The 72,089-nt window shown below is 35.9% G+C and overlaps 1 protein-coding gene and 1 pseudogene across 1 annotated transcript; both read left to right on the plus strand.

The window, feature by feature from the left end:
- The first annotated feature begins 374 nt into the window (after positions 1 to 374).
- Positions 375 to 1,126, plus strand: LOC124525932 (aurora kinase C-like; annotated as a pseudogene).
- Positions 1,127 to 5,679: 4,553 nt separating this feature from the next.
- AADAC (arylacetamide deacetylase) lies at positions 5,680 to 24,584 on the plus strand. The gene is given in 5 exon segments (XM_047100404.1): positions 5,680 to 5,817; positions 12,445 to 12,667; positions 15,175 to 15,244; positions 16,317 to 16,488; positions 23,988 to 24,584. Coding segments are annotated over 5 exon segments (1,200 nt in total).
- Positions 24,585 to 72,089: the final 47,505 nt, after the last annotated feature.

Raw genomic sequence — 72,089 nt, forward strand, 5'->3', positions numbered from 1 at the left:
CCATTCTGTTTCCCTATGTCTTTTGATTGGAGCATTGAGTGCATTGACGTTTAGAGTGAGTACTGAAAGATACAAATTTATTGCCATTATGATGCTTGTAGAGTTGGAGTTTCTGGTGGTCTCTGGTTTTTCTAATCTTTGTTGGTTTTGATATCAAAACCAACAAAGATATATATAAATTTTGTTGAATTCCTTGATCTCCGGAGGTGCGGCTCCGCGCGCTGCGCTGAGGCTTTGTGGGGGGCCGTCGGCGTTGGAAGCGCCTCAGCCTGGCTGCTGCCTACCCTCACCCCTTTTGAGGACAGTTCCAAAGGGCCCGGGAAGGCATCCTGTCGCCGCCGTGCCATCTCCTGGGGAGCCACCCAAACGCTGCGATGCAGTCGGGCAGCATGCAGGCCGCAGATGAAGAAGAGGAGCAGACCTGAGACCAGGGAACAGCTGCAGCAGGTCTCGTGCAGCTCAGCATGCCCCCTGTGTGGCGCCTCATGATTGAGGACTTTGAAATCGGGCGTCCTCTTGGCAAGGGAAAATTTGGGAACGTGTACCTGGCTCGGCTCAAGGAAAGCCATTTCCTTGTGGCCCTGAAAGTCATCTTCAAGTCCCAGATAGAAAAGGAAGGACTGGAGCACCAGCTGCGCCAGGAAATTGAGATCCAGGCACATCTACAGCACCCCAATATCCTATGCCTCTACAACTACTTCCATGATGCATGCCAGGTGTACCTGATTCTAGAATATGCTCCAAGGGGTGAGCTCTACAAGGAGCTGCAAAAGAGCAACACTTTGGATGAACAGCACACAGCCATGATAATGGAAGAATTAGCAGATGCTCTGACATACTGCCATGAGAAAAAGGTGATTCACAGGGATATCAAGCCAGAGAATCTGCTGCTGGGGTTCAGGGGTGAGGTGAAGATTACAGACTTTGGCTGGTCTGTGCACACCCCATCTCTGAGGTGGACATCAGGTTTCCTCCGTCAATACCTTTGGGGGCCCAGGACTTGATCTCCAAGCTTCTCAGATACCAGCCTTTGGAGCGGCTGCCTTTGGCGCAGATCCTGGAGCACCCCTGGGTCCGGGCCCACTCTCAGAGGGTGCTGCCTCCATCTGTTCAGATGGATTCTTGAGCCCTGTCCGCACCTGTTTCATTGCATTTGTCCAGGGAGCTCTCCTGGCTCTACTAACTTGTCTGTCTTTTGTTTCTTCTAAGATGCAAGATACTAATGAATAAAAGCTGAGTCATTTAAAAAATAAATAAATAAAAAATTAATTAGTTAATTAATTAAATTTTGTTCACAATATACTTAAAACAAGTCAAAAAGAGGATAGAGAAAAAGGTGCTTTGCATTTTATTCTACTGTTATTTTTTTATATTTGAGTAATAATTTGTTTCTTTAAAATATATATTATAATTTTTTTTCACAAGGGGACCTGTGAGATAAACACTTAGAAACAAGCTAATACATATTCATGATACTTTAGGTGGTTAGTAGAAAAGAGGTTGTCCAAACTAGAGAGCTTCTGTTTTCTTGGTGTCCAAACTACTTTGGCAAGTTTAAGGAAGATTTTTTGAAGCTTTTTTTTTCTGTAATAATGTATTCTCAGTTAAAAACATTTGACTGATATACAATTTCATATTTCCCAATCACTTATCCAGATTTTCACTTTCATCAGCTAGGTTAAGTTTTCACTGTCCTACTCCTATTAAGTCTAAGTTAGAACTGTTTAACTAAGAGTGTTTTCATAGAGGTAGAACAATATAAAATAGTGCTTCTTAATTTTTTTTAACATTTATTCATTTTTGAGAGACAGAGACAGAGCACAAGCAGGGGTGGGGCAGATAGAGATGGAGACCCAGAATCCTAAGTAGGCTCCAGGCTCTGAGCTAATAGCCTGATGGTGGGCTCCAACCCACAAACCATGAAATCATGACCTGAGCCAAAGTCGGACGCTTAACTGACTGAGCCACCCAGCTGCCCATAAAATAGTGATTCTTCATATAAGCTCTGGGAGGAAGGGCCATGACAGAATCATTTAAGAGGTTTTTAAAAGAATCTCTGTGTTACTCTCTTCCCGAAACACTGCACCATTAAGGGTTTGATGCTTTGTTCAAGGGGTACTTGACTGTCTCAGTTGCATATAACCTCCACTGTGAATCATCATTACTAATGGAATGATATTCCTTAACTCTTTTGAGGGTAGAAGAGTGTAGGAAACGACTGACGTAAAAGAAAGAGCAGAAGTTTTGTTGTCAGACATATCTAGTTTTAGATCCTGGTTCTTGGTAGGAGAGTCAAAAACTAGGAATCACTGTGTTTGTTTAACAAACCCTTTACTCTGTGACCACGGGCAAAGTCCTTATTCCTCCCTGATCCTCAACTTTCTCATTAGTAAGAATTGGCAAAATAATACATAACGCATAAAATATTTGTAAAAATTGAATGAAGAAAATTTTTAAAACTCATGCCACAGAACCTGGCACATTGATAGGCACTCTTCAAATATTACTTCCTTTTGTGCTGGGTCTCAAATAGTCATTTAATTCTGTCTCCTACTCTTTCCAAGTGAATACACATAAATAGAACATTTTTCAAAAGATAACTTTATTGCCAGACAACACTACACATGACAGAAAGAAATTGCACTGTGTAGTTTTCTGAGGGGAAAAAGTCAAAGTTTTAAGTGCTAGAAAGGAAAAGAAGAAAGAATGGCTGATGGAGGTAATGGTAACTAATGATTGAAGATTGAAAATGAGCTCAAAGGCTAGGGGAAATGAATCCATAGGTCTGTACACCATTGGTTAACCAAGTCTCATTATTCTTTGGCCTGGAAAAAATCTCTACTTACATTCATCTGACTTAGCAAGTTTCTTAAGATCATGGTTCTTTCAGAGCACTAATGCAAGAGCAGTTGATGTAAAATGCAGTATTTAGTGAGTAATGCTACAAATCCAAAGTTTTCATTTATACCCCCTCTTTCTATGTGGGAATCCCATTGGTAATGCAGAAGGAGGGGCTCATCCAACTTCTAGATGGTAAACAAACACATACACCCAAAGTCCAGCTGCTATGGATCAGTGCAGTTAATCAACAACAAATTGAACAAAATGCAGTCAGCCATAATTGCATATTAATTAAGATAAAACTTGTATAAAAGAATAGTTATATGTTAAATTGAGAAATTTATCTTAAAAATTGTATTTACTAAATCTCCTTCATTACTTTACTAAATAAAGGACTCTTTATTTGAAAAGAATTTTAGCTGGAAAGTATTACTTTCTCTAACTTACCAACCCATTACCCTTACCCAAACGCCTGTCTCAGTGTAAACTTTGCCATAAACCTTTATAATTTGCATATTTGTAGCTCTTGTATTTATCTTGTTTCATAAAAGATTTCAAAATTTATAGAATTCCTTTAGCACCTTCCTCTTTTCAAGGCAGGGGCTGTTGATGTGTACATATGTGCCCCCACAATATGAGCTCTTTGAAATCAGAAAACGTATTTCATTTTGGCCTTCCCAGCAACTAACACCATGTCAGTCACATTGAATGAAGACAGCTACATTGATGCTGGATGCTGGTATAGGATTTGAATGGGACTTGACAGAATGGAGCTTAGAAAGCTAATCATGAGCAAGTCAAAGAATCCCTGAGCAGTATTAGTTGATGTTTGGGACCACTGTTAGATTTTCTTCCTAGGATTTCAATATAAATTGTAGAAATACGAAATTATCATGGGAGGCTTTCTATGAAGAAAAAATCAAATCACATGATTTATTAATTCTCATTAATATTTTGATTTTGTCTTGTTTTACTTAAAACTCTATAGATACGATTTTATGTCAAGATGGACAGTAAACAGACTTGAAGTGTTATCAAGTAATTGAAGTATTGATTATACTTTAGTCCACATGTCCTGTATATCAAAATCCTCTCAACTTTATTGAAGGATTTATTATGTCCAAAATAAATCTGTGTCCCAGATGAACTAAGTATGGAAAGAGAAGCTGATGTCAGTGCCTTCCCTGGGTGTGGCTAGATAAGACAGATACAAGTAGGTAAAAAAGGATCTAAGTCCTAGAAGTTCAAGAATTTTTTTGAATAAAATTAACAGTGACACTACATGGACATGACCAGCTCCTATGGATTTCCCCTTCTCGTTAATTTGCAGAGTTAAGAATAAAGACCTCAGAGCCTGAGGATCTAGGCTAAAATTATAGCTTTGGAAATATGTAATGAAGTGATCTTGGGAAAGAATGAAACTTTTCATAGTCTTAGTTCTTACATTCCAGTGTTGATATGAGAGCTAAGTAATATAATATATTTAAAGTGATATGGGGATTATGTCACATATTTTAAACTTGGCATGAAATTTACTTGCTCCACAAGAAAATGCTTCTGGAGTTTGAGCACTTAAACTCTTGGGTCCCTTAGCAATCCAAACTACTTACATTTTGTGATCCTACCATTTTAAAAGATGGTTTGAGAGAGGGAGTCAAACTGTAAGAGAATCTTAACTCTGGAGAACAAACTGAGGGTTGCTAGAGGGAGGTGGGCATTAAGGAGGGCACTTGTGATGAGCACTGGGTGTCATATGTAAGGGATGAATCACTGAATTCTACTCCTGAAACCAGTACTACACTATATGTTAACTAATTTGAGTTTTAATAAAATCTTGGAAGCAAAACAAAAACAAATGTTTTCCAGGTCTTTGGATCTTACTTAACTACTTCTTTCTGGAAATGACAAATGACTTTCTATCAGGTCCTTTTTACCAGCACTAGCCCCATAACCTCACTTAACCTCAAGAGAAGGGATCTAAATATTACAGGGGTATTTAGTGAACAATAAGTGTCTCTAACACTGCTATTGATTTTGTATGACCTTGACAAGTTACTTAATCTTCTTAATTTCAGGTATTTATCTGTAATCTGAGACTAATTGAAGACTGGGACAAGTGAGGTTTTAATGTGCACTCTTAAGAGGACTCTGTACTGATTTCACTCCATACTGTTGACCTTGCACAAGTTTCTGAACTTTGTCTCAGTTTCTCTCTCTCTCTCTCATGTGACAATACTTTTGAACTTTAAATAAGTTTTAATTGTTTTAGTACACTTTCTTGGATCAGAGTAAGTAGTCAAAAACTGTTAGCTCTCTCCATGATTATTATATAATTTTAACATGATTATTATTCACTGGTAATTTTAATTGTAGCAAGACAATAAAAGTAATACAAAATACATATGACCATATCTATATTACTTTGTAAAAGCTCTCAATACTTTTCAAATATTTGTTGGTTCTCCCCAACTCTGAGATTTGTTATTTGAAGCATATACTGAGTTTCTTATATTTGATCATAGCCTATTCTTTAGTAGTTACTACACCTAGTAACTGTGCAATACATGTTTGTTTACTGACTTGACTAGCAACATAATAAAGGCTGTTGGATATGATAAAATTTGCAACAGAAGAGTTCTTTGTACTTGTTACTAAGTTTAATGAGTAAACTTAGTAACAGGACAGCCAATGAAATGACAGACTAAGCAGTGGAATTTGTGTTCAGGAAGTTAGATGACACTTTATGAGGGTGCCAAAACGTGGGTGTAATTTTCAGCCACTGAACATTTCAAGTGTATTTGCCGTGTCACCAAGTCAAAAGAGCAGATGAGAACCATCATGGGAAGAGAGACCATTTTACTTCTGATTATGGGGGTTCTTGGGGCATATTATGTTTATATACCTGTCCCAGATAACATTGAGGAGCCATGGAAACTAATGTTGGTTAACACATATATGAAAACTTTAACAGATTTGGTAATTATAGAGCTTTATTGACTGACTAACAGTTTAATCAGGAGAAAATATTTGTATTATTGTTATTTAAAAAAAAATTCTGTCTTGGAAATTTTGTTTGAAAAACTGGCTTGCTGATTTTAAAAACTTTTTTTTTTTATTTTAACTATTCCTTAATGCAGACCCCTAATAGAATAAATATGAAGGAAGTAGTCAAGTAGCTTTAACTATAAATATTAAAAGACAAATGTAATCTTTTAAATATTTTTTTTTTAAATTTTTTTTTCAACGTTTATTTATTTTTGGGACAGAGAGAGACAGAGCATGAACGGGGGAGGGGCAGAGAGAGAGGGAGACACAGAATCGGAAACAGGCTCCAGGCTCTGAGCCATCAGCCCAGAGCCTGACGCGGGGCTCGAACTCACGGACCGCGAGATCATGACCTGGCTGAAGTCGGACGCTTAACCGACTGCGCCACCCAGGCGCCCCATGTAATCTTTTAAATATTAAAAGACAGGAAGACCGACAAAAAGTCGTATCGTGAGTTTCATGGCATGAATCCTGCCCAAATGAAGCACTTTGAAGTGTGAACTTCAGAAACGGTAAGATTGACTAGTGCTGTGATTAGTTACAGAATTCTGTGCAATAACCTTGTATTTAAGCATGCAAATGCATTCATACTGAAATATTTGTAAACAAGTCAGCTGGTAAAAAGCCAAAGGAAACTGGATGTACATGATTTCCAGTTGTAAAGCATGACCTGCTAAGGTGACAGGGCAGCTGGCTGCCCTATCCAGTGTCTCCAGTTGCCCCTCAAAGACTTGTGGTTCTTTTCTAGTAAGGCTCATTATGTGAAATTGAAGCGCTTTTTTTTTCATCTCCTTTAAACATCTTGTAGCAAACTGCCTTCTGGAGCAAAAAACAAAAAAAAAAATAGAATAATAATAATTTGAGAACAATTAACCTGTGTATTAAACACTTGGCTCATTATCTCTTTCCTTGAATTTTTAAAGGTGTTCTTAAATATCTCTTCTGGCATTAATGTAGCTCTGAATAAGTGCAAGACTTGTCTTATTTTCATTTTATTAGTGATTTGATCATTTGTAGTAATTTTGTTAGCAAGTATGTTGTTGGATTTGGGTCAGTTTCACTGGAGTATAGCTTCAACTCTTTATCTTTTATAAGTTATTCTTGAATTTTATTTAAAATATTTATTTTGGTCTATAGTTTTGTTTTCTTTTATTATTTAATTTTGTATGTATATATACATATATACACATGTAAATACATACACGATCCTCTCTGTATGTCTTCAAAAATGGTGTCATTTTCCCTCCTAGTACTTTTTAATCTTTTTCTACATTTTTTCTTCCTTTTGATTTTCTCATTTCTATCGTATATAATACCTTGTGTTACTTTCAACTTAGTGTTTATTTCTTTTTATTTCTTTTTTTTTTTACATTTATTTATTTATTTTTGAGAGACAGAGACAGAGCACAAGAGGGGGATGGGCAGAGGGAGAAGGAAACACAGAATCCGAAGCAGGTTCCAGGCTCCGAGCTGTCAGCACAGAGCCCAACGTGGGGCTTGAACTCACAAACTGTGAGATCATGACCTGAGCCGAAGTCAGATGCTCAACCGACTGAGCCACCCAGGCGTCCCATTAGTGTTTATTTCTGAAATTATTTTGTCTTTCATTATATATTCCTCTTCTAAGTTCTACCAGTACCAGTTCACCTCCTTGTTTTGACTAGTGATCACCACCAAATATGTCCATGTCTTCTATGAATATGTATATTTTTCCTTTGTGATATTTCTTCATACCATTCTTCTTAAAATCCATTCTGCAATACTGTGTAGTATATCATCCACTTTGTAGCAATTTTTTTTTCTAATTTGTTTTCTTCATGAGTTGGAAGCTGTTTGAATAGTAATTCAAATTTTTAATAATTCAATGATGAAGAAAAATGGAAGTCACTGAATATAATCACCTGTCAACTTGTCTGTGATGTAGCATTGTCTCCTGGAATAGAAATATCAAATATAATTACCCAAAATGCCAACTTTGATATATGGCTCAGCATCACCTTGAAAGGACTTGGAGGTTGCATCTCATCTTGGTAAGAAGTAACATTATAATCAAATAACATAACACTGTCAGCTCTATCTCCGGTTTGAGATTATAAGCATTTGTGAAAGTGTTTTCCATCATTATACCAGATTACAAGGTTTTCCTTAATTGTATTGGGACAATTTGAAGTTCCCTAGGTTTGAGACCATTTTTAAAAATACTGGTTTTATCATCTCTGTTCTTTTCCTACATTTGGCGTTGATTCTTCTAGCCCTGCTTATTTCGTTTTGCTACTCTTTGGCCTATAAAGGATGAACATTTTGAGGCCCAATTATCTTTTTAGTTTTCAAATTGCTGAATACCTACAATTGATATGCAGATCTGTAACTTGGGTGCAGCCAAAGTCATAGTACTGTTTCTTAAATTTGGATCATCAGAAATCTTTTTTTACTATTTTTCCTTTAGATGATAGATCTTTGGATGATAAAGATGCAAGAAATCATTTTGTCCATAAACTGAAGGATATAAATTCCAGAGTTGGTCGGAATTTTTTTTTTTGTTTATAATTTGATATCTCAAATTTACATTAAAAATCCTTTTAGGGTTTAGAGTTAGTGTAAAAACAGTAAATGATTTGAGAAGATATATCCATTAACTCAATGCTCTAACTCATCAGACTTCATGAAAGGGAAGACAATTAAAGAAACTGTAAAGCCCTTCTTATTCAGTTCAGACTCCAGGGACAACGGACACTATTTTTAACATACTGATGACTTCCTAGTCTTTTGTTATACATTTATTACACTCTAGTAGGATCCAAAAGTTTGTGAGATTATAAAGTCATCTTACAAAATTTTATACCTAGTACTGTCTTATACAACATGTGACAATTACTATTTCTATAACTAAGTCCTTTTCTTTAACTTGCATAACATAGACCATTTTCTATCATTTAAAAAGATATTTATTTGAACTAAACAGTCTCATGTTTTGCAGATAAAATACTTGAGTCCAGTGACTTATGTTTTGAAAGAGGGCCTTATATTTTCTGTACTTAGCTTTTATTTAAAGCCAGAGAGCCAATTAAATTCCCTCCATGCAGAAAATGTTGTCTTGATACCTACTTTATGTCGTAGGTTGTAGAAATTTTAAATTTGTTAAAACTAAATAAATTAATGCTTAAACAATCTATCGCTTTTCTGTGTTAACATTTAAAATCGGCAGGCCTGATATTTATGTGATTTCTTCAGACATTTTTTGTTAATTGGTTGGAGTGTTTGTGCAAAAGTCACACCCAGCTGAAAAATGGAGAACATTATTTAACACTGTAGAAATAACATAGAAATAAAGATGACAGAAAATGGTCTACTGGAGGTACGAGTCTCCACCCCTTGTGTAATTGTAGACAGGAGCAATTGTAGGAGACGCCCAAGTTTTGGGGCATGGTCAGCATGTGTGGAGCTATCTGTATGCGGAGTATATCCAAAATATGGAGAAGACCTAAAGCACACTCATAGCTAGAATAATTGGCCTCCCAAAGCCTGTCAGGCATTTGCGGTTCACTCTGCATGAAGTTCTACACTTCTGGCTGCAATTGTAACATGAGGGCAGTCATTTCTTGAAAGTGTATACTTTTTGTGAGTCTGACAACTGAAGTCCCTTTGGAATAGCTGCTGGGCACCAGTAAGGAGGGGGTGTTTGTTTGATGCTTAAACACACACCCAGATGTAGCATTCGTAGATTGGAAAATGCAGCTGGTCATAAAATATAACAACATTCTGCTGGACCCTGGGCCAGCCGCAAGGTGGCCAAAGAGTTAGGTTTCTCTGTTTTCTCTCATACCCATCAAAGTTCTATGGATACTGAGGGATCCTTGACTGCTGCATCCACTGTCACGCTCTGTCTTCTTCAATGGGCCTTTTGCAGTGATGGTCACTAAGAGATGGCATATTGGCCAGTCACGAGTGACATCTGCTCCAGACTCAGACCTGGACTTCAGTCCCACATCCAGCATCTACTGCCTAGGTGGACATGAACAGAAATTTTAAACTCTCCCATCTCAATGTACTCAAGTGAAAATCTGGAATATATTAGTACTTATCAGGTCTTAGTAAGAATTGAATGGGAACAAGCACAGTACCTGGCAAAAACTAAACACAGTAAATATTATTGTTATTTATATCTATCTCCATACAACTGCCTGTGTTATCACTGTATGCTTGTGATTTTATAGCCAGATAAAACCATCTGAAAAAATTTCCCAGCTGAACCTTGGCAATCCTGGATAAAATAAATATTGAAAATCATGTTCAAGTAAAATTTCTGGAAAAATACCTAAAAGTTTTATAGAGATAGAAACAGACATGGATATTGATGTGCATATAAATACCGATTTGTACATGGGCTAGGCTTAGATATTAATGATATCTATAACTTAATATGAATATATATAGTACATTATATACGTGAGTGCATATTTATGTGTGTGTGTGTGTGTGTGTAGCTGTTAGTATTTATCAACTTGTCATCAATCTGTTAGTTGATTTTATACTATCTTTTCTCATTTCTTTTGGTATGCTAAGATGCTAAGGTTCCACTCACTAATATATTTCTCAATGTCTTTATATAGATATCCTCTGGGGTTTGCTGAATACACAGTGTTGCGGTGGGTTATGGATTACAATAATAAATTAGATATTTATTTACAATACCAAATTAGATATTAGATATTACTATTTCCCTCAGCCTTTGGATTTCTTCCCTTCCAATAGCTGGGAAATTTGGTGCCTCATTTTCCTTAAATACTTCTACTACTGAAGCTGGTTTCTGTTGCTTCTACCAGGGGAGGTCTGGGAGGATTTGGGAGTTGAGGATGTTCAGAACCCATATAAATGTATGTAATCTACTCAGAATATCACCCACATATGAAACTTAGACCAAGCTTTTAAAATGTCTGGTGGATGGTGACTTTACCTTGCATGGCAATTCTACAGTTTACAAGATCAAACTTTGGTTCCGCTTTTAGAGCTGTTAAAGATGAGATTTCTTCAGGGAAAGTTTGCAGAGTATCTGCTTTACTGACTGTAACTTGAACTGAAAACCTAAATAACTGAGAAAGTAATTTTTCTTTCAGTAATGTTTCAAGTTCAGTTAGTGCTTGAACTCATTATTTTCACCATAATATTTTATTGCAATAGCTACTTGATCTCTCAAAACTATCCTTTAATAAGAACTATTACAGGTGTTAATTTAATAACTTTTTTGCTACTACATTTCATGTGTGAACAGATTCTATTTTGCATTAGCAATGAGACAGTTTACTAGATGTAAATCTAACCAGGTCAGTTATCTAATTCCAGCACAGGTCTTAAATGGTCTCCTTTCTTGAGAACTTCTGGCCTATATTCTCTGTCAATCATTGTTTTCTTACAATATAGATACTGTTATAAATATCCTAGTAGGAGCAGTTTGAGAATATAGAATTTGAGGTATACAACCTTTAGAGTGTGGGGTGAAGGGAAGCCACCAGTACTTGAAGCTGCTTGCATCACTGAACTGGTAATTCTCAAAAGGACAACCAGAGGTACGGAAAGCCACATAATTGTCAATGTTCACATAAATATCCATAGGGCCTCAGAGGAAATAATGGCTTTTTCTTTATTTCTACCCTATCAGTCTTACAAGAGTGCCTCTGTGTAACACAATTTAACCTGGCAAGGAGTTCTGGGAAATGTATCTCCCTGACCTACCTTTCAGGAACATGGGGATGATTTGGTGTTGAAATTAGATAATTTTGTTTATTCCCTTTGCATTTATCTTCATTAAGTGGGACAGAGGTTGACCCAACTCTTTAATCGATCACTTAGGACCATACTCCACATGTTTCCAACGTAAGGTTGGAAAACAATTTTTTTGATTCTTGGAATTCCAACATTATAGATCATGGTTTGGCTCCCACTTACCTTTTGAGGTCCTTTTTCTTTTACGCATCCCTGTAGGGACCTGACTTCCTAGCTTTACTAAGCTACCTGCATTTCTCTGATTGAAGTAGGAGTGTACCTGTGTCTTTAATTTTGGCCTAGAGTGAGATTTCCTCCTTTGTCCAGCCAAACTTGTTCCGTATCAGAGGTCACCTACTATTTGAAAACTCTTCCCTAGGTCTCACATCCAGGCAGCTAGTTTTCTTTTCCATTGACCCTTGCCAAAGTTCATTGTACTTGTCTATGAGACATGCAGTTATGCAATTATGTTGCTTTATAACTGCTTATATATATCCATTTCTCCCACTTGACTCTGAGCTTATTTAAAGTAGGGAACTTACCCTGTTGATCTTTGTGCTCAAAGTAGGAAGCCTAGAACCCACCAAGTTGTAATACCTGAATAATTCTTTACATATCTTTTTTTAAATCTAAAGCAACTATTATGGTAAAAAGTCTGAATTTTCCAGTCATGGCATTCAGATTTACCTATGACAGTATGACACAGGACCATTGGGAGCATATAGCATACTCCTACGTGCATAAATAACATTGATATTTGCAATGTGTAACCTGGTGTGGTTCCCCCCACCCTTTTAGGTTCTGTTTATTGAACTATTGGGAATCAACCATGCCATGAATATTGTAATGTTCTTTATGAGCTTTCAAGAAGTCCCACCCACATCTGATGAAAATGTCACTGTGATGGAGACAACTTTCAACAATGTTCCTGTCTGCATATATGTACCAAAATGAAAGCCGGAGAGACTAAGAAGAGGCTTATTTTATATTCATGGTGGTGGTTGGTGTTTGGGGAGTGCTGGTATGTGCCCCTTGTTAGAAATTGTAGTTTATCATATAACACACATTGTATTAAGATAGTGATTTCAACATATCAAGAAGATATATTGTTAAACATCCCAGATAAGCTAACACTTCAGTTGTCTGAAATTCATTTCTTTGAGCTCTGTTAGTTTAAAGGAATTATTTTAAGTCTCTTTCTTAAAGGGATAATCAATAGCCAAGGCTGTAGCAAATTTCAGAAGAAAGAAAAGTGTTTCATGAACTTAGAAATTTATTATTGAACTTGTTAATGGCAGAAATGATGGGATGTTGCAATGAAACCAAAATGGAGTACATTGAATAGTGAATGAGGAATGAGGAAATGGAGATGTGACTCTAGTCTTTCAATCAGCATAGATATGGAAAGAAATGAGAAAGGTGTTAGATGGAAAAGAAGAGTTGAGTATGAGTATTTTATCTTTATTTTATATAAAAAAAAGTGTATTTCAATTTTATGTATTTTTAATATTTACATAAATGTTAAATATGTAATATATATAGTGTTACTTTATATAATATAAAGTTTTATATTTTATGTATAAAAGCATGTCTTATATTTATTTTATATCTACCTGTAGGAGATCTATGAACATGTTTGTAAACTCAAGGTAAAGGTGGGGGTTAATAGAAATAAGTTGTAGAAAAGGGGAGGGGGCTGGAGGATGGAATGAGGTTTGCCTGATCTAGAAGATATGAGATGAAATTGGACTTAGTACAGAGGAGAAGGATTGGCAACACATAGGAAGAGAAACACACTCTGCGACAAGAAGAAAAGAGGTGTTGATGGAGTGATGTAGATTGGAAACATCAATCAAAGTAGGAAAGGATGTGATCCTCTCTATGATTTTCTACAAATACAGGCAGTAAAGGCCTTAGCTGGCAATGAAGTGAGGTTTCTAAGACAAAGTCTGATAATGCCATGCCTCAGTTTGTTTCCATGAGTCCCTGTTACCCAAAGCCCTTCTTTAAAAATCTTTTCATCACAGTATTACTGAAGAATGAGAATATGCTTACCAAGAGAAGGGAACTAAGTAAGAATAAGCTTACTTAGCAATGAGCAAAATTTTGATGCTTTTTATTTTTATATTAAAAGGACATAAAAATCTATGTTCTAATCCAAAATATAAGAATGACCATTTATCTATCTACCTACCTATCTATCTATGAGAGAGGGGGTGGGGAGAGGAAGGGAGAGTGTTGGGGCAGGGCAGAGAGGGAGAGAGGAAGAGAATCCCAAGCAGGATCCATGCCCAGTCTGGATCCAGAGCCTGATTCAGGGCTCTGTTTCACGACTATGAGATCATGACCTCAGCCAAAATCAAGAGTCACCTAATTAACTGAGCCACCCAGGTGTCCCAAGAATGACTTTTTTATTTTTTTATTTTTATTTTTTTATTTTAAACTTTTTTTTTTTTCAACGTTTATTTATTTTTGGGACAGAGAGAGACAGAGCATGAACGGGGGAGGGGCAGAGAGAGAGGGAGACACAGAATCGGAAACAGGCTCCAGGCTCTGAGCCATCAGCCTAGAGCCCGACGCGGGGCTCGAACTCACAGAGCGCGAGATCGTGACCTGGCTGAAGTCGGACGCTTAACCGACTGCGCCACCCAGGCGCCCCAAGAATGACTTTTTTATATAAATGTTAAGTAAAAGTTTAAAACTTAGTGTGTATTTGATATTTTAAGAATATTCAGTACCTGACTTTGGAATCTCTTCTTTTCATGGCCCACATGATTTAATGTTTCTGACAACTACATATTCTGATACTTCCCCTTGTAACACTTTGTGATTTCTCCCTCCTCTCATTACTGGCAAATTCTATTTTATCTTCTTGAAATTTTCTTATCTGCAAAAGGAAGCACTTACCCAATCCCAATAGCAAATATGTGTGATTCATCCCCACTCTGCTCACAAGGCCAAAAAAGCTCCAGAAAACACATTTTTTCTTGTCTGCCTAGAACATACAAATATATAAATCAGGTTTTAGCTTTCCCTACTTCCTCTTTTCTTTAGTTTTCTCTGGCAGTTTTAATAAAGTCTAATGCCATTTCCACATGACACTTTCTGTACCCCTCCATTAAAACAACTAATATTTTTTGCATTGTTGCTTTTTATTTATATGCCTGGCCCTCCTTGCCCCTGTCTGTGGTAGACTGTGACTTGCTGAAAGCCAGGGGGTTAATTGTCTGTGTTTATTCTTTCACCACCTACTACTTGCTGAATGAAGGAGGAAGAGATTGATCTTAGAGAGTGAATTTGGCTTAAGTTATCCAGGGTGAAATGTGGGGAAGGACCAGAGAGTTGACAATGCGTATATCATAGGATCACTGAGCAGAAGAATTCATGTTTTATAGCTATGATGAAATCCTAGAAATAGTTTTCCCAGAACATTTCAGTGAGGAACAAATTATAGTTATAAGCTCTGTGTTGATGGAAACACTCATCGATACACTGGTTAGTTTCTGATTTTATTTCCTTTTATTTCAGCTTTGTTTAGTTATGACTTTCTGTCAAAACAGACAGTGGATAGATTTGATGTTGTTGTCATTTCAGTCAAGTAAGAGTACTCTTGATTTGTTAGAGTTTGGGCCAGATACCATACAGAGTAGGTTGCTCTAAGCTGTCTTAGTCATTCCTTGGTTATTCTAGGGGTGTTTCAAATAAAATGGAGAAGGTGAGAATAGAGAACATGAACTTCACATGACCAGAAAAGAGTCAGAGAGAAAAGAGTTGTACAGTTAGCTCAAGCGGGGATCAAAAACAGGAAGTCAAAAACCTGTTACAATAAAATTAAACTACTGCATCTTAGGGACAAATGACCTCTGCTGGATTTCTAGCCTACTCTTAATTAGCAAAGTAAGATGAGGGCTTCAGGGTGAGAGAATCAGGTTTAAAGGCTGGTTCTAGAATTAATTGAATAACTTTGTACCAGATAAATACCATTTTAGCTCAGTTTTCTCAGATGTAAACTGAGAGTCATATAATATTTTCTGTATCATAGAGTTGTTTTAAAGATTAAGTGCTCAAATAAATTTAACACAATTAGTATAGAATATTTCATGGTACAAGCCTCCATTAAATGTAATTAGTAACCAAATAACGTATTGGAATACAGGCACAATCTACTCTCAAAAAACATTCTACATCAATTATTAATAATAAAAAACAAAACAAATGGGAATAAATAGAAAAATGAAGAAACTGAAAAAAAAAGGATAATAGTGACTACTTGCCAACTTGATTATTAGATTGAGTTGGAATAGAATAATTCCTAATGTTTGTTTGCTGTTTATTAGTCACTAATAAAGTAAAATGATTACAAAGAAAATACCATTCTGGTAAAAATTTATTTAAGGGAAATTATCACCTGAGTTTTTTTCCCCTAAATCTTAGCCAAGTTTTGCATTCAAGCCTTTATTTATGTAAACATGTAAAAATTTGTAAGGGCTTTTATAGCAAGCATTATCATAAGAATGACATTTGTCTTTGGATTCATAATGACCTCAAATACCAGGTTTGCTAAAGAAAATGTTTTTACTTATGATTTTAAGGGTTAGAGCATGCCCCCCACACACATTTTATTTTTTGAAAAATAATTGGCTTAACGAGCATTGTTATTCTGCCCACAGCTACAGACTAGCCCCTAAATATCACTTTCCAAATCAATTTGAAGACGTATATAATGCATTAAAGTGGTTCTTACACCAAGATGTTCTTGATAAATATGGTGTGGGTCCTGAAAGAATTGGAATTTCTGGAGACAGTGCTGGAGGGAATTTAGCTGCAGCAGTGACTCAACAGGTATGTTGCTCAGATTTTTTTTTCTAAAAATATCTTACCCTTAAATATTTATTTCAAACATTAAAATATCCATGCAAATTATGTTATGTTAATATGTTAGAAATTAGAGATTATACATAGAAATAAACATTAGAGAACATTTGTATCCTGAGTGCTTCTATTCCTACCTTCTGTCAGTTTTTTAAAAAATAAAATGATAAAGTACTCTTTCCAGGTCATTGGTTTAAACATCATTAATATGTCGGCTAAGTGCTATGCTATTTTGTTATATTAGGGCTGGTATTTGTGCAGTCAGCCAATGATACCAGTCACTATAGTTACAAAATCAGATTATTCCAGTATTCTTCATGGCATATACTAAAACTTACATGAAAACTATTGTTATCAGAATAATCATCTTGCCTATAGACAAAAAATGTTAACAGGTTTATAGATACTACTTACTTGCAGAAGGAATTATAATTTTCAGATGCCAACTATTACACTATCTCTATGATATTTAGCCAAACTGGACATCTAGTTTTTAAATATTTTTAAGTTTATTTATTTATTTTGAGAGAGAGAGACAGAGAGAGTGAGTGGGGGAGGGGCAGATACAAAGGGAGAGAGAGAATCCCGACCAGGCTCCGCACTCACAGGGGCTGGAACTCAAGAACTATGAGATCATGACCTGAGCCAAAATCAAAAGTAAGAAGCTTAATCCACTGAGCCACCCAGGTACCCCAAAACTGGGCATCTATTAACTATTAATTTGAAGTGATACATAATCATAATTAGTCTAATAATGAGTAAAATTGTTATTGATACTGGTTATCTGACCTAAATATTAAACCAGGCACCAGTAGCATAGAAGAAATGTTCTTATATAAAAAAAAATTACTTATAGATTTAAAAATTAATATCTTCAATTCAATAACTAATTATAAATATTGCTCATAAGTTTATTATGCAATCAAACAAACCTTGCTCTTGATTTTGTTGATTATTCATTTCTATACACATTTTAAAGTATATAAGTTTGGCTATTGATACCTTCAGAATAACCTTCTTATGATTTGTAGTCAAAGGAAAGATACAAATTTTGTGATTTTTATAAAAAAAACCTGCAGAACAGAGTTTCTGCTACTTCCCAGAAATTTGCTTCCCTACTGCCTACTCATTGTCACTCTGAGAGGCATCTTGATGCAGTACAAAGGTATATCAGAAGACATGGATTTTTGGAGATAATTTCTTTTTATCATGTTGCATAATGAGCCCTTTCTCTTATGTAGTTCAGGCTTCTACAGTGGTGAACCAATCAATTCTGACCCATAATTATTAAAATATAATATTCTGGAGAGCATTAAACTGCTAATAACATATGAAAGATTTCCAGGCCAAAAAAATTGTTTTTAATTATTTTAAGTTTATTTGTTTTGAGAGAGAAATAGAGTGAGCAGGGGAGGGGCAGAGACAGAAGAGAGAGAGAGAATCTCAAACAGGTTCCACACTGTTTCCACACAGGTTCCACAGAGCCCTATGTGGGGCTTGAACTCACAAACTGTGAGATCATGACCTGATCCAAAATCAAGAGTCGGGCACTTAACTGACTGAGCCACCCAGGTGCCCCTAGGCCAAAAAGTTTTTTAAAGGATATGGAAAAAAAAAAAAACACATGCAAAGATAACCTAGCACTCAATGTCTCTCTGCTGTAATGGCATATGTGAATCAAAAGAAAACTATTCAACCAAGATGAGCTAGAGAGTTGCAGTCAAATTCCAGGGCCCTCCAAAAAACAGGGACACTTATGAAGTACTTCTGACTTTAAGTGAGGCTCTAAAGAGGTATGGTCTCATTGTTAGGGGGAGCATGATACAAAACAAACCATGTGCATTTAGAGTCTTGCTTTGTATCACCTGAATGGTTGTGGGAAATCTGTCCTTGAACTTAAATTAAATTGATGAGCAGTTGATATTCAAGTATACTTAACAGTGTATAAAAATCCTCCCTGAAGAAATATAGTATTGTAATAGACTTCAAATTATTCCTGCAAAAATTTTTCAAAATCAGTAGCCAGCACAGAATAAAACATATCCAAGCAAAGAAGTAAACAAGAAGCCATGAAGGGAAGCAAGCAGAATCAACAGACAAAAGAAAGATACTTTACAAAATTCAGATACTGCAATTATCAGCCACAGAATATAAAGTAACTATCCAAGTTTCTTCAATTAATTCACAACCATGATTGCAAATTTTGGCATAAAAGTAGTATTTTGAAAAACAAACAGAAGTCCAAAACTAAAAAAATAAAATCAACAAAATTAAAATTTTATAAATTGTTTAAGTGGTCTTACACAAGCTGTAGATATCATTTATAAGCTAAAAGATGGGCTATATGACTCATGGATGACTATGCACAATGAAGCATGGAAGCCCAGAAAGACAGAAAATACAGTAGAGAAGATAAGAAATATAGCAGATACAGCCTGAAAATCCACTAGCCTTTTAATTGCCAGAAACAGAGGGGAAAGAATGGGAGAGAAAGGAAGATTTAAGAATACAAAAATAGTAGAGCATTTTGCAGAGCTGATGAAAGATGTCAAGATACAGATAACAGAAGCTCCATGAACCTTAAACATACTTTTTTAAGAGGTTAAAATTAAATAAATAGCTAGAGATAAATGTATACATAGATATACAGAGAACAAGGCAAACATGTTGATAATCAATAACCCAAGATACAACAGAAAGAAATAGAGGGGCTCCTGGCTGGCTCATTCGGTAAAGCATGCAACTCTTGATCTCAGGGTTGTGAGTATGTTGGGTGTAAAATTACTTAAAAAATTTTTTTTAAACCTAAAACAAAAGAAAGAAAGAAAATCTTAGAGAAAAAAGGGTATCTTCACAGAAGTACAAGTCATACTGACAGCTTACTTCTCAATAGCGAGAATGTAAGTTCTAAGTCAGTGGAATATCATCAAAATGCAACACAAAATTACCGTTAACCAAATTCTTTGATGCACAAAAATATTACTTAAGAATAAAGGAGAAATAAAGGCATATTCAGATAAACAAAAACTAATAGAGCTGCTATTAATGAAACACACTAAAAGGTGGTTTAAATAAGTGTTTCAGACAGAATGAAAATGCAGATAAAAGTTTATAATACAGGAAGAAGCAAGGAGCAATAATGTGGCAAGATGTAGGTAAATCTTTTTTTTTTTTTTAAGATGTAGGTAAATCTTGGGGCGCCTGGGTGGCGCAGTCGGTTAAGCGTCCGACTTCAGCCAGGTCACGATCTCGCGGTCCGTGAGTTCGAGCCCCGCGTCAGGCTCTGGGCTGATGGCTCAGAGCCTGGAGCCTGTTTCCGATTCTGTGTCTCCCTCTCTCTCTGCCCCTCCCCCGTTCATGCTCTGTCTCTCTCTGTCCCAAAAATAAATAAACGTTGAAAAAAAAATTTTTTTTTAAAAAAAGATGTAGGTAAATCTTAAACTTGGAAAGTTTAAAATAATAAGATATATAAAATTAAAATATGAGAAAAACAAATCATAATTTCAAGAGTGGAGGAGAGGATAGATTTTAAGTCTTCCAAGCTCTTTTGATTGTCTAAGAAGAAATAAATGATAGATCTTTCATAATTTCATTTGTTTTTGAGAGGTTAAGAATACACCTTATAATTCTTAGGATAATCATTTAATGAATACAAATAGGGAGGAACCTGGGTGGCTCAGTCAGTTTAGTGTCTGACTCTTAATTTCAACTCACATCATGATCCCAGAGTTGTGGGATCCAGCCCCGCATCAAGCTCATGGAGTCTGCTTAACATTCTCTCTCTCTCAGGGGTGCCTGGGTGGCTCAGTCAGCTGACTGTACGACTTCAGCTCAGGTCATGATCTCACAGTTCACAGGTTCAAGCCCCGCGCTGGGCTCTGTGTTGATAGCTCAGAGCCTGGAGCCTGCTTCAGATTCCCTGTCTCCCTCTGTCTCTACTCCTCCCCAATTCGGGCTCTGTCTGTCTCTGTCTCTGTCTCTCTCTCTCAAAAATAAATAAACATTAAAAAATTTTTTAAAAAAGCGTTCTCTCTCTCCATCTGCCCCTCTCCCCTGTTCACTCTGTCTCAAAATCAGTTAATCAATTAATAGAAAAGGGGTATAACTTGTAAACTATTACAGGAAAAAAAATAGAATAATGAAAAGGTCAACCAATCTGAAAGAAGTCAAAAATAGAAAAGAAGGAGGATTCACAAAATAAAGTGGTAGATTAAAATCAATTATTTTAATAATTACAGTAAAGATTAGCGGTCTAAATAACCTGGTTGTAGGACCAATATTGTCAGATTAAAAACATAAGTAAGCAGAAAATTTGAAAGTAAATGGTTGGAATATGTGTATCTGGAAATAACATCTAAAAGCATTGCTGCCAGGTTAAGAAGATCGCATCATTACAGAAAAGGTTAAACCATCGAGAAAATATACCAACTCTGAATCTGTATGGATTTAGTAACATGGTCTTAAATATATGAAGAAAATATTAACAGAACTACAGGGAAAAACACAAATCTTCGGAACCACAATGAGAGATTTAAAAAGGAGTCTTTCAGTAATTAAGAAAAACAGTCAAAAATAACAAGTGTATAGAGGACTGGAATAATGATTAATACATTTAACTCAAGGGACCTGTAAAGAACATGGAAGAAAGCAAGTACATGTGATCATTTTTAAAAATTGACCAAGTACTGGTCCGTAAAGCAAGACTCAAAAAATCACCGAGTTTAAATCACACCTTTTGGACTCTTAACCACAGTGCAAAAATGTGGGAAATCAATAAGAAAAAGACCAACAAGAAAACATCCTTCTTTTTATGGAAATTTAAAAAAATACAGTAATTACCTATGGGCCAGTATTTAATAGAATATATATCTTGTATATATTTTCCCCACATTTAGAACAAATGTATAGGAATTGTATTTTAAAAGCATATGTTTGAAAAGAAGAAAGGCTAGAATAAGCATTTGACTCAAGAAATCAAAGAAAAAAATAGAAGGAAGATGATAATAATAATAACAGAAATTATGATATTCAAAATCAAGCTTACAGTAAATGTGAACAAAAAGCAAAAAGTTAATTCTTTGAAAGGACTAATAAAAAATTTAAATCTCTGGAAAGACACATGAGGAAGAACAAAGTCAGTCATAATAATGTCAGGATTGAAAAAGGGACAGTTCTGCAGTCCCTAAAATATGAAAATGAACTAGCCGTCAATGAGTTCAGAATGAACATTGTAATCTTTAAAAGAGAAATTTGGAAAAACTTTAAAGTAAAAATGATATTTCATAATATTTAAATCCAATAGGCAAATTCCAAGAAAAATATAACTTTCAAAACAGAAGAAGAAATGAAAATGTGAGATATTTTATAATCATTACATTACATCAATAATTAAAAAATTGTACTGCTAAGAAACTTTACTGGAAATTTACAGCGAATATCAGAAAGAAACCACTCCAAATAAATACAAAATAGTCCAGAGAATAGGAAAAGAGTGTGCAATCTTTAATTATCTTCAGAGAAGCACATTGTTTATGTTATATCTGACATAAGGAAAACAGTGGGCCAATCACATTCAGCAAATGAAGATATTACCATCATGAATAAAGTATTAGAAAAATATACATATACCACATACATATTTACCATGACCAAGTTGCTAATAATGCAAGGAAAAGTATATTTTACAAAAATAAGTGAATTTTACCACATTAATAAAGGAAGCAGAATTATACTAGATGCAGAAAAAACATTTGGTAAAAGTCACAGTAACAATTATTGGTTCACTAGGAATAGATGGAACATCCTTAAACAGGTAAACTACATTGATTAAATGTGTACAAATGGTATAATTTTAAAGAAATACACAGAACTATATACCGTAAAATGGGGGATGAGGAGGAAATGGGAGTGCAGTCCTTTTGGGGAGGAAGAGGGTATGTGGTCAATTCAGGGTATATGATAAACTCCCTGGCCCTTGAACATAGTTACATTTAAATTTCTGTCTTACAAGGCTATATATTTGATTTTATATGTATTATATTTAGCTACAAAGGCAATTTGCTTTTAATATGCATGTTCAAAGATTTTGGCTACCTACCTGTAAAGTTGAATTTATTGGTCAAATATAAAATAGTTTTGTATCTTTTCTTAATTCAATCAGCTACCTCTTAGCTACCTATTTAATGATTACCACACATCTGCTAATGTAAACAGTGTTCTTCATACTAGGTAGTGAGCTAAATGGAATGTAAACTTACTGAGACAAAACACTGAAATGATTATTTAACTTCAGTACATATTTTTTTACATAAAACAATTATTTTTACATAACACAATATGGTAATGGACTTATAAATATTTTATTTTACAAACTATAATTACTGGCTGTGCTTTAAATGCAATGAAATAAACAGTGCTGCCATTTGCTGTTGCTAGTATGTAAGTCTGTGTGTGTGTGTAAAATGTTATATTTATACCAAGTGAAAAAATGTCAGAATGCTTTCCTTTTTCAACTCTATGTTAAATTTTTAGAAATAGACATCAATTTAAACATTATACTTTGAGGAGCATAAGAGTACATGTGGCTTCAATAATTACTACTTGTGACCTATGCTAACAGATCTCAAGGTTTTGTATACATCAGAATCACCTGAAAGACTTGTTAAAACATAAATTGCTGGTCCCTCCCTACTTGAGTCAGTGTGTCTGGGTGAGGACCCAAGAATTTGAATTTCTAATAAATTCTCAGCTGATACAGATGCTAGTGGTCCAGGGACCACACTTTGAGAAGCTAATCTATAAGACACAGTGGGTCATTCCAACTTGCAGGACCAAGTAAATGTACACAAAAACATCTGCTAAACTTTAGTGCTCAATGTTACTGGTCTCCAAATATTTTTGATCATGTGTCCTATTAATAAAAGAAACCTCTAGTATACCCCCACAAATATATGCATATTAATTTATAGATAAATTTGTGTTAATGCACTAATGTAATTTGAATATTTTAAAAGCATAAATATTCAAATGAATTAGACTTTTGCCTAAGATTCATGTGTTTTGTATCAGAGCCAAATTAGAATGTTAGTTAGATGATCTTTCCTTTAAATGTTAAGGCCTATTGATATCATAATATATGTACATACTTGTTTTACTTAAAAAATGTTTCCTCCGATTGCCATTCTTAGTTGTCAGGGTAGATATTTTGCTTTTTAATCACATATTAGATGATCTCTTTCCCCACTCATGAGGAAAGTTGTACAAATCATTTTGTTTATATTCACACTATTTAAGACACGTAGTCTTCAATATAATATTGAAAATTGGAAAGTTCTTTGAGGTCTATTTTTTGTTGTTTCTGATTATCTTTTTGAGATTCTGGATTTATCCTATATCCACCTACTGTTTGTAAATAAAAATATTTTTAAATAAAAATTATTATCTGAGCAACTTATTTAAATTATTTTCAGCGCATAGATGACTCGGATGTCAAGATCAAACTCAAGACCCAGTCTTTAATTTATCCTGCTCTTCAGACTCTTGATATGGATTTACCATCATATTGGGAAAATTCACACTTTCCACCTCTGCCCAAATCACTGATGGTCAGGTTCTGGAGTGAATACTTTACCACGGACAAATCACTTGCAAAAGCTATGCTCTTCAAGCAACATGTACCAGTGGAATCAAGCCATCTGTTCAAATTTATTAATTGGAGTTCTTTGCTCCCTGAGAAGTTTAAGAAAGGGCACTTTTATAACAGTCCAACTTATGGTAGTTCTGAGTTGGCTAAAAAATATCCAGGATTTCTTGATGTGAGGGCATCCCCCTTAACAGCTGATGACAACAAATTGCGAAGTTTACCCTTGACCTATGTCATCACCTGTCAATATGATGTCTTAAGAGATGATGGAATCATGTATGTCACCTGACTTCAGAATGCTGGAGTTCAGGTGACCCATAACCACATTGAGGACGGATTCCATGGAGCACTTTCCAATTATGCACTTAAAATTACACATAGAGTAGAAAATCAGTATATGAGATGGCTAAGTGAAAATCCATAGTAAAAATCTGAGGAGGGGGTTCATAAAATATATATAAGCCCCAGAATAGGAAACAACTTAGAATCAAAGGTTATGTTTGGATTGATGTTTATCATCTGTGACCTTTCTAAAGTCTTCGTAGCCATCATGTTGTTTTTTAACTCAGGGAGTTCTCTATTTCTTGTCCTAAGTGTTGTTTATTCACTTCTGTACCTTAGAAAATATTTACTTTCCTGTATATTCTTTTCTTGCTGCTGTTACTCATTTCTTTAGCTCTAATTCACAGCTCTAGTTTTTTTTTTGTTTTTTGTTTTTAATATTTATTTTATTTTTGAGAGACAGAGCATGAGCAAGGGAGAAGCAGAGAGAGAGAGGGAGACAGCACAGCTTCACCTGAGCCAAAGTCGGATGCTTAACCTGACTGAGCCATCCAGGTACCCCACAGCTCTAGTTTTTTGATTGCCTGACAGTATTACTATTGAGAAGAAAGCTTCAACACATCTGGCTTGTGAAATGCCAGAGCTTCAACTGACATGGGTTTAGGGCCTTGAAATGCTGCCTTGTAGGCACTAAGACAGTTAAATAATACCATTTCAAAAAGGAGAGCTCTTTTCAATGCTAAAAATATAGGATTTTTCTAATCTATGAAATTATAAAATAAACTTACATAAGTTTATATATTCAGCTTTGTCTTCAATAGTGTAGTAGCCAAGATGTCTGAAGAAAACCTTAAATTATATACACCTCAACCTGCTGCATGAAATAAATAACAAATCTTTACAAATCATGAATGGTTGAGTGAAAAGTAGAGGAATGTTCAGGGCCAAAAACGTTAAGAAGGTGCAAACCCAGATTCCTACCTGAGATTTATCTCTGACATTATAAGTGACACCTACCTCTATCAGGTGGCCTGAGGTGGTGGGAGATATTTGCATCATCGCCCAATGATAGGCAAATAGTTTTCTTTAATCAGGAAGTTCTTAAATCTATAATCCTGTCTTAAAGTGTAGATTTTATTATTATTATAGTATGGTGAGGCAAACAGATCAGGAGGTGACTCTCGTTGGAAAGTTTGTTACTCACAGGTGGCCAGAGGCGTGAGTATGATACTTCATGAGGGGACCACATGGGGAAGCCCCAGAGTTGGTCTGAAGGCAGAGAGAGCAAGGGGAAATGTGAGTGAAAAACTCTTGTGGTTTCCACAGGAATAGGCAAGGCAGAGTAAACAGGGCAAGTAAGCAGAGTAAGTAAGATTGGGCAGCATGAACAATTTCAGTGGACTTTGAGGTACTGGGGCTATTTCTGTTTGTCTGGTACCTGGTCCTGAGGTGATTTGACTAAAGGGGTAATAGTTGTAGGAGACTAAAGGGGTAATAATTGTAGCGTTCTTGGTTGGTTTACATATGAATGGCACACTCACAGGCCAGTTGGATGCTTATCTCTAGGCATTAGCTGACCCTGAGAGGGACAGTCCTTTCCTGGTCAGCAAGTCCTCAGATATCAAAACACCAAAGTATTAGAAAATAAAAAGATACCTTAACACAAATCCCAAAGGATGCCACTGGGTAGCAATATTTGAGTTCTATTAGAGACTCCCTCTGCAGTTGTCTAAGTAGTGTGTGCCTCCAAAATGATTCATGCAGGTACTACAAAAAAATTTTTAAACACTTCCAAATACATCAGAGTTCCATTTCAAAGTTTTCTTAACTTCTGAAAAAATAAGATATGAAAACAAAACTTGCAAAAGAATCAGAAAACAAAAACTCTCACTTTTTAAACGTGTATGTGGGAAGATAGATATATAGCTATATATGAAATATCATACAGTCTAGAGGACACAGCTAATCCTGTTGCATTGAAAGGAAATTTCAGTCTCATACACCAATCACAATATGGTAGAAAAAAAAAGGCTTAAACTTGAACTCAAGATGTTAGGAAGAAATTACATAAACCCAAGAAAATTAAGGAGAAAGAATTACCAAATTTTAAAAAGATATAAATAAGTAAATAAATTGGCATCGTTAATAAATGAAATTTCTGGGTTTCATACATTCAGTAATATTGATGATCCTAATCAACCTGGCATCCTAGTTGAGAAGAAAAATACACCAAATAAGAAAGGATAAATGAAAAAAGTTACAAAAGAAGTTTGTAGATTAGTTTGTTCAACAATTAAGATAAACTTTTAAACCTGGAAAACCTTTTTTTAGCAAAATAAACATGAATCTAAAATATGTTTTCTATCTTAAATGATACATTAGCATACTAAAAATTTCAAAAGAATTTTGACACTGATCAGGTACTACTGCCTTTCCTATCACAAAAAACAAACACAACAACAACAACAACAACAAAAACAGTGTTCCTGAGAGAGTCTAAAGGAGAAAATATATCAACCCTTTAAAAATCGAATGCTAGGGTGCAAAAAAAAACATTTCTGTATTCATTTTATTAAGTAATTTTATCAAAACTAGAATGACAGAAAAGGAGAAAACTCCAGATCGTTTTCACTTATGCAGTGCAATGAAAAATTCTAAAAACATAAACAAGGAGAATACATTAGCAGATCATAAGACTAATATATCATGACTAAGAAGTGTTGATATAAGGGGTGAGAAGATTATCCAATGTTTTTGTTAGCAACAATGAGAAAATCATATTCTTGTCTCTAAATATCTTAAAGAGATCTAAAAATTAAATTTCACTTTTTAATTTTAAACAATATGTGATAGTAATAGAAGGATATTTAAACAATTTTTTTTTCAACGTTTATTTATTTTAGGGACAGAGAGACAGAGCATGAACGGGGGAGGGGCAGAGAGAGAGGGAGACACAGAATCGGAAACAGGCTCCAGGCTCTGAGCCATCAGCCCAGAGCCCGACGCGGGGCTCGAACTCACGGACCGCGAGATCGTGACCTGGCTGAAGTCGGACACTTAACCGACTGCGCCACCCAGGTGCCCCTAGAAGGATATTTATATGGCTAAATATTTGCCATATAAAATTTTGCCCCATGCTAATCCCTATTCAAATTATTCAGAAATCAGGAATATCTATTATTACCTTTCCTGAATTTCGTTGTTCCGGATAGATACCATCCATTTCAATTAGGCAAGAAAATAAAATTTAAAACGTAAACAATTGGAAAGGACTTAAATGATCACTATTTCAATTTACTTGGATAATTTAAGATAACCTATAAAATGCCATTAAGATAGAAATTCAGAAAGGTGGAAGTTTAGAAAATCAATAAGCGAAAATTATTATATTTCATATAAACAAAAAAATAACCAGTTAGTAGAAAAGCTAGAAGATATTTACAGATTTTCTCTGATCTTTTTCGCTTTCCTCCCTTGTCTTTCTATAGGGCTTTGCTCTTTTCCCATTACCATCCCCTCCCAATGAGCACTGTGCACATTTTAAGTCCCTTCACTTGAGTAATGTTCTATGATCTATTATGACTCGTGTACACCATGTTCACCCATTAGGCATACTTTCTCTTTTGGGGGTAGGAGGTGTGATTTTTCCTCAGGCTTACGCATTTCATTTTTTCCTCTCTTCTTTATAGTTTTTCCAGACATCTCTCTCCCATTCTCTGTAAAGATTTGAGGCAAGAGCTTGGGAAATGATGCTGCTGTAATTTGCTGATTAATTTCTCTTTACAGGCAATTTGAAGTTTGAGATTGATTGTTAAATTTTATTTGTTCTTGTTGGACTGTATAGCTTGGGGGAGGATGTTTCTTAAGATTTGAGTTTATATAGTCACCATTATCCTTGACTACTTGGGTGATAACAGTTAAAAATTAAAACACAAAAGTGCTTTAACAACATATTAAAGTCAGCTGAAGTGAATTTTAGGCATAAAAGATAGATATAAAGAAGTAGGCTACATTGGAGAGAGCAAGATATGGAAGATTTGAAAGAGATTAAATACATGGAAAATAATGGGACTAATTTGCAGTTATTGCCATAATGAGTGGTAGGGGCATATTTAAATTTCTTTTTCCACAAACCATTATTTCATAATCTTTCTCTACTTTTCTATTAATTCATTGCTGCCTTTATTATTAATATGAAAGAATGTTATGTATAGTAAAGAAATTAATCCTTTGTTGCTAAATGAGTTGTCAATTCTTTGAGATCTTCATTTATCTTTGGAGATAGTCATTTATCTTTTGACAAAATTTGTGTTCATTCTATCAAATTTGATGTGCTATTATCTTAAAATCTATTTCAAATTTTATTGCACTGTGCTAGTATAGTCTCTGACATGTCAAATTGCTTTAAAATGGTAAATTTTTGGTATGTGAATTATGTTTTAAGAAAGTGATTTTAAAAGTGGCACCAAAAACCGTGACATATTCAGAGGCAGATTTACCAAAATATGTGCAAGACAGGCTTATAGGCAAAATGAAAGCTTTTCTAAGAGATAGTAAACATGTCCTTAAAGAAATAGAAATAACATGTGCATCTTTCTAAACATTCAAGATTATTTAGGCGTCAGTTCTCCTATAGATTTACCACAATCCCCATTTAGATCCCAGGAGGCTTTAAGTATTTTTTTTTAAAGAAAATGTCATATTTATCCTAAAAAAATGTATGGAAATAAAATGATATCAAAAACTATTTTGTTTTAAGAGAACACATTTGGAGTATGTACACGACCTGATTTCTAGGCAATATAAAGCTACTGTAGTCAGGATAGTATGGAATTTCAATAAGGATGGACAACTAGTCAATAAACAAATAATAAGCAGCAGATGATAAAATAGTCCAGAAATCAACCCATACATACAGGGTCAATTTTTGAGACAATGTTGCTAAAGTAATTGAATTCCAAAAGAATATATCTATATATCTATATATCTATATATCTATATATATATATATTTTTTTAAATGATGCTTGAACACTTGGACATCCACATAACAAATTCTTAACCATGACCTTTAATTCACACCAAATACAAGAATTAACTCTAAATGAATCATGGATCTAAATATAAAAACCTCAAAGTTTAAAACTTCTAGAAGAAAATACAAAAAATATTTGTGAACATTTCATAGCCAAAGATTTCTTAGACAAGACATGAGGCAGAAAAAAGGCAACAGACATTAAATAAATAGATACATTGGACTTTATCAAAATTCAAACCTTTTACTCCTTGAAAGACCTTATATAGAGAAAGAAAAGATGAGCCACAGACTAAGAGAAAATATCTGAGAAATATATATGTGATAACAAACCTGAGTCCACAGTACCTAAAGGACTTTTACAACTCTGTAACAAGAAGCAAAATATACAAGTTAAAAAAAATACATGGAATATTTGAGCAGCTCTACTTCATTGAAAAAGATATATAAATGGCTGTTGCAGGGAGTATGGCTGGAGTCGCAAAAGATTAGTCCACAAAGTGCATTCAAATGAAGGTCCTCATACTCCAGTCGGAATGAGTCTCCGACTCCAGAATGAAGCTTCTTTTTATTAGGATAATTGCTAAAGACTATGTGCATAAAGTCAGCTAAGCAAGTGTGTTAATCAATCCAATGGTTTAGCTTTTCAAGGTTGAATTTCGAGTTCATTGGTTTCTATAACACTAGGAAGGGTCAGGTGTGAAGGAGGATCCAGCCCTGGACAATGTTAATGGCTCTAGGCACTTCTTATGAGCTGCAGCCACGTTCAACTATGTAAACATGTCCTAAGGCCTTGCACCTTCTCCAGTCCTTCCCTTTTGAAGTCTTTTCCTTTGATGCTTCTCTCCTCCATCTCCCACAAATGGCCAATGAACACATGAAAAAAATTGAACACTGTTAATTATTAATAAATACAGTTTATCCACTTCTTATAAAGCTAACAGAACCTATGATATGACCCAGAAATTCCATTTTCAAAAAATATGAAAATATATATCCTCTTTAATACTCGTATTTATGTTCAAAACAGTTTTAGTCATTATGGGCAAAAATGAAACAATGCAAGTGTTCATCATCTGGTGAACAGATAAATTTTGATTTATGTATGCAATGGAACACCACTGAATGATATAAAGGAATGACAGGATGTAGACCTTGTTAGAGATGATACAGATGCCTATAAATGTGTGGGTGCATGGATCACAGTTTAGCCTGTTTTGATGCTCTCTTCAGTGAGGCATAGATTCTAACTCCTATCATAAACCTATGACACTTATAATGTTTCCTAAGCCTCAAAACTTGCCACCAAAGTGAGGGAAATTACAAAAAAATCAGCCATTTCTTTAGCCTTGTGCAAGTATTCAAAATCTTGGAACGTAGGTGTTGCAGCATGGCATAGCTGAAAATCCTGACTGTGGGATAGAAGTTTGCTAAGATTGTTTTGTTCTCCCTGACCTACAGCCATGTGGGTCAGTCCATGAAGGAACTAACCAGTGTGTTCACTTCCAAGTCCAATCCTCTCCTGTTTCCCATCATGCAACCAGTGGCCCTGCCAGGCTGAGGTACTGCATTGCAACATGAATGGTTGCCTTATTTTGAATGGTTTATGTGCATGCATCAAGATTAACGTCAGCGTTGGTCTTGTATCTTTCTGCAGCAATAAATTGCATTGGTTCAATTTAATCACTTTGGTCCATCAACAGCTAATGAGAGCCCATTTGATAAACAGATTGCTTGGAGTGAGCTATTTTTCCTAGATGGGGTGAGAAGATTGAGGGGAGTAAATGCAACCACTTTCACAATGGTTTTCTCGAAGATCTTTTACAATATCCACAATGACATTTCAAGTGCCTGAGCAGAGTTCTGAATCCTTGGAAAGGTTAAGTATTAACTGAAAAGCTGAGAGGAATTCAGTGAGAATCATAAACCCTCAAATTGCAATGCGAGAAAAGCCTTAATTTGCTTTTAGGACCATAGTTAAATATTAAGACTTAGTTGGGTCGCAGAAAATAAGATCTTAGAATGTAGTTATTACTTAAGTTAAAAAGCATTTCCATTGATATTTTGGAAGCTTATTCCTGGCTGTAAGATTGGAAGTCAGACCTCTGTCCTGTCTGGGTGAAATTTGTTTGAATATGAGTGAAATTGAGTATTAGAAAAAGTCAAGAATTTGGTTCACCAGCAAGCTCTTATGTCAGTATTTGTACCGTCTTGTTGTGAATGGTGCTCTGATGTGTCATCATTTGGATTTCCTGTTTTAGTTCTCTAGATCCATGTAAGGGAAAAATACCCTCTTCCTGGTCAGCACCATTCTTTTCTAACCTGTTTGCCCCACACAGCATGCTTCTCTGTTTTCAATATTTGCTCATGGATAAGGAGGAAGACTTTTCCCACCAGCTCACTCTTGGAAGCCTGACTGACCTGAATCTTACCTAGTGTACGTTATCTAAAAGGGAGTGTGTAGTCCAGGTAGACAGTGGGGGGAAAAATCAGCAAAAACTTTTCCGTATCTTTGTGAAGCTATCCTTCCTTAATTTATAGAATTCCAATCAGAATGCATTATCCCTTTTCTCCATTTTTAACAGGTTAATAATCTATCAACATTTGAGGAGAATAAGGTTTTATTTTTGTTAATTTTTTAAATGTTTATTTATTTTTAAGAGAGAGGGAGAGACAAAGCACAAGTGAGGGAGCGGCAGAGAGAGAGGGAGATACAGAATCCGAAGCAGGCTCTTAGCTGTCAGGGCAGAGCCTGAGGCAGGGCTCGAACTCACAAACCATGAGATCGTGACCCGAGCCAAAGTTGTACGCCCAACCAACTGAGCCACCCAGGCACCCCATGGATAATAAGGTTTTAATTTTCACTGGTCATTATGGTTTTATTCTACTGCTATTTCTGCACTGTACAATCTTGGCCTTTTCTATGTTGCCTCCCAATTTGCCTGAGCAGTTCCTAAGGCTCATTTATTAAATTGCTGCATTTCATATTTGAATCCAGCAATGTAGACAGCATCAAGGGATCAATTTTCTTAAGTGGAGGATGGGTTAAGTCAGATCCATCAGAGCATGAATCTTGATTGTGTTCCTCTCTCCCTGTAATGTTATTAACAGTAATATGTACAAAGATAATAGTAATTATAACATTACCATTGATTGAGGACCTCCTAGATGCCAAGTTATGTTTAGTTCTTTAGATGCATTAGTTGAATTCAATCAACAACCTTATTAGGTATGCATCGATATGCCATTGTTATAAATGAAATGATTGCCTCAGGAGTGGTCTAAGAACTTTCCCTTTGATCACACAGCTAGTAAATATATGTTTCAATTATTTCATCTAAAAACTGTAAGCATAATATAAACTTACTATATTTTTAAAATAATAAATACTTTGATTACATAAACTACGATTGGACAGAAGAGGGTTTATTTAGCTTTCTGTACCTTGGTCTTACTCAGAACTCCAGCTTCTTCATTGCTGGCACATGACAAACTTGATTACACTGGAATTGAACTGGCCTCAAAGTGATGAATCCAAGAGTCCACCCTGCTGGAATTCAGCTGAAGTCTACTGACTTTAGCCTTCTTTCTTCATACTGCTTTGGAATTCCTGTCTTCCTTCTTGCTATAATGTAAATAAAATATAGGATTAGTTATATAGAATTCACTAGGGCTGCTAGCTCAGGCAGTGAAACTCATCATGAAGACAACCTGCTTAAAACTAATATTTTGAAGAGAAACACACACACACACACACACACACACACACACACACACAGTGGTTGTGATGATTAAGAACTGAGAACCAGTTCTCTATGCAGTAAAGATGAGTTCATATGTCAGTGCACAATCAGTTCAAAACAAGTCCCATTGATCATTAGTCAGGAAAGGATCTTCAGTTAGATTCAGGTCAAGGTTTTCTAAAGTTCACAGTTCTTTAAGAGTTTTAAGGTCATGAGGCACCTGGTTGGCACAGTTGGTTAAATGTCCGACTCTTGATTTCAGTTCAGGTCATGATCTTACGGTCTGTGAGTTCGAGCCCCATGTGGGACTCTGTGCTGGCCTCAGAATCTGCTTGGGCCTCTCTCTCTCCCTCTTTCTCTGCCCCTCCCCTACTCGTACTCGTTGTCTCTCAAAATAAATAAATAACTTAAAAAATATATCATTAAGGTCAGAAAATTTGTAGTAAAACACAACATTTAGTTTTTCTCTCCTGGGCAAGTACTGCTGAAAGTTCACATTTTTTAAATTTTATTTATTTATTTATTTTTACCACCCACCTTTCTTACAGAATTCTCTTGACAATAGAAAAAAGGTGGTTCTACACATTCTTTTGTTTGCTTTTCTGAAAAGTAGAACAGTGACCAAGAAAAGAATAATAATCTTTCATTAAAGTCAGCAGAACTAGCTTAATGAGACACCTAGGATGTCTTCATTTCTGATATGATTCAGCGAGGTTAGTTAACAACACATCAAGTGAGATTATATATTAACCAAGATAGAATTTGAAGGAGCAAGAAATGATGTAGTAAGCTGAGAAACTACCTTATTTTTTTTCAATACATGAAGTTTATTGTCAAATTGGTTTCCATACAACACCCAGGGCTCATCCCAAAAGGTGCCCTCCTCAATACCCATCACCCACCCTCCCCTCCCTCCCACCTCCCAGCAACCTTCAGTTTGTTCTCAGTTTTTAAGAGTCTCTTATGCTTTGGCTCTCTCCCACTCTAACCTCTTTTTTTTTTCCTTCCCCTCCCCCATGGGTTTCTGTTTGAGAAACTACCTGAAAAACCGGACTTAGAAAGTCTACTTCAGTGCCTTTTATTTTAAAAGCTCCTTTATCTTTCTCCCGCATACCAAACAATTGACCTATCTAAGGCTTGACTCAGTTACCTTTGCAACAAAGTTTCCATTATTCACTCCAATTGATTCCAATCACTACATAGCACTTAATACATTTGATTTGCATATAATAATTTGGATTTCATGAAAGATAAGATGTATTAGTAAAATATATCAAAACATACTTATTGTTATTATTGTTTATTTCACTTTTTATGAATCCCTTTGCTTCTCTTCTAGAGGGGATGGGCTTCTATATTTTCCAGAATCTGTGAGAATTAACATACTTTTCTCCAAGTGGATGTTCCATAATTATTTGTACAGTGACTACCTGAAGATAAAACAATGCTGGCCGATTTGACAGGACTTGCTACAACATGTGTATTCTCTTTTACACGGTGTGCATTGGATCTTGAGCACTTTTTTGCAACACTACTCTTTGAGACTTTGTCACATGGGATACTTTTGGGCAAACTGAGGAAACTGTGGCTCAGAAATTAGATAATAGTTCTGGGTAGGGCTTGCCCAATGTTTATTTAATTTCAGGCATTGAAATTATAATACTGTCTTGATGAAGAAACAGAACCTGAGTTACAAGATGATGACAACATCTTTTTACTTTTTGTTTGTTTATTTGTTTGTTAAATTTTAAGTAGGCTCCATGGCAGGGTGGAGCCCAATATAGGGCTTGAACTCAAGACCCTGAGATCAAGACCTGAGCTGAAATCAAGAGTCAGACGCTTAACAGACTGAGCCACCCAGGCATCCCTCCTTTTACTTTCTAATTTTGGAGGTCCTCATAGCATATTATAAACCCCTCCCAGATAATGTCAAGGGACCATGGAAAATGATGTTGCTTAATGCTCTTATAAAAATGGCATCATATTTGTTATGTGAAAATATTTATTAATCTAGAGAGGCAAGTTTTCTAGTATTCTAGGTTTTGTTTTGGTTTGTTTTGTTTTTCAAGTTCTATATGTCTTTGGCTTCAAATTCTGCTGACTTCTTTATTATATCTCTGAATGACCTCAAAATAGGTCTTGATAACAAGATGATCAAGGAAGCATTCAGGTTATATTTCTAAAATGATACATTCTAAAGTAGCAGTAATATTAAAAAAAAAAGAGTAATAGGGGCGCCTGGGTGGCGCAGTCGGTTAAGCGTCCGACTTCAACCAGGTCACGATCTCGCGGTCCGTGAGTTCGAGCCCCGCATCAGGCTCTGGGCTGATGGCTCGGAGCCTGGAGCCTGTTTCCGATTCTGTGTCTCCCTCTCTCTCTGCCCCTCCCCCGTTCATGCTCTGTCTCTCTCTGTCCCAAAAATAAATAAACGTTGAAAAAAAAAATTAAAAAAAAAAGAGTAATAATTTTTTGTTTTATTTTATTATTATTTTTTTTTTTTTACTTAGGTGTGATTTAAAAATGCCATGCACAGGTGCCTGGGTGACTTGGCCAAGCATCTGATTCTTGATTTCAGCTGAGATCGTGATCTCATGGTTGTTGAGACTGAGCCTCATGTCAAGGTCTGTGCTGAGTAAAGAGCCTGCTTGGGATTCTCTCTCCCTCTCTCTCTGCCTCTCCCCTGCTTGTGCATAACTCTCTCTCCCTCTCTCTCTCTCAAATAAGTAAAGATTTTTTAAAATTTTATACAAAACTCAGAAGTCATATGTTTGAGCTACTCTGTAGTTAACTATGATATTTAAGCATTGAATTTGGAATTGGAGTGTATAGTGTAAACATGCAAGTAGGTTCTTATGAAAATAGAGTATAGATTGTTTGACTGAAAAATGCCTTTAAAAAACAATGAGAGGCCTGGTTAGTGGCTGTGGAAGAATACTTTTCTGTTATCTCTATTGTGACTACTACTTCATTGGGAAAGTGACCCAGTTTAATTTCTCTAAACCTCCCACTACAAAATTAAACTTCTCTCTCTCCCTTTCTTTTAACTTTTTACTTTAATTAGTATAGATTGTTTGGTGGTAGAGATTGGAAACTGCCAGATCTCTGATCTCCATGTGCACACAGAAATCTTTGATCTCCATGTGCACATTTTCTAAGCTTAGGAATAGCAATGGAAAACACTGCATGGTTCTTGCCACAGAGCAAGTCAGACAGATTGCTTACTCCTAATATTTCTTGCAATATATTTAATTATTCTTAACTTATGATTTATATCTTCAGTGTTTTTACAACTTACTTTTATTTATCATATAATAGTGTGTTCCACTTCTTTTTCTTCCAAGTTTTTATTCAAGTTCAAGTTAGTTAACATATAGCGAAGTATTGGATTCAGGAGTAAATGTGAAAATGTGATAATAAATATATATACATATATATACACAAACACATACATACATATACAGAGTGGAATATTATTCAGTCATCAGAAAGGATGAAATCTTGCCATTTGCAATAATGTGGATTGAGATAGAGTGTATTATGGTAAGTGAAATAAGTGAGAGAAAGGCAAATACCATATGATTTCACTTGTATGTGGAATTTAAGAAACAAAACAGATGAACATAGGGGAAGGGAAGGAAAAATAAAGATAAAAACAGAGCAGGAGGCAAAGCATAAAAGACTCTTAACAACAGGGAACAAACAGGGTTGCTGGAGGAGAGGTGGTTGGGGGATGGGCAAATGGGCAATGGGCATGAAGGAGGGCAGTTTGTGTGATGAGCACTGGGTGTTATGTGTAAGCGAAGAATCACTAACTATATATATGTGTGTGTATGTATCTATATCTATATCTATATATTTATATCTATATCTATATCTATAGATATATATAGTTACAAATAGGGAGGCAAACCATAAGAGATTTTTAAATACAGAGAACAAATTAAGGATGGAAAGGAGTGGGGGTGGGGGGCAGGGAAAATGGATGATAGGCATTGAGGAGGGTGCTTGTTGGGATGAGCACTGAGTGTTGTATGTAAATGATGAAACATGGGAATCCACTCCCAAAGCCAAGAGCATAGCATAAACACTGTATGTTAGGTAACTTAGCAATAAATCATATAAATAAATAAACAATAATAAATATAAGCAGTAAATAAATACATAAATAAAATGCAAGTGAACCTTTAAATATAAGAAAAAATCCAGGATTTGGGTTCACGGTAGGCTCCTGTGACAGTTTTCTAGTCTTCTTGAGCGTGGTGCTCACTGCCATTATCACTCTCATTTTTGGCCATCTACTGTGCATGTAAGGAAATATGCCCCTTTGTATTGAATGCACTTTCACCCCCTTTTCTGAGAGCACTGTACTATTTACCATGCATATCTTCATCGAATATATTTGGTAGATCATGTAGGAATCATTTTTTTTCGCTATTTTTTAGAGACCTGTATGGATCTTTTATATTATCTCAAATAACTAGGAACTTTAAAATAAATGGTACCAGGATACGAAGCTGAAAAAAGTAAAGCTCATTCTATATCTGTCACCATTTATTAACACATATTCCACTCGGAACTAAGATGTAAGTATAAAAAGGAAACCATGAAAGTACTGGTTGAAACTATGAGTGAATTCTATAATCTTGGTGAAGGCCTTTCTCACTCTCAAAGTTTTGAAGACACAATGTAAACATTGACAAATGATAATTTTTTAAAAATGAAGAAAAATAAAAAGAAACACTTCAATATGGCCAATTTATTGTATTAAAGATAAAAGATAAATGGGGAACAAAATTTGCACTTTGTTCCACAAAGGCCTAATCTCCTCAGTATAGAAAGAAATAAAAAAGAGCAAAAACTCAATTAAAACTGGGAAAAGGAAGTTTTCTGGTTCTAAAGCCTACTCCTATTAAGAGGACCTCAGAACAAAATTGTATTATGATACAATTTATCATTTATCTTCAAAAAACAAAATCAAGCAAAATGACATTTTATCAATGTCTAGAGGATGGGTAAGGACAGGAATGGGAGCAGGTTGCCTCAGCAGATACACTTTTTTCATGTTGGTTGTGTTACTTTAACTATATGAATGTATTACTCTTCAAACAATAAATATTTAAAATTATTTTGGAAAAATGGAGTGGGATACATAAAAAAAGTAATGAGTTCTCTAAGATTGTCAATATTTAGGCAATGTGACGGCTCCTACTATTAACCGCCCAATTAAAAGAAGCACATTTCACAATAAATATCACCCTCCAAGCATTTCTAAAGGGGTTGGCATAGGATTCACTTAGACACCCTTGTGCACTAGGCAGCACCTCCTGGCATTTGTAACAAAGGCTGGAGATTATATAGAGTTTATAGAGGTAACGGAAGAGATTCTCACCATCTCAGCATAGTGCTTTAGAACAGTGAGCATTGGCAGAGAAAGAGACTTTAGTGACCCAAACAACCCAGCAGATGTGGTACTTGTAAGCCTCTCTCCACCTGTCTATACATTCCATCCCCCTTCTGCTCCTTTCCCTTTATGCTAATATTTATATGATTTATTAATAATATTTAATATATACTTATGCCAATATAATATTGGCATTACCTCTAGATTTAATGTGGTGGTGTGGGTGGGGGGTAGTTTGCAATCCCTACTAGGAAAACTATTGTTGCTTTGTTAATTTTTTTTTTTTTGCTTAAAAACACTATGCATTTAATTTCCAAATTTCTGTATTTCAATATAATTTGTCAAGGGATGAGGCTGAATAATGGGCTCTGCATTTCCTCTGAACAAGCAGAACCTGCTGGCTCATTTTTGGATTAGCGTTATCTATTTCTGGTATTACCCTGAGAAGGGTGTAGTGAAATCTTCTACCCTCATTTTGTTTATAGAGGTTTATGTGATCGTTGTTGTTGTTTTTTCCTTACACCATTGAGGGTGGTGCATTGATGAATGATGTATTTTGTATAGTAAATCGCCTGTCCTATGCCAGAGGGCCTGGGAAAGAAAATGCAGGCTAATCATGTTCATCAGCTGGAGTTTGAAGAAACTAATACAATTTCAGAACATATGACATGCTGATTTGGCTCATTTTGGTTAGGGATAAAACTTTCAAACTAATGCATCACTTGATATTGACATAAGATGGCAGATGACATCACATTTTATTCAAGATTTATTCTTTTTGGAACCAGACAGATCGAGAGAGAGAGAGAGAGAGAGAGAGAGAGAAAGGGAAAGAGAGAGAGGCTTTTCCCCCATAATCACATGTCAGAATCTGTTCAGATACCAAAGCTATTGGCCATGTCCTATTCTTACTAAGTTTCAAAACCTAGGAAATATATTCATTGGTCCATCATTTTCAAGCTTATACAATCATGGGTAATAATGTAACAATATCCGTATAAAAGGTAATATTCTGTATATGAAACTACTGGTGGGGTCAGAGTGAAGGTGGCATTTTAAGAATTTAATAAACCTCTTTAAAACAACAGAATTCAGGGGCACCTGGGTGGTTTAGTTGAGTATCTGACTTCAGCTCAGGTCATGATCTCATGGTTCGAGGCCCACATCGGGATCTGTGCTGACAGCTCAGAGACTGGAGCCTGCTTTGAATTCTGTGTCTCCCTCTCTCTGCCCCTCCTCTGTTAGTGCTCTCTCTGTCTCTCAAAAATAAATGAACATCAAAAAAATTTTTAGACATCAGAATTCATTACAAAGCTTGATATATAATACCATGAAAACATTGTAGCTATAAATATTATAAGCCACCATACTGATGTGTAAATACAGTGATTAACCAGGTCTATGTCATCAAAGATGATTTTTCGAATATCTTAAAATTATGACTTATGCAGATATAAAAATGAATACATATTAAAAACTGTATTTTGATTAATTCAGTTAGGAAACCAGGCAGATATTATAACTTCTTTAAAAGAGAACCTAAGGGACTATATAATGCAAACATCTCAGAGACAATGAGCATAGAGAGTGTACTTAATGGAGGCAATGCATAGATGTAAAATATTTCAAAGACAAAGCCTAGGCTCAAATAACCTAGACACGTGTACAGGTGACCCAGAGAGTATCTTTTGGCAATTTATTTCTTATTGAGGTACATTATTTGTCTTTAGTGAAAAGAAGGACCAGGTGAAGATAAATTCTCTACTCTTCAAACTACCAGGAGAATTGTATCTGTAGGTATATAGAGGTGGATGGATGAGCTAAATGAAGAGCTTTAAGAGATACAGTTAAATCAACAACAATAAAATCGCAATCAGAAGTGAGGTGATTTCAAAAATAGGATATCATGTTTTTGAGGTTTAACAATTGGATATTTGGAAATCTGGGAGATGTACCGAGTGATGATTGTGTTTGCTTTGATCAGAATGTGCCAGTTTGCCTGATACAGGTGTATGTTTATTCAATTTTAGTGTGTTGTTGCTGTTGTTATTAATATTTTCATAATAGTTCAGCTGCTCTAAAGGAAAGGAGGTTGGGATTAGAAGGAGAGAACTAGAGGTGATTTAGGTAGCACCCATGCACTGCAGGAAAGGGAAGATCCAAGAACAGGTGGCCACTGGGGAGTGGCCACTTTGAAGGTGACAGGGGGGAGTCTGTAGAAAGTGGAATTGAAGACACCTGAAGAGTTTGACCCACTTTGTAGGTTGTGCCTCAGCCCTGGGTGCTATTCTGGTCCCCAAGGCAACCTATGCCAATTTTAGAGAAAGGTATAGAGCACACACCTCCTCCTTCCAACTCAGTAGATGCAAAATTTTCCTACTGGCACGAGCCGTCCTCCACTTTGCTTTATGATGGGCTTATTGACACAAAATAGACAGACCATTTAGAATATATAAAGGAAAGTTTTATTTGTGCCCAAGTTAGGATAGTTGCCTGGGAAACAGGCTCTTCACAGGGACGAAAGTGTTCCAGAGAATGAACAGTTTTTACAGAGTGAATATTTGTACATTTTGTGAAAGTTCAAAAGATTTACATTAACATATAGACAGGAATCATGAGTTTTAACATCAAGGAATGCAGGGAGTAGAAGCATTGATGGCTAGATTAAAGACAACATGATTTTCTTTCAGGCTGCTCATTTACAAACCAGGTATACAACATGCATTTGGTGGGCCATAAATCAGGCTTTCGGTTTCAGCAAAGTTTATGTACACTCGTGCTGACTTGGAAAGAAATCTAAAGTGGCTTCCCTAAAGACCAGGACTTTAGAGAGTTTTTCTCTCATCGGGCTTTAGCTTGTATTGTTTCTCCTCCTTGCTGAAATATTCACTCATGGTGTTACAGTTCCAAGTTAAAGGTCATGACTCCAGGGATTTAGTTTGTGAATTTCTGCCTTCTGGTTTCAAGTTTATGAAGCAACAGGAGGAAGATTATTGTCCTCTTTTCAGGTGTTTGCATCACACACAATTGGTGTTTGGGTATTTTTTTCCAATACCTTTCCCCTCTCAGCCTAACTATACCAGGTCAGACTTCTGTTTTCTTTAAACACCTTTATAGATGGATGTCCAAATAATGTATTGTGTAAACCAAGGTAATTGCGAAGGTGATGACCTCAGGTGAGAGGAACATATGATCACCCTCTACAGCATGGAACGTTTCCCCAGTTCCTTCAGGATAGAGCTCGAATTCCCACATTTGTCTTACGAAGCCTGTCTTTGGCTCCAGGTCTGTCTGTCTCCGTGGCTTTAGCTGTATATAATGAGGCCACCAAACCAACATCTTCTACATGCCTGAGGCTTTCCTTGTGCCAGGAAGGTGCTACCTCTTACCCTCCCCAAACAAACACCAGAGAAGCACATATGCAGCTTTTGATTAACTTCTTAAGAGGTATTTAACTGCTCTATGATAGGTTTTTGTGACCCTTTCTCAGTAGAATTCACCACTGAAATAAAGAGAAAAGAGTGTGTACAAATGCACATGTACATACATTCATATGCACAGACTATGTCTCTATACAGCTGTTCTTTCATTTATTGGTGAGAGCTAGGAAAAATGGAGAATTTGCCATGGATGCATAACTCATAAATTTTAGGATTATTTTTAGAATTTAGCATAGATTTTCCCCTGTTATTTAAATGGCTTTCTATACTTGTTGATGTGTATTTCGTTCTTAGTATTTTCTATTTCAATTGAGTCTTTTTTGATATTTAGTTGTTTAGAGATTTTTTTTTAGTTTTTAACCTAATTGTGATGAGACCTGAGAATATGGTCAGTATGTTACAGTCCTACAAAACTTCTTGAGATTAGGGTTATCGCATAGCATGTGATCAATTTGTGTATATGTTCATATGCATTTCTAAAGAATATTAATCTTTAATTGTTGGTTGAAACAGTCCACTTATACCATGAGTTTGAGCTTGTTAATGTGCTGTATAAATCTTCCACATCTTTCCTAAAACTTTTATCTACTTGATCTCTTAATGATAGGAAAGAAGTATTAAAATTCTCTCATTAATGCAGTGAATTTTTCAGTTTCTCTTTGAGTTTTATGTTTTTTCCATCCGTATTTTGAGGCTAGTTTACTAGAGTATGGAATTGATCTGTCATCTAGGTGCATAAAAATTTTTTGTCACTATTTGGTGAGTTTTTTTATCTATAGTTTCTTTATCTATCATCTATCTATCTATCTATCTATCTATCGTTTCTTTATCTGTCTATAGGCAAGAAATGATTCTTGCCTCGAGCAATGTAGCTATACCAGCTGCCAACTAGACCATATGTTTCTTGAAATATGTTTTGTAATATGTTGAATGCCAATATTTTTGCATACTATATTTTAGATTTGATTTCTGTGACCAATATATGGATATTTAAGAATGCTAGCAGACTATGTTTATTTTATTTTTATGCTATATTAAAGCAACTTTTATTATGGTTCTAGTCATGAGAATTACTGCCCATTTTTTTAAATGTGGGCTTTAAAAAGCCCATAACAGTGAATTTATCACGTTAACCATTTTTAAGTGTACAGTTCAGTAGAAGTGTTAAATATCTTCACGTTGTTTTCCAACAGATCACTAGAACTTTTTTTATCTTGCATCACTGAAATTCTTCACCAACTGAACACTAATTCCCCTCTTTCCTGCCCTGAGGCCTTGGCAATAGCTTTTTACTTTCTGTTTCTATCATGTTGATTGTCTTGAATACTTCATATGAGAAAAATCTGACGATATTTGTTCTTTTGTGACTGGCTGACTCTTGCTTGGCATAATGTCCTCAAGTTTCATTCATGTTGTAGCACATGACATGATTTCCTTCTTTTTAAAAGCTGCGTAGTATTCTAATATATGTATATGCCATGTTTTCATTATCTAGTTATCTGTTGTTGGACATTTGGGTTGCTTCCGCCTTTTGGTTATGGGGAATAATGCTGCAGTGAACATGGGTGTGCAAATATCTCTTTGAGATTCTGCTTTTCATTCTCTTTCATTTCACTCAGAAGTGAGATGGCTGGATCACATGATAATTCTACTTTTAATTTTATGAGTAATCTTCATACCGTTTTCCACATGACTGCACCATCTTACATTTACATTAATGTAACCCAGTGCACAAGTATTCCATTTCTCCATATCCTCACATGTTATGTTTTGTTTTTCTGAATAATAGCCATACTAATGCTATAAGGTGATATCGCACTGTGGTTTTGATTGGCATTTGTCTTATGAATAGAGATGTTGAACATGTTTTTGTGTGCTTTTTGGCCATCTGTATATCTTATTTGGAGAACTGTTTATTCAAGTTTTTTGCCCAGTTTTTAAGGATGTTGTTTGTTTTTGTTGTTTAGTGGTAGAAGTTGTCTATATATTCCAGATATTAACCTCTTATCAGATATATGATTTGAAAATATTTTCTCCCATTCCACTGGTTTTCTTTTCACTCTGCTTTTGTTTTAAGTTTATTTATTTACTTAGAGAGAGAGAGTTAGTGAGTACAAGCAGGACAGGGGCAGAGAGAGGAGAGAGAAAGAATCTTAAGCAGGTTCTGCACTGTCATCACAGAGCCCAATGCAGGGCTTGAATTCATGAACCATGACATCACAACCTGAGCTGACACCAAGAGTTGGCTGCATAACTGACTGAACCTCCAGGGCACCCCCCACTCTTCACTCTGTTGATTGACTCCTTTGTTTCCCTGAAATTTTTTAGTTTGATTCCCTGAAAAATTTTAGTTTAATTTTTGTCTATTTTGCTTTCACTGACTGTGCTTATGGTGTTATATCCAAGAAATATGGCCAAATCCAATTTCCCCATGTTTTCTTCTAGTTGAATAGTTTTAGGTCTTATATTAGGTTATGGAGTTAATTTTTTTATATGTTGTTAGACTATGTTTATTTCAAAACACTTTGTACTGTAAAATGAAACAGATATGATAAACCACATTAAACAAGTATATAGTTAATGAATTAGGATACTGTGAAGACCCATATCAACTGCCACTCTGGTTAAGAAATGCAACTTTGCCAAGTTACCCATGTGCCCATCCTTGACTCACAATTAAATCACTACTCTCCCCTCTTTCCAAGTGGAACCACTGTCCTGAATTTTAGTTATAGCTTCACTGCATTTCTATATAATATTATCACCCAACTGTGAATCCCTAGAAACTCTAATTTATTCTTTCACAACTTGTAACATGGCAGTCTTCTTAAATCTCTTTCACTCTCCAAGTACACTTCATACTTTTTTTTTTCATTTGGCCACTGGGCTCTCCTACAAGGACACTCTATTACAAATTATCTGTGGAAGAATCTCAGCCTGTACGGTTTCCTACAGTCTAGATTTTGCTGACTGCACACTTCTTGGCAGTTTACCATGTTCCTCTGTCTTCTGTGTTTCCTGGGAATTATCAGTTGGAATCCAGAGGTTTGTCCAGACTTAGGTTCAATCTGTTTAGCAAGAATATATCTGATGGGGCTTTATTTCATCAGGAAACACGTATTTGTCACTACATGTTAGGTTAAAAGCCATCGAGGCTGAAAATACAGATATATTAATTCAATGGAGATTGCAAAATGATATTTTAATTGATATTATAATTATAATTTAATATAATATTTTATATATTACCTTGAAAGTTTTATACAAGATGGTTACCTTCATTTTTAGTTCAACAACCGCATACTTCACATAAGAAAAGCAAGATAAAATGTTTATTATTTCCTTGTATTTATTTCCTCTTTTCAAGATAATGAATTGATTCCCTGTTATCTTCAGAATGTAATTAACTGATTAATTAAAAAATAACATATCAGTACACACTTGAGAATTAAAGCCTATTTTATTGATTACTTTCTCTTTTTTTGAAACATTTTTTAAAGTTTATTTTATTTGAGAGAGAGTGAGTGAGCAGGGGAGGGACAGAGAGAGAAGGAGATAGAGAATCCCTATGCGGGGCTTGACCCACAAGTCATGTGATTATGACCTGAGCTAAAATCAAGAGTTGGACACTCAACTGAGCCATCCAGGTGCCCCATTTTGATTAATTTCTTATTAAAGTAGTTCAGTATTCCTTCTTTGGGCCACTGGAATTTCCTTTCAGTCCTCTTGATATGGCTCTTGATATGGTATTCCTTGCAACCTGATATGTCAGTATTTCCAGGCTCATCTTACACATTTTCTGAAAGGGATCTTGGATTAGCCATTCATCCCAGGTCCCTGGTTTTCCTTTAATATTTGATTTATTTTAATGGTGGTGATATTTCAATACCATAGTCTGAGCATTAGGTTTCTTCAGTGGACAAAACTAGGAATTTTATACAAATACCCATTTTTATTTTTATTTATTTATTTTTTTACAAATACCCATTTTTAAAGAAAAAAATGATTCTTGATATCCTTGATAATCATTGCAGTCTGTTATTCCATCTCAAATTCAAGACCACAGGGTTTTTTTTTTTTGCTTTTATTTTTTTTGTTATTATTTTTTTCAATATATCAAATTTATTGTCAAATTGGTTTCCTTACAACACCCAGTGCTCATCCCAAAAGGTGCCCTCCTCAATACCCATCACCCACCCTTCCCTCCCTCCCACCCCCCATCAACCCTCAGCTTGTTCTCAGTTTTTAAGAGTCTCTTTTGCTTTGGCTCTCTCCCTCTCTAACCTCTTTTTTTTTCCTTCCCCTCCCCCATGGGTTTCTAAGTTTCTCAGGATCCACATAAGAGAGAAACCATATGGTATCTGTCTTTCTCTGTATGGCTTATTTCACTTAGCATCACACTCTCCAGTTCCATCCACGTTGCTACAAAGGGCCATATTTCATTCTTTCTCATTGCCATGTAGTACTCCATTGTGTATATAAACCACAATATCTTTATCCATTCATCAGTTGATGGACATTTAGGCTCTTTCCACAATTTGGCTATCGTTGAGAGTGCTGCTATAAACATTGGGGTACAAGTGCCCCTATGCATCAGTACTCCTGTGTCCCTTGGGTAAATTCCTAGCAGTGCTATTATTGCTGGGTCATAGGGTAGGTCTATTTCTAATTTTCTGAGGAACCTCCACACTGTTTTCCAGAGTGGCTGCACCAATTTGCATTCCCACCAACAGTGCAAGAGGGTTCCTGTTTCTCCACATCCTCGCCAGCATCTATAGTCTCCTGATTTGTTCATTTTGGCCACTCTGACTGGCGTGAGGTGATATCTGAGTGTGGTTTTGATTTGTATTTCCCTGATGAGGAGCGACATTGAGCATCTTTTCATGTGCCTGTTGGCCATCCGGATGTCTTCTTTAGAGAAGTGTCTATTCATGTTTTCTGCCCATTTCTTCACTGGGTTATTTGTTTTTCGGGTGTGGAGTTTGGTGAGCTCTTTATAGATTTTGGATACTAGCCCTTTGTCCGATATGTCATTTGCAAATATCTTTTCCCATTCCGTTGGTTGCCTTTTAGTTTTGTTGGTTGTTTCCTTTGCTGTGCAGAAGATTTTATCTTCATAAGGTCCCAGTAGTTCATTTTTGCTTTTAATTCCCTTGCCTTTGGGGATGTGTCAAGTAAGAAATTGCTACAGCTGAGGTCAGAGAGAAGACCACAGGGTTTTTACTTGATCTCTTCTATATCGCTTGTCTTTTTTTTTCCACACTGACAATCCAAGAATCTAGACACTTGGGGATACATGTATATGAGGGAATAAAAACATCCCACAATTTCTTTTTTTTTAATGTTTATTTATTTATTTATTTATTTATTTAGAGATATATAGTGTGAATGGAAGAAGGGCAGAGAGAGAGGGAGAGAGAAAATCCCAACCAGGCTCTGCGTTGTGAACACAGAGTCCCATGTGGGGATCGAATTCAGAAACCGTGAGATCATGACTGGAGCCAAAATCAACACTGCATGCTTAAGTAACTGAACCACCCACATATCCCCTATCCCCCTATCTTGTTTTTTACTCACCTTACAAAGATGGTGGTCTTTGAATAACAATATGAACACCACCATCACTACTTTTGATAACTAAAAATAGTAAATTTTGTCTTTTTGCTCTTTCTTTTCACTATCTGGTTGCACTTTATCTATGCTATTAGACAGCAATAGCAATACCTTATCTGCTGCTACACCCCTCCCCTTTTCAACCATCAATGAACACTGATTTTACAGTAACAGTATAATTAATAATGTTAACCAGTATTTACATTGTCTCTTTATTAATTTTGATTGCATGAAGCTCATTCTCTACTAGATTCTTTAGGATGCACTCTTGGTACAATACACTGAGTTGAAAAAAATCCAGATATTAAATTATTTATCCACATTTATATAATAAAATGAATTATTATTATATAATGAAATATTATATTTTCTCTTGACATAAAGAATGACCACTAAGTTCTCTTCTTGGTGTAATTATTTTCCTCAGAAGCCAAATGACCTTTTTGCCTAAACATATAATGTCTTTCCCTTTTTTCTTTACAGTACAATAACTTACAGGAATATATCTTGCTATTAGCTATTATGGTTCAATATTCTCAGGTACACAGAGCAGGCTCTCATTATGTATTTTCAAGTGTTTTTTTTTTTAGGAAAGCTTCTTTGATTATAGTATGTAATATTTTTTCTGTTATCTTGTTTTAATTTTTTAGATGAGTGCAATTGTTCATAATTGTCATTTCTTTGCCTATCTTTAATATTTGTCACTTTCTCTTAAACACCATTTATCACTTCTTTTTTTAAAAAAATGTTTTTTATTTTTTTTTTCTTAAGAGATTGAGAGAGAGGTGGAGAGAGAATCTCAAGCAGGCTCCACATTGTCAGCACAGAGCTCTACACAGGGCTTGATCTCACAAACCTTGAGATCATGATCAGAGCTCAGGTCAAGAGTCTGACGCTTAACTGACTGAGCCAGCCAGGTGCCCCTTTCTTTTCTGTTTAATATTTAAATTTTTGTTTTTTCCACATTGCTTTTCTTTGTATAAATGGATAGTTGTGTTTATTTTTTTATTTCTTCTCTTTTAGTTTTCTTGTCTATGTTGTATATTTTGTATGAGACTTGACCCTTGATACTTTTCTTCACCATTTTTTTAAATTTGTTTTTTTAGAACTGGTAGAAAGAGACAGTTCAGATATTTTTTTTACTAATATAAAAGAGTTCCTGCTTCAGTTTTTATAAAGTGTTAGAGTGTCTTGCTTTCAGATATTTTCTGATTCAGTAGTAACTTCCACTGGCCCCCAGTGGGAAATATGGAACTACTTTTTATTTTTTGAGATTGTTTTATCTATTTGGAGCCCTTTGTAGTTCCATACGAATTGAAAGATTGGCTTTTCCACTTTTGTGGAAAAGGTTGTTGGAATTTTGATGGGAATTACATTACTTTGGGTTGTATTGACGAATCTTAACAATATTAAGTCTACCTATCCACTACTTCTAGTGGCTTACCTTCACTACAACTGCCTCTTTCTCCAATGCTCCTACTCCTTGATTTAATGTAACATGAAAGAAGATGTGGGGAAAAAAGTGCTGACTCCATAGTCTTTTCCTTTTCCAGCTACAAATTATTCTCACCATTGTCCATCTATAACACAATTATGTACCTTATAGATTTCACATTGTATATGGATTGTTCTTTATTTTTAAAAAGATGCTAAGAAGAGCACCCATGTATTTACTTGCTAGATTATTCTAGTAAAATTAACAGTCCTTGGCTGTTCTCAAAAAAAAAAAAACAATAACAACAACCAATTTTATTCTTGTCAGTACTGAATTTTGTAACTCAAAGTTGAGATACTAGAAGATAGATTACTGTATCATAGGAAATGGAAGTGAAAAGTAAAGTTTTTGAGGAAGTAATCTTGATAAATAAAATGCATTGCTATGGAGTCATATGTTAACTTGGAAGGTTGAGTTTGGTAAAAGAAAGCATGTCCAATCTTCTAAACTTTCCTTAACCCTCCATTATACATTTTTAACCTATAAAATGGGGATATTAATCATAAATACTTTTCAGGATTGCTCTGAGAATTACAGACCATGTATGGTCGAACAGCACAAAATAATCTCTAAGGTGATAGTTTTGTTATTCAAAAAATACTTACCTGCTCAAAAACAGAAAATGTCTGAGAAATGAGGAAAAAAAGCAATCGGTCAAATATCTTTTAAAATTCACTTCACTAAATGAAAATTAGTTTAATTTACCCATTTCCCAAAATCTTGCCTTAAAGGACACTCTACCTGATTATATTCAATTAGCATGAAATTACTTAAGAATTTTTAGTAGTAAAGAATACTTAAATAAGGCAAGATTTATTAAATACATACATGTAGTAGGCACTCTTCTATGTACATGAGAAGTCCTAACTCACTTAAATCATACAACAGCCCACTGAGGGATTTGTTGTTATTATTATGACTACAATTATATAGATAAAAAAAATTAAAGTAGAGTGTAATTTTAATTTGCTTCAGATCATATATTCAGTAAGTGATAGTATAAGTGGTTGGTCTGGAAAAATGAGTGCATTTTAGCTTTGACCTTTACTGGCTGCAACTTAGAGCTTCTGCATGCTTCCTCATTGTTAAAGTGTAGAAATTAGACATTCTCTAAGATCCTGTAATACCATACTCTTTGAAATAATTGTAGGAATGTGTTTAATGTACTATTGACCATGTATTTTTAAGTTTTTTTCTTTTGAGTAAACTGCCCGGTGACATGTCACGAATTTCCTAGAAAAGTTATCAGAAATACCAGGGAGATATTTTTTTCCAGTGATATCAAATATGGGATTTGAGGGATGGGGGTTGGGTGCTAGGACACAGCTATTTAAAGTTGAAAACAGGGCATTAAACAAAAACAAAAATAAACCTTTTGGAGCTCATCAAGATAAAAAGCTTCTGCACAGTGAAGGAAACAATCAGCAAAACTAAAAGGCAACCTACAGAATGGAAGAAGATATTTGGAAATAACATATCAGACAATGGGTTAATACGAAATACCTATAAAGAATGTATCAAACTCAACACCCAAAAAACAAATAATCCAGTGAAGAAATGGACAGAAGATATGAACAAAGACTTTTCCAAAGATGACATCCATATGTCTTACAGACACATGAAAAGATGGTAACATCACTCATCATCAGGGAAATACAAATCAAAACCACAACAAGATACCACCTCACCCCTGTCAGAATGGCTAAAACTAACAACTAAGGAAACAACAGATGTTGGCAAGAAGGCAGAGAAGGAGGAAGAGTTTTGTACTGTTGGTGGGAATGCAAACTGGTGCAGCTACTATGGAAACCAGTGTGGAGGTTCCTCAAAAAATTAAAAATAGAGCTACCCTACAATCCAGCAATTGCCCTACTAGGCATTTATCCAAAGGATACAAAAGTACTGATTTGATGGGGCATATGGACTCTAGTGTTTATAGCAGCAATAGTGACAATAGCCAAATTATGAAAGGGGCCCAAATGTCCATCAACTGATGAATGTATAAAAAAAATGTGGTGTGTATGTATGTGTATGTGTATGTATACACACACACACACACACACACACACACACACACACACAATGGAATACTACTCAGTGATGAAAAAGAATGAAATCTTGCATTTGCAATGATATGGATAGAGATAGAGTATATTTTGCTAAGCAAAATAAGTCAGACAGAGAAAGACAAATACCATATGATTTCATTCATGTGAAATTTAACAAACACAACAGATGAACATAGGGGAAGGAAAGGAAAAATAAGATAAGAACAGAGGGAGACAAACCATAAAAGACTCTTAAATACAGAGTACAGACTGGGGGTTGTTAGAGGGGAGGTAATTGGAAGTATGGGTTAAATGGGTGATGGGCACTAAGGAGGGCACTTGTTGGGCTGAGCACTGGATATTATATGTAAGTGATGAATCACTGGGTTCAACTCCTGAAACCAATACTACACTGAATGTTAACTAAACTGGATTAAAATAAATAAATAAAAAGCATTAAAAAAAAGATAACCACAGCATTAAGTAACTATTAGTGTGAGCATAAGAGAACTTTTAAAATTTTGGATTAGATAAAATGAACAATAAAGAAGAAAAATATGACAACATTCCTATAAAACAAATAGAAAAGAAAATATGTTATAAGACCTGGAAATTTTCCAGGTAAGAATTTACAATTATAAAATAACAGCCAGTAAATTGACAGCTTTTGAATGACCCAGTTACTAATAAAATACAGGATACTTGAGATTTTCAAAGGCAAAAAGTTATGGAATAAAGTCTATACAGTATTACTTGGAAATAAATATTACAAATATTCTATTTCTGTCCATTTCACTTACGTTTTATTTTCTCTTTATATGCATTTGGTGTAATATAAGATGAAAATATTCATTTTTGTTTTGCTTTTACAACATATGTGTTTTGAAAACCTAGGTATTATTAGACATGGAGACTTAATTTCCATGATATTCAGTCTGGACTATACACAACCACTCTCAGATGAAAATGTCACAGAGACCGATACAGCATTTGTTGGTACTCCAGTACGTTTGTACTTGCCAAAGAGAAAGTCAGAAATCCCAAGACCGGCTGTCATCTATATTCATGGTGTTGGTTTTTGCTTTGGAAGTTTCAGTAAGTTTATCACATAAGGAAAAAACTATAACTGGTAATATGCTTCTTCACTGGATTATTTGCTTTTTGGGTGTTGAGTTTGATCAGTTCTTTATAGATTTTGGATACTAACCCTTTATCTGATAGGTCGTTTGTAAATATCTTCTCCCATTCTGTTGCTTGCCTTTTAGTTTTGCTGATTGTTTCCTTCACTGTGCAGAAGGTTTTATTTTGATGAGGTCCCACTTGTTCATTTTTGCTTTTGTTTCCATTGCTTCCAGAGATGTGTTGAGTAAGAAGTTGCTGTGGCCAAGATCAAAGAGGTTTTTGCCTGCTTTCGCCTCGAGGATTTTGATGGCTTCCTGTCTTACATTTAGGTCTTTCATCCATTTTGAGTTTACTTTTGTGTATGGTGTAAGAAAGTGGTCCAGGTTCATTCTTCTGCATGTCACTGTCCAACTTTCCCAGCACCACTTACTGATGAGACTGTCTTTATTCCATTGGATATTCTTTCCTGCTTTGTCAAAGATTAGTTGGCCATATGTTTGTAGGTCCATTACTGGGTTCTCTATTCTGTTCCATTGATCTAAGTGTCTGTTCTTGTGCCAGTACCATACTCTCTTGATGATTACATATATATTTTAATTTATGATTACAGCTTTGTAGTACAGCTTGAAGTCCGGGATTGTTATGCCTCCTGCTTTTGTTTCCTTTTTCAAGATTGCTTTGGCTATTCAGGGTATTTTCTGGCTCCATACAAATTTTTGGATTATTTGTTCTACCTCTGTGAAGAATGCTAGTGTGATTTTGATAGGGATTGCGTTGAATATGTAGATTGTCCTGGTAGTATCAACATTTTAACAATATTTTTTCTTCCTATCTAGGAGCATGGAATCTTTTTCCATTTTTTTTTGTCTTCTTCAATTTCTTTTATAAGATTTCTATAGTTTTCAGTGTATAGATTTTTCACCTCTTTGGTTAGATTTATTCTTAGGTATTTTATGGTTGTTGGTGCAATTGTAAATGGGATCGAGTCCTTGATTTCTCTTTCTGTCACTTCATTGTTGGTGAATAGGAATGCAACCGATTTCTGTGCGTTGATTTCATATCCTGAAACTTTGCTGGATTCATGAATCAGTTCTAGTAGTTTTTTGGTGGAATCTTTTGCGTTTTCCATATAGAGTATCATGTCATCTGAGAAGAGTGAAAGTTTGACCTCCTCCTGGACTATTTGGATGCCTTTTATTTCTTTGTGTTGTCTGATTGCAGAGGCTAGGACTTCCAATCCTATGTTGAATAACAATGGCAAGAGTGGAGATCCCTGTCTTATTCCTGACCTTTGGGGGAAAGCTCTCAGTTTTTCCCCATTGAGGATGACATTAGCGTGGGGTGGTACATATATGCCTTTTATTATCTCGAGGTATGATCCTTCTATCCCTACTTTCTTAAGGGTTTTTATCAAGAAAGTTTGGTGTATTTTGTCAAATGCTTTCTCTGCATCTATTGAGAGGATCATATGGTTCTTGTCCTTTCTTTTATTGATGTGATGAATTATGTTAATTGTTTTGCAGGCATTGAACCAGCCCTGCATCCCAGGTATAAATCCCACTTGGTCGTGGTGGATAATTTTTTTAATGTATTGTTGGAGCCAGTTGGCTAATATCTTGTTGAGGGATTTTGCATCCATGTTCATCAGGGCAGTTGGTCTATAGTTCTCCATTTTAGAGGGGTCTCTGTCTGGTTTTGGAATCAAGGCAATGCTGGCCTCATAGAAAGAGTTTGGAAGTTTTCCTTCCATTTCTATGTTTTGGAAAAGCTTCAAGAGAATAGTTGTTACCTCATCCTTAAATGTTTGGTAGAATTCCCCTGGAATGCCATCTCACCCTGGACTCTTGTTTTTTGGCAGATATTTGACTACTAATTTGATTTCTTCACTGGTTATGGGTCTGTTCAAATTTTCTATTTCTTCCTGTTTCAGTTTTGGTAGTGTATATGTTTCTAGGAATTTGTTCATTTCTTCCAGATTGCCCATTTTATTGGCATATAATTGCTCATACTATTCTCTTATTATTGTTTTTATTTCTGCTGTCTTGGTTGTGATCTCTCCTCTTTCATTCTTGATTTTATTTATTTGGGTCCTTTCCTTTTTCTTCTTGATCAAACTGGCTAGTGGTTTATCAATGTTGTTAATTCTTTCAAAGAACCAGTGTCTGGTTTCATTGATCTCTTCTACTGTTTTTTTTTTTTTTTTGGTTTTGATAGCATTAATTTCTGCTCCAGTATTTATTATTTCCTGTCTTCTGCTGGTTTTGGGTTTTATTTGCTGTTCTTTTTCTAGCTCCTTAAGGTACAAGGTTAGGTTGTGTATCTAAGATCTTTCTTCCTTCTTGAGGAAAGCCTGGACTGCTATATACTTTCCTCTTTGACCACCTTTGCTGTGTCCCAGAGGTTTTGGGTTATGGTGTTCTCATTTTCATTGACTTCCATATGCTTTTTAATTTCCTCTTTAACTGTTTGGTTAGCCCATTCATTCTTTAGTAGGATGTTCTTCAGTCTCCAAGTATTTGTGACCTTTCCAAATTTTTTCTTGTGGTTGATTTTGAGTTTCATAGCATTGTGGTCTTAAAATATGCATGCTATGATCTCGATCTTTTTGTATTTGCTTAGGCCTGATTTGTGTGTCAGATGTGGTCTCTTCTGGAGAATGTTTCATGTGCACTGGAGAAGAATGTATATTCTGCTGCTTTAGAATGAAATGTTCTGAATATATCTGTTAAGTCCATCTGGTCCAATGTGTCATTCAAAGCCATTGTTTCCTTGTTGATTTTTGCATAGATGATCTGTCCATTTCTGTGAGTGGGGTGTTGAAGTCTCCTACTATTATGGTATTACTATCGATGAGTTTCTTTATGTTTGTGATTAGCTGATTCATATATTTGGGTTCTTTCACATTTGGTGCTTAAATGTTTACAATTGTTTGGTCTTCTTGTGGATAGACTCCTTGATTACAATACAATGCCCTTCTGCGTCTCTTGATACAGTCCTTATTTTAAAGTATAGATTGTCTGATATAAGTATGGCTATTTGGCTTTCTTTTGTTGACCATTAGCATGTTAGATGATTCTCCATCCCCTTATTTTCTTTTTTTTTTTCAACGTTTATTCATTTTTGGGACAGAGAGAGACAGAGCATGAACGCGGGAGGGGCAGAGAGAGAGGGAGACACAGAATCGGAAACAGGCTCCAGGCTCTGAGCCATCAGCCCAGAGCCTGTCGCGGGGCTCGAACTCACAGACCACGAGATCGTGACCTGGCTGAAGTCGGACACTTAACCAACTGCGCCACCACGCGCCCCATCCATCCCCTTATTTTCAATCTGAAGGTGTCTTTAGGTCTAAAGTGGGTCTCTTGTAAACAGCATACAGATGGAGCTTGTTTTCTTATCCATTCTGTTACCCTATTTCTTTTGATTGGAGCATTGAGTTCATTGACATTTAGAGTAAATACTGGAAGATATGAACTTACTGCCATTTTGATACTTGTAGAATTGGAGTTTCTGGTGGTGTTCTCTGGTCCTTTCTAATCTTTGTTGCCTTGAGATATCTATATATCTATATATCTATATTTAGATTTTTTTCCATCTTTTCTTCCCTCAGAGAGTCCCCCTTAAAATTTCTTGCAGTGCTGGTTTAGTGGTCGCAAACTCCTTTAATTTTTTTTTGTCTAGGAAACTTTTTATCTCTCCTATTTTGAATGACAGCCTTGCTGGATAAAGAATTCTTGGCTGCATATATTTCTGATTCAGCACATTGAATATGTCCTGCCACTCCTTTCTTGCCTGCCAAGTTTCTGTGGATAGGTCTGCTGCAAACCTGATCTGTCTTCCCTTGTAGCTTAAGGACCTTTTTTCCCTTGCTGCTTTCATGATTCTCTCCTTGCCTAAGTGTTTTGTGAATTTGACTATGATATGCCTTGTTGATGATCGGTTTTTGTTGAATCTAATGGGTGTCTTCTGTTCTTCCTGGATTTTGATGTCTGTGTCTTTCCCTAGGTTAGGAAAGTTTTCCACTATGATTTTCTCACATAACCCTTCTATCCCTATTTCTCTCTCATCCTCTGGGACCCCTATAATTCTGGTGATGTTCCTTTTCAATGAGTCACTGATTTCTCTAATTCTTAAATCATGCTCTTTTGCCTTAGTCTCCCCCTTTTTTCCTCCTTCATTGTTCTCCATATTTTTGTCCTCTCTATTGCTGATTCTCTGTTCCGCCTCATCCATCCTTGCCACCGCTGTATCCATTCAAGAGTAGCTCAGTTATAGCATTTTGTATTTCATCCTGACTAGCTTTTACTTCCTTTTTCTCTGCAGAAAGGGATTCTAATCTATTTTTGACTCCAGCTAGTATTCTTATTATCGTGATTCTAAAAACCAGTTCAGACATCTTGCTTGTATCTGTGTTGGTTAAGACCCTGGCTGTCGTTTCTTCCTGCTCTTTTTTGGGGAGTTAATTCCTTCATTTCATCATTTTGAAATGAGAAAAGGAATTAATGAGGTAGAAAAATCAAAATTAAAAAAATTAAAATTAAAAAATATTTAAATTAAAAATTAAAAACACACACAAAAAATGGAATAAAAGATGCTAGATCCTAGGTGTGTTTTTTCTGGGTGTTGAAAGTGCTTGATAGATTAGACAAAAAAGGGGAAAAAAAGAAAAAAGGAAATGTTTTGAAAATTTGAAAAAATGAATACACTGAAGTAGGCTAAATGAAATGACGGAAGTAAATTAGAGTTTGGAAAAAATTACACAAAAGTAAAAATATAGCAGAAAACAAATTAAAGAAAAATATTTTTAATAAAATTTGAAAATAAAGATGAATTTTTTTCTATCTGTATTCAAGAAAAGGAAAAGAAAAGAGAAAGAGAAAAAAACAGCTAGAAAATTGAATAGTTGGACTGGCTAACAGACTGAAATACGGCTGAAATTACTTCATTTTCCCCCAAAAGTCAAAGTATGAAGTGCTTGATAGACCATAAAGTAAGTAGGCTGTGAGGCTTGTGTTCTTGAAGAGTGAGGGTGGCCCAGTTGGGCAGAGCTTAGTGTAATGGCTCTTCTAGTTGGCTTCTCCATTCTCCACTAGATGGCGCTGCTATCCTACTGGGGTGGATTGTTTTGGAGCTTATATGTGCTTATATGCATAGGTGGGAGTGGTGAAAGTGGCGACACCCAGCTACCCAGTCTCTGGTATTGGAACTCTGTTCTTCTTGATCAGCATTGGCGTACCCGTCCTTCATCTTTGATTTCCACCCACTCCCCGCTTCCACACTGTCCGTGATTAAGCCCCAGGACACATTCCTCCCGAGTTTTGTCTCAGATGTGGCTGCCTGCACCAGCCCTCCACTTCTGAGGGACTGTGTCTTTTTTTTTTCCCTTAACTTCTCTCAATTTATTTTTTTTTCAATATATGAAATTTATTGTCAAATTGGTTTCCATACAACACCCAGTGCTCATCCCAAAAGGTGCCCTCCTCAATAACCATCACCCACCCTCCCCTCCCTGCCACCCCCCATCAACCCTCAGCTTGTTCTCAGTTTTTAAAAGTCTCTTATGCTTTGGCTCTCTCCCTCTCTAACCTCTTTTTTTTTTTTCTTCCCCTCCCCCATGAGTTTCTGTTAAGTTTCTCAGGATCCACATAAGAGAGAAACCATATGGTATCTGTCTTTCTCTGTATGGCTTATTTCACTTAGCATCACACTCTCCAGTTCCATCCACGTTGCTACAAAAGGCCATATTTCATTCTTTCTCATTGCCACGTAGTATTCCATTGTGTATATAAATCACAATATCTTTATCCATTCATCAGTTGATGGACATTTAGGCTCTTTCCATAATTTGGCTATTGTTGAGAGTGCTGCTATAAACATTGGGGTACAAGTGCCCCTATGCATCAGTGCTCCTGTATCCCTTGGGTAAATTCCTAGCAGTGCTATTTCTGGGTCATAGGGTCGGTCTATTTTTAATTTTCTGAAAACCTCCACACTGCTTTCCAGAGTGGCTGCACCTATTTGCATTCCCACCAACAGTGCAAGAGGGTTCCCGTTTCTCCACATCCTCGCCAGCATCTATAGTCTCCTGATTTGTTCATTTTGGCCACTCTGACTGGCGTGAGGTGATATCTGAGTGTGGTTTTGATTTGTATTTCCCTGATGAGGAGTGACATTGAGCATCTTTTCATGTGCCTGTTGGCCATCCGGATGTCTTCTTTAGAGAAGTGTCTACTCATGTTTTCTGCCCATTTCTTCACTGGGTTATTTGTTTTTCGGGTGTGGAGTTTGGTGAGCTCTTTATAGATTTTGGAGACTAGCCCTTTGTCCGATATGTCATTTGCAAATATCTTTTCCCATTCCGTTGGTTGCCTTTTAGTTTTGTTGGTTGTTTCCTTTGCTGTGCAGAAGCTTTTTATCTTCATAAGGTCCCAGTAATTCATTTTTGCTTTTAATTCCCTTGCCTTTGGGGATGTGTCGAGTAAGAGATTGCTATGGCTGAGGTCAGAGAGGTCTTTTCCTGCTTTCTCCTCTAGGGTTTTGATGGTTTCCTGTCTCACATTCAGGTCCTTTATCCATTTTGAGTTTATTTTTGTGAATGGTGTGAGAAAGTGGTCTAGTTTCAACCTTCTGCATGTTGCTGTCCAGTTCTCCCAGCACCATTTGTTAAAGAGACTGTCTTTTTTCCATTGGATCTTCTTTCCTGCTTTGTCAAAGATTAGTTGGCCATATGTTTGTGGGTCTAGTTCTGGGGTTTCTATTCTATTCCATTGGTCTGTGTGTCTGTTTTTGTGCCAATACCATGCTGTCTTGATGATGACAGCTTTGTAGTAGAGGCTAAAGTCTGGGATTGTGATGCCTCCTGCTTTGGTCTTCTTCAAAATTACTTTGGCTATTCGGGGCCTTTTGTGGTTCCATATGAATTTTAGGATTGCTTGTTCTAGTTTTGAGAAGAATGCTGGTGCAATTTTGATTGGGATTGCATTGAATGTGGAGATAGCTTTGGGTAGTATTGACATTTTGACAATATTTATTCTTCCAATCCATGAACAGGGACTGTCTTTCCATTTCTTTATATCTTCTTCAATTACCTTCATAAGCTTTCTATAGTTTTCAGTATACAGATCTTTTACATCTTTGGTTAGATTTATTCCTAGGTATTTTATGCTTCTTGGTGCAATTGTGAATGGGATCAGTTTCTTTATTTGTCTTTCTGTTGCTTCATTGTTAGTGTATAAGAATGCAACTGATTTCTGTACATTGATTTTGTATCCTGCAACTTTGCTGAATTCATGTATCAGTTCTAGCAGACTTTTGGTGGAGTCTATCGGATTTTCCATGTATAATATCATGTCATCTGCAAAAAGTGAAAGCTTGACTTCATCTTTGCCAATTTTGATGCCTTTGATTTCCTTTTGTTGTCTGATTGCTGATGCTAGAATGTCCAACACTATGTTAAACAACAGCGGTGAGAGTGGGCATCCCTGTCGTGTTCCTGATCTCAGGGAAAAAGCTCTCAGTTTTTCCCCATTGAGGATGATGTTAGCTGTGGGCTTTTCATAAATGGCTTTTATGATCTTTAAGTATGTTCCTTCTATCCCGACTTTCTCAAGGGTTTTTATTAAGAAAGGGTGCTGGATTTTGTCAAAGGCCTTTTCTGTTTATTTTTCAAAAAACCAACTCTTGGTTTCGTTGATCTGCTCTACAGTTTTTTTAGATTCTATATTGTTTATTTCTGCTCTGATCTTTATTATTTCTTTTCTTCTGCTGGGTTTAGGCTGCCTTTGCTGTTCTGCTTCTATTTCCTTTAGGTGTGCTGTTAGATTTTGTATTTGGGATTTTTCTTGTTTCTTGAGATAGGCCTGGATTGCAATGTATTTTCCTCTCAGGACTGCCTTCGCTGCGTCCCAAAGCGTTTGGATTGTTGTATTTTCATTTTCGTTTGTTTCCATATATTTTTTGATTTCTTCTCTAATTGCCTGGTTGACCCACTCATTCGTTAGTAGGGTGTTCTTTAACCTCCATGCTTTTGGAGGTTTTCCAGACTTTTTCCTGTGGTCGAGTTCAAGCTTCATAGCATTGTGGTCTGAAAGTATGCATGGTATAATTTCAATTCTTGTAAACTTATGAAGGGCTTTTTTGTGACCCAGTATATGATCTATCTTGGAGAATGTTCCATGTGCACTCGAGAAGAAAGTATATTCTGTTGCTTTGGGATGCAGAGTTCTAAATATATCTGTCAAGTCCATCTGATCCAGTGTCTCATTCAGGGCCCTTGTTTCTTTATTGACCGTGTGTCTAGATGATCTATCCATTTCTGTAAGTGGGGTGTTAAAGTCCCCAGCAATTACCACATTCTTTTCAATAAGGTTGCTTCTGTTTATGAGTAATTGTTTTATATATTTGGGGGCTCCGGTATTCGGCGCATAGACATTTATAATTGTTAGCTCTTCCTGATGGATAGACCCTGTAACTATTATATAATGTCCTTCTTCATCTCTTGTTACAGCCTTTAATTTAAAGTCTAGTTTGTCTGATATAAGTATGGCTACTCCAGCTTTCTTCTGGCTTCCAGTAGCATGATAAATAGTTCTCCATCCCCTCACTCTGAATCTAAAGGTGTCCTCAGGTCTAAAATGAGTCTTTTGTAGACAGCAAATAGATGGGTCTTGTTTTTTTATCCATTCTGATACCCTATGTCTTTTGGTTGGCGCATTTAATCCATTTACATTCAGTGTTATTATAGAAAGATACGGGTTTAGAGTCATTGTGATGTCTGTATGTTTTATGCTTGTAGTGATGTCTCTGGTACTTTGTCTCACAGGGTCCCCCTTAGGATCTCTTGTAGGGCTGGTTTAGTGGTGACAAATTCCTTCAGTTTTTGTTTGTTTGGGAAGACCTTTATCTCTCCTTCTATTCTAAATGACAGACTTGCTGGATAAAGGATTCTCGGCTGCATATTTTTGCTGTCTAGCACCCTGAAAATCTCGTGCCAATTCTTTCTGGCCTGCCAAGTTTCAAAAGAGAGATCAGTCACGAGTCTTATAGGTCTCCCTTTATATGTGAGGGCACGTTTACCCCTTGCTGCTTTCAGAATTTTCTCTTTATCCTTGTATTTTGCCAGTTTCACTATGATATGTCGTGCAGAAGATCGATTCAAGTTACGTCTGAAGGGAGTTCTCTGTGCCTCTTGGATTTCAATGCCTTTTTCCTTCCCCAGTTCAGGGAAGTTCTCAGCTATTATTTCTTCAAGTACCCCTTCAGCACCTTTCCCTCTCTCTTCCTCCTCTGGGATACCAATTATGCGTAAATTATTTCTTTTTAGTGTATCACTTAGTTCTCTAATTTTCCCCTCATACTCCTGCATTTTTTAATCTCTCTTTCTCTCAGCTTCCTCTTTTTCCATAACTTTATCTTCTAGTTCACCTATTCCCTCCTCTGCCTCTTCAATCTGAGCCGTCGTGGTTTCCATTTTGTTTTGCATTTCGTTTAAAGCGTTTTTCAGCTCCTCGTGACTGTTCCTTAGTCCCTTGATCTCTGTAGCAAGAGATTCTCTGCTGTCCTCTATACTGTTTTCAAGCCCAGCGATTAATTTTATGACTACTATTCTAAATTCACTTTCTGTTATATTATTTAAATCCTTTTTGATCAGCTCGTTAGCTGTTGTTATTTCCTGGAGATTCTTCTGAGGGGAATTCTTCCGTTTGGTCATTTTGGATAGTCCCTGGAGTGGTGAGGACCTGCAGGGCACTTCCCCTGTGCTGTGGTGTATAACTGGAGTTGATGGGTGGGGCTGCAGTCAGACCTGATGTCTGCCCCCAGCCCACCTCTGGGGCCACAGTCAGACTGGTGTGTGCCTTCTCTTCCCCTCTCCTAGGGGCGGGATTCACTGTGGGGTGGCGTGGCCCGTCTGGGCTACTTGCACACTGCCAGGCTTGTGGTGCTGGGGATCTGGCGTATTAGCTGGGGTGGGTAGGCAAGGTGCACGGGGGCAGGAGGGGCAGGCTTAGCTCGCTTCTCCTTAGGTGATCCACTTCAGGAGGGGCCCTGTGGCAGCGGGAGGGAGTCAGATCCGCTGCCGGAGGTATGGCTCTGCAGGAGCGAGCAAGTTCCCTGGCAGGAACTGGTTCCCTTTGGGATTTTGGCTGGGGGATGGGCGAGGGAGATGGCGCTGGCGAGCGCCTTTGTTCCCCACCAAATTGAGCTCTGTCGTCCGGGGGCTCAGCAACTCTCTCTCCCTTTGTCCTCCAGCCTTCCTGCTTTCTGAGCAGAGCTGTTAACTTATGACCTCCCAGACGCTAATTCGCGCTTGCTGTCAGAACACACTCCGTCCGGCCCCTCAGCTTTTGCCAGCCAGACTCGGGGGCTCTGCTTGGCCGGCAGGCTGCCCCTCCGCCCCGGCTCCCTCCCGCCAGTCCGTGCAGCACGCACCGCCTCACCGCCCTTCCTACCCTCTTCCATCGGCCTCTCTTCTGCACTTGGCTCCAGAGACTCCGTTCTGCTAATCCTTTGGCAGTTTTCTGGGTTATTTAGGCAGGTGTAGGTGGAATCTAAGTGATCAGCAGGACGCGCGGTGAGCCCAGCGTCCTCCTACGCCGCCATCTTCCAACCCCCCCCAACTTCTCTCCGGGACTGTGTCTTTGACCCGTTCTACCCCTCTGCAGAATGTCTCAGCGATCAATGGCCGGGTGCCGGCTGCACCAAGGAATGCTTGCGGTACTGTGCTGCTGCCAATGCCCAGAGACTGCATCCAGTTGCCAGCCTGTCCCAGAAAAAGTTTGCAAGACAGTGTAGCAGCAGAGCCTCAGGGATTATGGAAAATCACAACAGACATCTGGCACCAGACTTCACCCCCAACGACCTTGTTCCAGCACCAGCAAATGTGGCTGTTCTCAGGGTCTCCTGGGTCCATGTAGCCTCACAGCCTCCACCACATATGCTTCCAGCAGTGGAACCACTTCTCCCTGTTTGGCCTGAGAGCCTCCAAGACCCCACTCTGCTACTGGGGATTTGCCCTTCCCACCAGAGCACCACCAGTTATCGAGCTGTGGATGTTCAGACTCTGCGCTCCCCCTGTTTACAGTCTTAATGGAATTTAAACCTTCTCCTTTCTCCTTTCTACCTTTTTAGTTCTGTCCCTGTGGCTGTTTCCAACTTTCCACTTTGTCTCTACCTCCTTTCCAGGAGGGGTACTTTTACTATATTATCCGCCCTCTCCCCCCGCCCCATCTTCATCCTCTCTCTGCATGCAAAAGTGGCTCCCTGCCCTCTGCAGCTTCTCTCCCCCAGTTCACCTATCCACGCTGCATGCCTGCTGATTTCTGTGGTTTAGGTTGTGCAGATTGTTGTGTTAATCCAAAATCACTTTTCTAGGTGTGCAGGATGGTTTAGTGTTGGTCTGGCTGTATTTCATGGATGCGAGACACACAAAAAACTTCCATGTTCTTCCACCATCTTGGCTCCAACTTCTGATGCTCATTTTTACATGAAACTAACTATCTTAACTTCTAGAAGCTGTAGGGAAAGAATTGTTTTACGGATTTCCTAATTTTATGACTCTTGAGCTCTTTCTTCTGTTATTCTTGTCAAATACTACATTATGTTCTGGCCATTTAATCTGCATTGTCCTTTCCTCTGTCCTGGTTTATTTGGATTCTATTCTCAACAGCTCTTAGTCAATGTGGAGCTCTATCTGGAAAGAGGCTTTAACTGGTTCATGTTGAGGGATGGTAGAGTCCAGACTACTCCAGCCCCTTCAGATCTAATTGCAGATAGCTTGTGTTCACCTATTAGTAGGGTCCACAAATCCCTGCCAGTTTCAACTGTTTTCTGAATTTTACTAAGATTTCTGGTGAATACTTGTTGTTAAAATCTTAACCTATCAAATGCTTTGTTGCTTCCTTCTGCTATCTCTTATACAGGCACTGATACTGCACCAGCCTCATAATCATTGGTGGAATGTTCTCACCATTCATACTTGGAGGTTTGTATGGATACTTTATATTCTGACTCATGTTTTACCACATAAAATGTTGTCCATAGATTTTTGGTGTTCTTAACCAAATTTCTGTGTGAATTCTCATGGGGGAGATTTGGGGATTTTTAAAAATTAAGGACCCATAGTGGAAGTTTTGAATCCTTTTTTTTTTTAGTAACTATTAGAAAAAACAGACACAAAGTGATAAGTAGATAAGATTGCAACAACATAATTATAATTCTGTTAATATATTTAATAAAATTATATAATATAATTAATAAAAATGATTTAATTTACACATATTGAACTCAGTAGCAAATAATGTCATAATACACATTTGTTTCAAGTATGCATTGAAGATTAAAAAGTATTTTTGGCCATTAAGTAATTATTGTCAAATTTAAATGATGGAAACCATGTAGAGCATATTCTCAGATTTTAGTGAAATTAGGCTAAAAGTTAATAACAACAGGAAATTTTAAAATCCCCATCTCTTTGAAAGTAATAAATGTATTACTAAATAACTTAGAGACAAAATCTAACTTATTATAGAAATTAGAGCATGTTTTGAATTGAATGATAATGAGAACACATATCATGACTTGTGGGCTGAAGTGAAGCTGGTCTTAGAAGGGAATTTATAACATACATGGTAGTTTCTAATACATACACTAGAATAGAAGCAAGGTCAATTATCAGTTAGTTAAATGATCCATCTGATGAAGTCTTCAGCTTATATTTTGCAGAATCCCTTCTGCCTTTCACAGTCTACTCCTCAAAATACCTTAAAGCCCCATAGTCCTATCAGAATTTCGTATTTATGGACTTGTGCTCATACTTCCCCCTCCTCTTAGAAGACCATCCTGGACACTACTTTTGTCTCGCACCATTTTTGCCCTGTAGACTTCTATTAGCAGCTGTAACACTTTAATTATATGTGTAGAGAATATGAGTCTCATTCGAGAAGTTTTATTTTTACAAATTCTTCTTTTTTTTTTCCTTGGAACCTGGGGGAATAGTTTGGTTGAGCAGCACAGGGGTTTTGGGGTGAGGGAGAGCTTATAAAAGGATGGAAGGCCTTAAATGGACTCTCTGTGTGTCTTATACTTATTACAGATTCCCTCTGCCATTCAAGAGTTAATTCATTTCCTTCTTTTTCTTCTCTCTTTTTGGAAAGTCTTAATAATATAACAAACACCATAAATTCACTATTGTGTTCACTTCAACTGAATATTACCAATATGTTTTATCCACCTATATGTTTTTCCTATCCAGTCTTTGTTTCCCTTGAGAAATAGCTAAAATTCTCATTTGGAGGTATGCAATTCTCTTTTCTTAATTAAAAATATTTTTAAATGTATGTAAGCTGGCCTAAGCAATGTGCTTAGTTTTGCTTATTTTAGGGGCAAAATATGGAATTACACTTTATGTAGTCTTTTGAGACATGATTTTCACTCAATCATATATATACTGGCCATAAATGTTGCAGGGAATGAAAGCTTATTTGTTTTCATCAAGGTATAAAATGTTCTATTACCAGAATATACCACAATTTATTTAACCATTCTCTTGTTTGGGGTATTTAGTTTTTCCCCAGGTTTTTGTTTCTTTGTTTGTTTTCTATGTTTTTTCACTTTATAAAATATACTGTTATAAATATGATATTCTGGGCCTCCAGGTGCACTTATGTAAGAGTTTTCCTCTTACATATATATGTGGAAGTAGAACTGTTGAGTCATAGAAAACTTAATGCTGCGTTATTTTCTAAATAGCAGTACCAATTTACATTCTCAAAAGCAATGTATGAATATTTCTTTTGATCTCCATCTTTTCCAGTAATTGGATTTGTTAAGCTTCATTTTTGCCAATGAAATTTGTATAATATAGTATTTTATTGTGTTTTTTTGTTGCATTTCTCTAAATACTAATGAGTTTGGTTATCATCCCGTAATTATTGGTTTACAGTGTTTCTCTTTCATGTAGTGCCTATTCAAGTGTTTGGCTTTTCCATTGCTTATTTTTTTCTAATTAATTTCTGCCATACACATATATCTATCTATCTATATCTATAGATAGATAGATAGATAGATAGATAGATGATTCTGAATCTTTTTGATGGGGTAGGAGGTAGAGAGGATGTTTGTTCATATAGTGTCTGCAGTAGCTATGATTCATCCAGGTGGAAGGCCTAGCACTCCAATATGGACCTGAGAAGAATTACTTGGATGAAAACTCTTTGAGAAGAGCAGCAAACTAAAGGTGACTAGTATGCTATTACAGGTTAGCTAGTGTTTTCTTTTTGAACACTATCTTTTTGATCCCATCTTGAGAAGAAACTCAGACACAATTTGCCTTCACTCGTACAGGACTCCAGTATATGTTTATCATCTTCCCTCAGGGATATCTGACCCCTCTCAAATACTATCATTACTCTGTTAGGGACAGTTTTGACCTAGTGAATGTTAAGATGAAGGTAATTCATTTTGGTAGTATAGCAGGATAATTTTGCTCTGGGGAAAAAACCAAAGACTATATTGATGTACATGAGTAGCTGAAGATGGTTAATCCAACTAGATAAAGTACAGGAACTAACCTAATCAATAAATTTTCTAATAACTTCATCCAGGATCTCAGGATGCATTCCGTGGACGTATGAAACAAAATAGTCTCTGCTGGATGAACACTAAAAAATAAACTTGGCCCTTGCAGGCTATTTGAATATTGTTAGATGTATTTATATATCGCTAGATGTATTTACCAACATAAGCAGCTTACTAACTCTATATACTGAAATAATATTGAATTTGGCCAGGGTCTAGAACAACTGGCATGCACATTTGATTTTGGAGTGGTTCACTAGATTTGCAGATAAAGTCAAATACTGCCATCCAGTGGTGTCTTTTGGGATTCTGGATTCAAAATCTACTTGATGCAGGAGCAAAGTATTACTTTTTTGAACAATTGCTAGTCTATTATAGGGCCCTGCTGTAAACAACTTCCATTACAGAAGGTCAGTGGATAATCTTAAGAGCTGAGACACCATTTGTGTAATATGTAGTGTCAGAGAGACATCCTTTTGATAACATGGATACTATATGTATAGGACATATTTGGAGACATATGTATGGGGTTAAATCATCTTGCTGTTTGCTCTTTGTTACATTTGCTGTTTATTTTACCATTTTCCTTATTTTTATTATTTCAGTATTTTTATGATTTAATTATTTTCTCTAGCAATTGGATTAGGAGATATTTTTCTTGGTTTTATTCTTTTTAATGGTTGATTTAGAATTTACAGTATGCATCTGTATGTTATCACACCTAACTTCAAATAATGTATTATGTAATAATAGTAAGAACTTTCTGAAAGTATACTGCCATTTCTTCTCTCACATCTTGTTGGTTATTGTTGCCATATATTTCAATACTGTTTACGTTATGAACCCAACATTATATTAATAATTTTTTAAGTATTATCTTTCTAAGCATTTCTAAGATAAGGAAAAACATCTATATTTACCCAAATGATTATCATTCTGTAACTCTTCATTCTTTTGTATAGTTCAAGGTTATCATCTTATTTTTTTCCTTCTGAAGAGGTGCTTCTATCATTTTCTGTATTGCATGTTTGCTTGCAGTGATTTCTCAGAGCTTATTTCCCAAATAAAATTTTATTTTGCTTGAATGTAAGAAAACATTTTCACTTTGAATAGGCTGATAGTGTGATTTTTCTTCAGAACTTTAAAGATGTTGATCTCTTCTTACAAATTTTTAATGAGAAGTCTGTGGTCATTTATATCCTTTGGTATATAATATTTCTTTTGATATCTGGATAGTTTGAAACCTTTTTTTCTAATTACTGTTTTTCAGCATTTTGATTAACACGTGACTTGCTGTGGGGTGCCTTGGTGCCTCAGTCAGTTAAGCGTCTGACTCTTGGTTTCTGCTCAGGCCATGATCTCGTGGTTTCCTGAGTTCAAGCCCCACATTGGGCTCTGCACTGGCAATGCAGAGCTTGCTTGGGATTCTCTCTCTTCCCCTCTCTCTCTGCCCCTCACACTCATGTGTCTCTGTCTCTCTCAAATTAAAAAAAGTGTGACTTGCTGTGATTTGTATTTTTATTCTCTTGGGATTTATTGAGTTTCTTGGATCTTTGAATTCATACTTTTCTTTAGATTTAGAGAAATTTTGACCTTTTCACCTTCATATAATTTATCCCCTCTCCTCCTGCCCCAACAATATGTCTGCGACTTCTTTCTGGATCTCCCAATTACACATATTCAGTTGCTTGATATTTTCCCAGAGGTTACAGAACCCTTCGTTTTTCCATGTTTCATCCCCTGTGCATTTAACTTTGAATACTTTCTATTTTGACTCATGTTCACTGATTTTTATATTAAACTTGAAATCTGGTTTGGTAAATTATCCAACTTTGTTCTGCTTAAAAATTGTCTCAACTATTCTATGTTCTTTGCATTAAAAAAATCACAATCTGCTTGTCAATTTTTTCCCCAAAAATTTTTTTTTAGATTTTTCAGTCAGATTTTGTTGAATCTGTGGAATAATTTTGGGAGAATTGGTAAGTTAAAATTAATACATTTTCCAATACTTGAATATGCTGTATCTCTCAACTGATTTAAGTATTTTCTAATTTATCTTGACAATTTTTTAAGTGCCATAGTCTTACAAATCTTTTGTTAGATTTAATTATGGAAATTTGATGGGTTTTGTTGCTATTATGAATGGTCTTGATGTTTTATTCTCCCATTTTGTTATAGTATATAGGAATATGTTTAATATTTTAAAACTGACATTTATATTAAGCCTTTGCTAAATTTACTTATTAACTGACTCTGCATATTCTTTAGGAGTTTCTTCTACCATGATCATGTCATCTTCCAAGAATGGCAGTTTATTCCTTTCTTCTTACTATGTATGACTTTGAGTTTTGTTCTGCCTTATGCCAGTGCTGAGTTGAGGTGGTGAGAGTATCTTAATTTTCTTTCCTGATTTTAGGAATAAAAGATTTTATATTTCACTAATAAATATGATAATATTTTAGGCTTAGGTTTTTCAAGATACCCTTGAAGAAGTTGAAGGAGTTCTTTTCTATTGCTTGTTTGGTGAAGAGATTTATTATTATTATTATTATTATTATTGCTGTTGTTATTGTCATTATTACTGCATGTCAAATTAGTTTTGCTTTTTCTGTAATCTATTAAGATTATATTTTTCTCCATTAGTATGGTTTTCAAATGTTAAACCAACATGTATAACTAAAATGAGTCCCATTTGTGACATATAGATACAGAGAGATATAGACACAGATCCTGAACTCACCTTCTCCCAAGGACACACCAAATCTACAGCTATAAATGGGTCATTTCCCTCTGAAAAAATCTGAAAACTAGATGAACCAGTCTCTACAACAAAGGATAAAAGAACCATATAGAGATGGATAGGAGAGGCAGAGAGATGGTCTCCCCCAGATGCTACCCCTGGTGGATTCAAAAAGATATATGTGCTCCTATGTTTATTGCAGCATTATTTATAATAGCCAAGAAGTGGGAAAAACCTAAGTATCCATCGTTGGATAAGTGTATTAAAAAGAAATGTACACACAGACACATGCCCACACACACCAGAATACAACTCAGTCTTAAAAAAGAAGGAAGTCTTACCATTTGCAACAATATGGATGGACTTTGAGGCGATTATACTAAGTGATATAAGTCACAGAAAGACAAATACCTCATGATATTGCTTATATGTGAAATCTAAAAGCCAAAACAAACAAAGCAGAATATTAGTGTTTGCCCAAAGGGAGGAGGTTGAAAGAAGGCAAAATGAGTGAGAGGGATCAAGAAGTACAAACTTCCAATTATGGGAATGTGATGTACAGGATGGGAAATATAGTCCATAATATTGTATTAACTTTGTAAGGTGACAAATGGTAACTAGATTTATAGTGGTGGCCATGCCAGAAGGAAATATAGGTCAACACTAGGAGAAGATAACATGGTACTTCCTAAAAATAATTTTTTAAATTTGAACAATCAACAGGGAGTTAAAGGTAACTCAGGAAACAGACAAAGAGCAAAATAAGAACTAAGTAGCAGAAACACTCAGATTCGGATATTATTGTCATTAGAAAAAAAAAATGTATCAATAGAATGTGCTTAATATAAATAAAAATATTTTAAAACTGGGAAATATATTTGTGGAAGGAGTGACACGAGAGATTTAATAAATAAAAAAATAAAACTTAAATAAAGAAAATATTAACTATAAAAATTAAATGCTCAATATAGGTTCTTTTAAAAATGTTATATTTTTAGAGCAGTTTTAGGTTCATAGAAAAATTGAGAGGAAGGTAAGAAATTTCTAACATACTCCTTGTCCTCATACATACATAGGCTCCCCCATTATCAGCATCCCCCACCATCAGGGTATATTTGTTACAATTAATAAACTTACCTGGATGTATTATAATAGCCCAAATTTCATAGTTTATATTAGGGTTAATTTTTGGTTTTGCAATGTAGATATTTCTTTTATATATTATCCATAATATTGAACAGAGAGATAGAAAGATAGAAAATACAAAATAGATAGACACAAGAATATAGTGAGAAAGACTAATATGAATGTATTGTTCAAATCTGAGTACAAATGGCATTTTTTGACAAAACTCAGGAGAATTCAAGAATACTGACACTTTGAAATTTAGAGAAGATATTTCAAGCAGGACATCCCATATGGAAGATCAAAGCAGAAGGAAGAAGTAAAGACCTCGGGAAAAAAGTGGTAAATATGTTTATAAACCAAAATGAACATTGACTTTATACAACAATAATAATGTCCTGTGAGGTTTAAAATTAGAAAGAAAGGGGCACCTGTGTGGCTCAGTCAGTTAAGTATTTGACTCTTGATTTCAGCTCAGGTCATGATATCACAGTTGTGAGATAGAACCTTGTGTAGGGCTCTGCACTGAGTGTGGAGCCTACTTAAAGATTTTCTCTCTCCCTCTCCCTCTGCTCTTCTCCCACATGTGCATGTGCATGCACTCTCTCTCTAAAATGAATAAATAAATAAATGAATAAATAAATAAATAAATAAGATTAGAAAGAAATTAATATACACAATAACATTAGCTAGTGCATCAAGAGACTAGTAAAAATATTAAAGTGTTCTAACAACTTTCTATTGTCCAAGATGACAATAAAGATATAATTAATATTAGATTAATAAATTAATGAATTTTATCTTAATCCCTACTATACCTATAAAATTTGTAGAAAAAATGTATAAGTAAAAAGATATCACAGGAAAATGGAATAAGAAAATGATATTCCAAAAGAATGCAAGAGAGGGGAAAAATCATAGAGCAGATGAGACAAACAGAAAGCACAATCATGGATTGTAAATTTAAACCAAACATAGTAATAAGAAATTTTATGTAAGTGGGCTAAAAGTTTTAAGTAAAAGACAAAAAAGTGTAAAACTGGATACAATTTTAAAATCAAACATAAATTGTGTAAATGAAATGCAATAAAATATAAGTGTATGGAAGATGGAAAGAAAAAGAAAAAGGTGTGCCATGCAAATACTAAGAAGTATATTTATTTTGTTTTCAGATTAAATACTCTTAGAGTTAAAAATTGTTATTAGAGTAAATGTGCATATTCCTAATGATAATTCCATTCACCTGGAAGATAAAAAATTATCAACTTATATGCACTTAATAACATAATCTCAAAATACACAAAACAGAGAAATA

Source organism: Lynx rufus, unplaced genomic scaffold, assembly GCF_022079265.1.
Source record: "Lynx rufus isolate CCGP_SWC_20201006 ecotype Redwood Valley unplaced genomic scaffold, mLynRuf1.p SCAF_5, whole genome shotgun sequence".
Lineage (NCBI taxonomy): Eukaryota > Metazoa > Chordata > Mammalia > Carnivora > Felidae > Lynx > Lynx rufus.